Genomic DNA, 72,089 nt, shown 5'->3' with positions numbered 1-72,089 from the left:
TCTTCCTGAAACCCAAAGTTGTCTGTTTCAGTCACATCTTTACTCCAACAAGAACTAATGATTTGACCTCCCTCCTCCACATATTTTTATTCATGTTATCTCCCAATCCTGTACGTTTAAACTTCCTTTCCTATACCCTACATAGGAGATGAAGCTATAAACGCCTTTTTGTTCCAATGCAATGTCTTCAAATTAGTACACTTCTTCTGTCCTTTCCATTGGCAGCTCAGTTTGGTACCTCTGGCTAGCTGATTTCCACAGCCTCATGACAAGTATGCAGGACAGAGGGTGTATCTGCTTTCCTGTTCACAATTCCATATTGTCGCTGAACTACTTGAGTCTTGCTCATCTTGAGACTCAGTTACAAGCAGAGCTGAGCATCAGTCTTGAAGCTCATAAATTTACTTTCTTCAGTCATTCCTTTATTTTCATTAGTTTCTTATTACTTAAAAAACAAAGGCAAAGCACATCACCATCTGGCCAGAATTTGGTCCTCAACTTCCTTATTTTCCACTATTCTTCTCCATCCACCTGACTTTCCAGTGGTTCCCAGATCGTTTCTATAACTGTGTTTCCAGGCCTTGCCTGTGTCATTGCTTTGTGGAAATGATCTCCTTGTGTGTGGCCCCCAGGATTGCCTGAAAGATGATTGTTTATGTTTCAGAATTCAGCTCAGTGTCCCTGCTCTGAGACATCTTGGCAGACTCTTCCCAGAGAGTGCTTCCTCTGCCATTGTCCACATCTGTGGTTCTTCTGTCTAGGGATGGTGTTTTACAAAGATTTATTCCAGCCACTGTCTGATTAGTTTCCTGTGACTGCTGTAATAAGTTAATCATGCACTGAGTGGCTTACAGCATTTTCTTGTGATTCTGGAGGCAACAACTGTAAAATCAATCTCACTGGGCTAACATCAAGATATCAACAGGGTCGTATCCTCTCCAGAAATATTGGAAGGCAGTTCTCTGTCTCTCTCAGCTTCTAGAGGCTGCTGGCATTCTTTCATTTGTGGACACATCCTGCAATCTACGTTCATCATTTTGTGTATGTGTGTGTGTGGGGGGGGTGTGCCTGTTTATGTAAAATCTCCCTCTGCCTCATTCTTGGATGCATGAGATGGGATTTAGGGCCCACCTAGATAAAGTAACATAATCTTGCCATCTTAAGATCAGAAATCACATCTGTAAAGACTCTTTTTTTTCAAATAAGGGTGACATTTACAGGTCCTAAGGAAGGTCAGAATCTGTTATGTTAGGAGCAACCATTATGTCCACTATATTCCCTCATTTGGAACCTCCTCAGTGGCAGGGATTGTGTTCTATTCATTTTAAGTCCAAGCATTTGCAGTAATAGGCAGTCAACAAATGCTGAATGGAGAGTTGAAAAATAAACAAACTGAACTCTCTTGTCTGGCAGATACTGGCAAGACAATAAACATTCATCAAGCATTATTCATTGTTTGTTACTCATTTGAAGTATTTATGGATCATTTTTATGTACTAGATAATGCACTGGGGACAGGAAGTACAACAACAGCACAAAAACAATTGTGACATTTAAAAGGGACACACATACACAAATACATGATCACAGCTCACGATAAATGTGAGGAAGAAAAATACAAAGATCCTGGAGAGAGAATAAAAGAGAGCAGGTCAAGGAAGGCTTCTCTGTGGAAGTAACAGAATATCCAGGAGCTGAAGGATGAATGGCAGCCAACTGAAAAGTGGAGAGGTAATTATTCCAGGCAGAGGGGACTATACATGCATCAGCTTTAGGGTAATAAAGAGCTTGGTAAGGTCAAGAAATAGCAAAGTCTAGAGAGGCTTGAGTGTAAGGAATCTAAAGGGGGTATGTAGGAGCCCAGAATGTAGATTGGGGATCATTTTAAAGGTTTTGAATTTATGGTTCAAATGGCAGGAACTGACATTCATATGATTAAATTGTTAATTTTAGAAGGTAACTGGCTGCTCATTGAGGAACGGCCACAGCAGGAACCCAGGAGACAGTTAATAGAGGCTTGGGCTGACTGGCAGTGGTTGGGTAGGGAAAGCAATGACAGCTTGAGAAGGTGTGTGAAGCAGTAAAATGGATAAGCTTTTTAAAGGCTAAATCCTCATGTCCATGTTACCAAATTTGAAAAGAGAAAATACAAAAGTCAAAGGAATATATATATAGATGGTTATCTGACATTTGGCAAGGGTGTCAGAGCTTCAGCTGAGGCAAGATCCATCTTTCAAACAAACATGGCTTGACTATCTAGAAAACTACAGGAAAGAGAACAAAGTCTCTAGACCATGTACAAAAATGTACTTGAGATGAAAAGCGAAACTAAAAATCTTAGAATAAAACATAGAGATAACATTTTATTGCCTTGGATTTGATGATAGGTTTTTGGTATGAAATCAAAGGGATAAGCAACAAAAGAAACACAAATAAGCTGAACATCTTCAAACTGCAGACTTAGATAAAATATATATCTAACAAGGGCCTAGAATACCAAAAATTAAATTTTTTTTGGTTTTTTTTTCAAGACAGGGTTTCTCTGTGGTTTTGGAGCCTGTCCTGGAACTAGTTCTTGTAGACCAGGCTGGCCTCGAACTCACAGAGATCCGCCTGCCTCTGCCTCCCGAGTGCTGGGATTAAAGACATGCACCACCACCGCCCGGCTACCAAAAATTAATTTAGAAAGAAAAGTGAAGATGACTCAATTACAAAGGGCAAAGGGCTTGAATGGGTATTTTCCAAACATACATAAATAAAAAAAGTAAGGTTGGCATGGTGATGTATGTCTGTAATCCTAGCAAGTGGGAGGCTAGTTAGGGAGTGTTATGAGTTTGAGGTCAGCGTGGGCTACATGAAAAATTAGTAAAGGAAAGAAAAACTGCTCAACATTATCAATTTAAGGAAATGTGGATCAGAATCTCAGTGACAGACCACTTCATACAAATTAGGATTGTTGTAATTCATTTTTCTGAAGTAGAAAATAATAATGTTGGCATGATATAGAGAAATTAGAACATTTATGCATTGTTCATAGAATTGAAAAATGGTCTTGTCACTATGTAAAATAGTTTAGCAGTTTCTAGAAAAGTTAAACACAATTATAAAATAAAACAATTCTAGGCATAGGCATATATACCACACAAGAATGATAAATAAGTTAGCAAAGAAATACTGACATGAAAATATTCATAACAGCACTACCCACAATGATCAAAGAGTATAAACAACCTAAATAGATATTGTTTGATGAATAGTTAACCAATTATGAAATATATGCAATACAATATTATTCATATAGCAAAAGGAATGAACTTTTGATACATGCTACATGAATGAATCTTAAAACTATGCTAAACATGAAAGAAGCCAGATAGAAGGGTCACATTACATCATTTCAATAAAATGAAAATCTCAGAATAGATGAGTTCATAGAGGCAGAAATCATATTAATGGTTGTTAGGAACTGGGTGCAGGAGAAATGGAGAGTAATTGACTATAGGATGTCCTTTGAGTGTGATAAAAATGCTTGGGGATCAGATGGGAATAATGGATGTGCAATGCTATGAATGTACTAGATGTCCCTGGGTTATAGTTGAAATGATTAAAACCTTGCTGTCTATATTTCAACTGAATGTTTGGTTTTACTAATATTCTAAGTTAGCATCTGAAGTAGCGAATTTTATTGTTACGGTTCCCCTCCTGTCCCCACTGTCCTCTCCTAACTTCTGACCCTCCTACTGACCCCCTGCCTTCCATCATCTGAATGTTTTAAAAGCCAATTAAGTGGAGTTTTGGGTAGAGTCAGATCAAAGAGACAGTGCTGCCAGCTCCCTTCTTCCTTGTTGTATAAAGAAAATATAAGCTGGCTTCTCCTGGCTTTTAAGATGAGTTATGAGGCTCAAAGGAATGCTGTGTTTCAAAGTAAACAAAAGGATCTTTACAAAATGTTTTGTTTTGGATTTTGAAATTTCTAGTTCTACAAAGAGACAGTGACATCACAAAATGACACATGAGTGACCTTAGAAGAGAATAAAGAATAAAATATGGAATGGGTGCATATAAATATTTGTTGATTGGACAAAAGAATAAGTATATAATATCCCAAACCAGCAGGCAGGGGTCTGGCAGGAAGTGGCAGTGAGTAATATTTATAATATAAATATTAAGCATTATCAACCCAAAGAATAAAATGAAAACATTATTCAGTGAAGATATAAATAAATAATTATAAATAAATGGAGAACTAACTCTTCTTTACATAGAATTCCAGTTAATAGTTGTAGATGGAATGAAGGAAAGAGAATATCACATATATAACACCAGAATAATAGTTGTTACAGGTAAGATCCAATGATGGTTTAGTTGGTAAAAGTTTAAGAAACAAACTATTTGCAGTCTCACATTACCTTCTATGGTGGTGGCGGTACTTAAGTATTAGAGCACAGTTTTATCTAAAGGAGAACTCTGGCAGCTACCAACTCAACAATGAGGATAAAACCACCAGCGATAGACATATCTACACTGCGGACGCCAACACACTGCATTGAGAAGAAGCTTCACCTCTGAAATATTCACTTCCATAATGGACTATCTCAGCCTAAGACTCTAAAACCATAAGACAAAAACAACCAAGCAGAACTCTTCAAAAATCACAGGGTTGTAAACACCAGGGTGGGAGAAAGTGTCACAGTTTGAATGGGACTAAGGAGACCTGAGAACTAAACATGTCTCATCCTGAAAGGATCCAGGGACAAGAAAAGGAAAACATTAGAAAAGCAGGTAAAGTCTGAGCTTGACAATGTAACTTTAATTGGGTTACCCAGAAGGGAAGCTAAACAAAGATTAAATATAAACTCTTGTTTGACTTGCAGGGTTCTTAATGCTAATATTATCTTTTTAAAGTTAGAAAGTAGTAATCATGAGGTTATTTGATTATTCCAGTAAAATACAAATTATAAGCCACAGCAAATAACACCTGGCTGTTTCAGGGATCTGGCTAAGATAATGTTTCTATTATCTCATAGATCTTATTCCCAGCCCAATCTTTCATTACCTTAACAAAAACACACAATTTACCTCCCAAAGCACATGACCCCAGTTTGATCTTGAGAGAAACATAAGCAAAGTATCAACTAAAGGGTTGAAAGGTCACGGAGACAGTTATCTTTATGTTTCAACTTGATTAGGCTACAAAGCCCAACTGTTTAACCAAAAACCAACATCCGAGTTGCTACAAAGGTGCTCTACGAAGGTGCTCTGTAGATATAATTCACATCTGTGATAGGTTTCCGAAAGGAAACCACTCACACGTGTGGGTGGGGCTTCATGCAATCAGTTCAAAGCTGAGTTTTTCCAGAAAAAAGAAAAGTCTGCCTCAGTGTTACAGCATCAACTACATCAGCCTTCCCCACAGAATGAGGCAAACATAAGGTCAGCAGCAGCTTCTACTTCCTCACTCTCTCTGTTCCAGCCTGGCCCCAAATCGCATCAGTAAGTAAAATAGACAGAAAGATAACAGATATGTAGGTAGATAGATGATAGATTAAGATAGGTAGATAGATGATAGAGATAGATAGATAGATAGATAGATAGATAGATAGATAGATAGATAGATAGATAGATAGATAGGTAGGTAGGTAGGTAGGTAGGTAGGTAGGTAGATAGATAGATAGATAGATAGATAGATAGATAGATAGATAGATAGATAGATGGATGGATAGATAGATGGATAATAGATAGATTCTTGTTTTGGTTTTGTTTCTCTAGAGAACATTAACTAACGTAGCCATGAAAAAGAGAAAAGTCTCAGAAATTATAACAAGCAAGAACATCCCACAAAAACATAACATCTGTATATAATGTGGCATCCTGGATGAGACCCTGGAACAGAAAAAGGGCAGTCAACAAAACTAGAAAATCTAAAGAGAATATGAACTCTGGCTAACAATAATGCATCTCTATTGTTTGTTATTTGAAATAAATGGATTAATTTAAGATGTTACCACCAGGAGATATATATGGTAAGTCTCTGGGGAAAAAAACCCTGATTTTTCTATAAGCCAAAAACTTTCAAAATTAAAATTGTATTTTTTAAAAAATATAAAATGTACCCTTCCCAAGGAACCAAAGAGAGTTTAAATAGGTTATCATGTATCCAACAAAAGTTAATCAATGCAACTATATAAGGAGATAAATGTTACCCAGGTTATTGTGATATTTAGACCTGTTTAACAGGTCATTGTGGCACAGGGACAAGAAAAAGTTATTTGATGTTGTGACCCAAAGACTCTTACATGAACATTTCTGAGTTTTCTCCATAGAGAATAGCCACCCTTCTTTGAGGCTATTTCTTTCCTGATTCTGGCTTTGGCTAAAATCATGATCAAAGGAGTCTGAAGGTCGCTGGAATTTGGGGGCAGGTGAAATTCCAATGTTAGTGCTCATAAACAGTTTCACTGAATCCCCACCCTGCTTATGCAGGCACATGACTATAATATCAGGGCCAAGGAGCTACAAGAGAGACTGTATGGCTCATAATGTACAAAACACTTATTTATCTAGTCACTGTCTTATGAATATACATTTAGGTACCCAAAACACATGCCTATGTTAGTTACAGATTATAAAATTGGTTACAGAAAAAAAGCTATCAGCTAAACCATGTGAAAATCATAATTTCCATTGAAGACCCACTACAATAAAGCTGCCTTTTATTATATGTAGAAGGGCATTTCTTCAAAAGAGTTATAGTCATCCTCATATTTGACAACCAAGCTGGGCTCATAATGAACAATCCCTTGGTTCCTCCCTCTTCCCCAGCCCTACTTTCCCCATCCTGCTCCCTGCTTCTCTACATTCCTTTTTCAATCCATCTTTTTCAAAGAGAAGAATGATCATCTCTACCTGATAAAGGAGACCTTGCCCAATTTCAACATCTTATTCTGCACAGCTTGTGAAAGTTGGAAGGAATTTGGTAGGAAGTAAAATGCTGATGAAGAGATTCAGAAAATCATTGTGTGATTTTGTTCACAGAACCCAACTTGATTCAAATCATTCTTCAACATAGACTAAATATCTAATTTCCAAGAACATAATGTGTAGAATTATTAGCATGTGTGTTCAAACCACAAACAGGTGAGACATAAATGGGACTGGCATATGCGATAAAACACATGCTAATAAAATACCAATTAGTATCTATGGATCACCCACCATTGATTGAGAACTGTGTTCTGCTTATATGATTATATAGCTTCTAATGCCCTTACAACAAGTCTATAAGACAGATACTCTGTGTTAAAGATGAAGGTACTAAGGCTTAGATAAGTTAGTCTGCTGGGGCCTCCAACTGCTAGGATTCAAGTCTGGGTTTGTTCATGTCATAGGTAACCTTATTAAACTCATGAGTGTGACTTTTTTTTGCATGTATGTGTTTCCATGTTGTAGGATTTTCTTTGCGACTTATACAGTCTTTTATCCAAAGTTTTCTGGGGTGTGCTGAGGACTTGGATGAACTGGGAAGGAGGTAGAGTTTAAGACTGTTATGGTGAAAACAGGTGAGAAGAATTAAAATTCAGCTTTGAAATCTAAAAGTATATTTTCAGTTCATTAGTGAAAAAATAAGCTTGAAATCCAAGTTTGTTACCAGAGATAGGGTTTTCTAAGTTCCTCTTAGTCCTCAAGAACTATTTCTGGATGGCTTGCTTGAGAACTTTCATAGAGGCATAGGTAACACAGAAAAGTCCGCCGTAGAAAAGGAGAGAATCACACCTAACCTTCTCTTCCCACCAAAGCCCATGAGAAAAGGGGAAAAGTGGAGAAGGTGATTGAAAAGCTGTCTGAGGAACTTTTACTCTGCTTCTGCTGAAGATTCTGAGAAGAACCTACAGTATGAACAGTCATATCCCAAGACAGAGGCAGCCATGTTGAAGTGTACTCAGAAAGGAACACCGTGGAGCAGGAGAAAACGTGTTCTTTAGCTCCCCTAAGGGACTTCAGTCCCACATGGTTCAGAGAGCACTGAGGAAGAGAGTGGAGTATAGCTTGGGAAACTGGAAAAATCACTCACGTGCAAAGTGTCCTTTTGGTCCATTAATGCCTGGTAAAGTTGAAGGTTAGAAGAAAAGACCGACCCAAGCAAGCCGAGAGAGGAGAGCACTCTCTCCTTCTGCTGCAGACACTAGCAGAGCACTGTGGGCTAGCCTGTCACTCTTGGCAGTTGCCAGTCCAGAATGTGGCTCTTGGGGACATCCTCCACTGCAAGTACTTACATGATACCCCCACCCCGCCTACCGGTCCTTTACAGCTGGAGAAAAGGAGCCAACAATATGACAAACCTGAACATCCCCGAAGAGGCAGAATGTTTATAACTAAAGAGGCAATTTATAGACTTGAAAGAGATTATCTAATTAAACTGAAATATATTTCTCCCACCTACAAATGCCGTGGGAGATTATAAAGTACAGTATAAAGCTAAAGAGAAAAACTTCATCCTCAGTGAGCGTGTGGTGGGAGTAAATCATCTGAGCCTAGAACCAGTGCTCTGATTTACAGCTATTGTATGTGGGTGTGTACCATATGTGTGAGAGCGCAGATGATTTACCGCTATTGTTGTGTGTGGGTGTGTATAATATGTGTGAGAGCGCAGATGATTTACCGCTATTGTATGTGGGTGTGTATAATATGTGTGAGAGCGCAGATGATTTACCGCTACTGTTGTGTGTGGGTGTGTATAATATGTGTGAGAGCGCAGATGATTTACCGCTATTGTTGTGTGTGGGTGTGTATAATATGTGTGAGAGCGCAGATGATTTACCGCTATTGTTGTGTGTGGGTGTGTATAATATGTGTGAGAGCGCAGATGATTTACCGCTACTGTTGTGTGTGGGTGTGTATAATATGTGTGAGAGCGCAGATGATTTACCGCTATTGTTGTGTGTGGGTGTGTACCATATATGTGAGAGCGCAGATGATTTACCGCTATTGTTGTGTGTGGGAGTGTATAATATGTGTGAGAGCGCAGATGATTTACCGCTACTGTTGTGTGTGGGTGTGTATAATATGTGTGAGAGCGCAGATGATTTACCGCTATTGTTGTGTGTGGGTGTGTATAATATGTGTGAGAGCTCAGATGATTTACCGCTATTGTTGTGTGTGGGTGTGTACCATATGTGTGAGAGCGCAGATGATTTACCGCTATTGTTGTATGTGGGTGTGTACCATATGTGTGAGAGCGCAGATGATTTACCGCTATTGTTGTGTGTGGGTGTGTACCATATGTGTGAGAGCGCAGATGATTTACCGCTATTGTGTGTGTGGGTGTGTACCATATGTGTGAGAGCGCAGACACGCACAAGCTGTGTGCATGTGGAGGTCAAAGGACGGCTTTCTGGTGTTAGTTCTCTTCTCCACCATGGATTCAGGAGACTCGGGTCTAAGAGTGTGGGGGGTTCTGGGTATGATGACTAACTTTTCAGTGCAAGTCTGCGTGGATCGGCTGGCACACACTGAGTACAGACCTTAAAGGGGTCCAACCTCAGAGAAAGCTGGCACTTCTACTTACGTTTTTGGTAAAAGCCTCTCTTTTAGATATAGTGGTAAATAAAACTGTGTTTCAAAATTGTTGTTACCAGTTTTTCTACTATGTTATTTAAACTGAAACATCCATTCTCAAATTTTCTGTCTGAAAATAATTTTAATTCCCTCAAACAATATTGATGACCACAAAGATCTTCATTTTGTGCTTCAGAGTTACAGTGTTCACCATCTGCTAAGTTAATAAGGAAATCTTTTACGTTGTTTCTTATTTGAAGTAAAAATAATAAATCTCTTATAGGGTAACATAAGCAACCTAGTTTTAAATTTTAAAAACCAAATTTTTAAAAATGGATAAAAACGAGGCTGGAGAGTTGGTTCAGGGACTGGGGATGCTGACTGCTCTCTCAGAGAACCTGGATTCAATTCTCAGAACCCATAAGGCAGCTCACAACTGTCTGTAACTCCAGTTCCAGGGGTTCTGACACCCTCACACAGATATACATGCAGGCAAAACACCCATGCACACGAAAATAAATAAAACTTTAAAAAGTGATGAAAATGGTGTTATTTTGTATTTTTTGCTAAGTTCCTGTAATTCCTGATGCAGTTAGTCTACTGTTGCAGTACGTCACATACTCTTTGGAAAACTTTGCTGTATGCCTGGGAAGAAAATGGGAGTTTACAGGACAAACAGTCACTTGTTTTTACTGGTCCCAATTGGGGCTATAGCAAAGATGCACAGTCTTGGTGGCCTAAAACAATATAAATTTATTATCTTATACTGCCAGAGGTCAGGAGTTCAAAGTCTTCTTGGTCTAAATCAAGGCGTCAGAAGGGATAGTTCCTTCTGGAGGCTCTAGGACAAACCCCAACTCCTTGCCTCTTTCAGCTTCTGGAGGCTGCCCACTTCGCTGGACTGTGGCCTCTCCTCCATCCTCAAAGACAATGATATAATACTATCATAACTTCTTCCCTTATTCCACTGTCTATGTTTTATAAGGACATTAGGGTTTTATGGGAATAACTCATATAAGTCACTCTGCCCATTTCAACTTACTGACATTTGCAAAGTCCTTTTTGCCATATAAAGTGATATATTTACTACTTCCAGGAAGTAGAATACAGATATTTTCTGGGGTCAATATTCAAATTACCATAGCATTATTGTTACAGTGCCTGCCACACAGGCATGGAGACATGAGTTCAAATCCCCAGAACCCATGTAAAAACTAGGCATGGTGAAGGTAGTGGGGGGATCATAAATAGTCATCCCCAAGAGTTCATTAGCCCACCTGTTTAGCTGAAATGATGAGTTAGTTCAATGAGAGACTGTCTCAAAAAATAAGATGGAGAATACAAGAGGAAGACAATTGACATTGACCTTTGGCCTACACATACACGTACACACACACACGCCCACACACACCTGTATGCACACTCACATAAACACACACACACCACACACACACACACACACACACACAACAGCCTCCAATACCCATTTGAAAGACTCTTCAGGACTCCAGAGATCCTAATTTACTGATATATAGAGAATTAAAATAATAGTGGTTTACATAAAATGTAAAAAAAAAATTTTTCATCTCAGTATAAATCATTCAAGGCTGCCATGGAAGTTCTATAGAGTCAGGACCCAGAATGCTTTCTTCATGTTCTGCCTTAGTCTTTAGGATTTGGATGATTTTGTTTTTAAAGTTCTCACCACCATGTGGCTCAAGGTTACTCATTATTATATTGCAATTCCATCTAATAAAAAGGAGAAAATTAATAGGAGGAAGGGCCTTCTCCATCTCTTTAGTATGCCATCTGGACATGTAGTCATACCCAACATCAAGGGACCCTAGATAGTTAATTTCTTACTGTTCAACTGTGCCTCAAGCTAAGATTTCCACTATAATCAATTACTAGTCCTTATCTCAATGTTTATAAGACAAATGCAAGCTATAACTGAAACTAAAAAGGACAGCCCAGCCAAGACATTCTCAAAGGCATGACTTCAAACAAACTTCCATGACCAAGACTTCTCTGAAGCCTGTCTTTGATCTTCTCAGTTGCCTGAGCCACTCTACGTGACTCTTGGTTTCAGTTATTTTTAGTCAAAGTTACCTGCCTCAGTAGCCATGCAGGGTTTTCCCAATCACAAGGAGGAAACATCGAGTCTTACAAGTCAACATGTACCAAAAGGACAGCAAGGCATGTGACTGGACACTGGAACCACTCAGAATCTTGGGGGAAATGTTCACTAGTTTTAATCTGATTTGGGGTATTTACTTGCTGAAAATTCAACCATGTTTCTTTGAGATGCTTTGAGCATTGTGGATTAATGAGCCTAACTTCTTTATTTGGCTGTTAACTGTGATTCAATACAGAGTCTAGAATATTGTATTGGGATGGCACAGAGTCTTTATAACAGGTTAAGGGATGCTGGCTTCTTTATCACATGTTCTTAACTTAGCAGTGTTTATCTGCATACCTATAACTACCATATTTTCCCACTACATCCTGATGTCTAATAAAATTAAAAATTATTACATTTATGTATGATGGGCTACCATGAGACCCAGAATAGAAACATGTAGGTCAGGAGACAACTTCTCTTCTTCTAATATATAGGTCCTAAAAATCAAACCTAAATGTAATGGCAAGCAATCCTGAGCAATTTCTCCAGGCATGGTGTTTGTTGAAGGAAATTATTTATTACTAATTTTTCTTTATAAAACTAAGAATGTAGCTAAATGTAATCATTTACCTAATATATTTGAATCTTAAAATTATATTTTCTTCTTATAGCCATAAAATAAATAAAAAATAAATAACTGTAGGAATATGGAAACTAACTTCAGATCAGAAAAGGAGTTGATGGAAGATGAGTAGTGTAATAAGAAGCTGGGGAGGTGGCTCAGTGAATAAAGCCCAGGAGTAACAAGCACCTGAAATCTCTGTACTCTGGAAGTAGACAGGAAATTTCCCATGGCAAGCTGAATAGCTAGATTAGCCAGAATTAGCAAATTCCAATCTCAGACCTCCACATTCACATGCACCCATGCATGTGTTCCCACACACATACAAACATGCATACCCACATGAGCCACATACATGCAAAAGAAAAGAGAAGGAAAGAAAGAAAGAAAAAGAAGGAAGGAAGGGAAAGAAGAGAGGAAGGGAAGAAGGAGGGAAGGAAGGAAGGAAGGAAGAAAAAGAAAGGAGGAAAAAAGAAGAAAGAGAAAGGAAGAAAGAGACTTGTCTAACTGGTGCTGATTCTGTGTTATGAACCAGATCTTTCAATGGATTATCATGAGACTCCCAACGGCTTGAATAGGCCTCACTCGTGTTCCCTGTTGTCAGACTGTTCTCTTATTGAAATAAAAAAAAAAATCTCTGAGAACTAGAAAAAGAAAGGAATGAGTTTTTTTTTCAAATCCACAACAAAGAAAAGATAGGAAGAAAAAATAACTTTAGCCAAGAGGAAAGGATTAAGAAATCTTCATACCCCACTCTCTGGGGGAAGACTACATGTTTGAACCCATTTCTGTGACAATGTTGTTTCAGATAGTGAAAGGAAATATTGACGGGACTGAATTTTTTTTGGAGGCTTTTCAAACTTCTATGAATAGGCAAAGAGGTACAAGATCAAATTTGGGGTTAGTCTTGAATTTAGAAAATAAATTTCTAAGCTATTTGTGTAAAGAGAATATAAAGGTCACAATAGTCTTTCTTCTAAACGTTGACTAGTTTTCTGTGCTGGATTAGCCTTAATCAGAAAGATTCTACAGTAAAATGCTTTAAAAGAGAAAAGAGAAAGTCCAGGGGAATGATGTGGGATCCCCTCTGTATGCTGTGAATACCACTGGTTAATAAAGAAGCTGCTTTGGGCCTTTTATAGCACAGAATAGGGCAAGGCAGGAATTCCAAGCAGACAGAAGAGGAGAGAGTAGACGGAATCAAGGAGAAGCCGTGTAGCCACCAACGTAGACAGACATGCCAGAACCTTACCCATAAACCATGAGTCTCATGGTAAAATATAAAATAATAGAAATGGGTTGATTTAAGAGCTATCCAGAAATACACTTAAGCTATTGACCAAACAGTATTGCAAGCAATATAGTTTCTGTGTAATTATTACAGGTCTGGGCTGCCAGGAAACAAACAGGCAGCTTCCGCCTACATGGAAACCCCATTTGCTATTTTTTTTTTAAAAAAGAGCAATACAGTCCTGAATCAAGGATATAAATGCCAATTACTGAACAGGCAGGTATGATTCAGTGGTGGAGTGCTTGCCTAGTATGAGTGAGGACTCAGCATTGAAAGAAAGGAAACGGTCAGTTAATGATCAGTATTAAGTTTTGTGAAGAAAGCTCTCGTTTCAACAGAAGGAGCTACTTTTCACTCCTCATAATTTATGTGTTCCTCCCTGTGTTTCTAAAGTTTTAACTTCATCATAAAGAATACATTAAAGTTGGTATGACTTGAGTATTTAGTTACTTCCTAGTGAATTTAACAAAACATCTAACAATTATAAATAGTAATACCCTAGCAAGCCGCCCTTAAACTAACATGAGTTGTATTATACAAAGGGTCTGATAAGTCAGAAGATCGTAAATCAGATATGAATTTCTCATTGGGATAATACTGAAATAGCAAGGTTATACTCCTAACCAACCAAATGTCACATTCCATACTTTAAAAAATGACCACATTATTCCACTTAATACGTGTACATTGTCCATTTATCAGATAGCAATACATTGGCACACATAGATCAAATGCCAAGTCCAATAATGAATATGAATATGAGCACCATACTTTGGTAAGACAAGTTGTGGAAGACGGTGACAAGATGAGCGCTGAGGCTCTGGAGGGAGCGTTGGTCACCCTGAGAGGTGACTCTGTAGGGAATGATCTATATATGGAAGAAGAAACTCTGAGAGGTCAGGGTTGTGAAGACAAGGGAAGTCCACAGTTCAGCCTCATACATAAATTGAGAGTGCAGGAAAGTGGTCCGTTGGCTGTGATGGGCGAGCCCAAGGGCCTAAAGGCCTGCCAAGCCCTGATTGGTTCTGATCATCTCTGGGAACTCGTCTGCTTTACCCAATTACTCTTTGCCTCTAGTTCCTCTGCTCAGAAATAGAAAATGCCTACAAGGCTTTGAGTATGATGTCCAGAGGGTAGAATTTGGTCTCAAACCCACCTAACTATTCAAAAGTAAAAGAGAGCTGCTTTTAAGATACACAAAAGGTGATTGTAGCTTTCTTCATCTAAGTGTTCTGCCACAACCAAAGTTTTTCTTGGAATATTCTTGATTAACTTTGTTTAAAGAGTAAAATTGGCATTATGAAAATTGACCTTCCTTTGTGTTCTCTCTACATTTCTATTACATTTGTCTTTACAAGGAGCAAATGAGATTTTTTGCATCGAAAAATGATGAGAATGAATGAGCATGAAAAGGACAGGTGACAACGGTTGGCTTGGGTCAATAAATGAAATGTAGAAAAGAAAAGGAAACTGTCATGATAGAAGTAAAAAGTGGAGATCTTGAGCAGAGATGGAGAAGTGGGCTCTCTCTGCTTACCATGGTTTCTGCTCTGAGGAGGACACAAGTCATTTCCAGAGCGTCTCAAGGATAGGGTGAAGGACTTGAACTAACATGGTTCCTAACAGTCTAGCTCTGGGGGGAGAGCAGTTCAAAGTATTCCTTCCAGACTTACCCTGGAGCATCAACAGCTGTCCAGCAGCCATGATGTTATTTGTCCAGTCTGATTCCAAAGTATGTTCATAAGGCAGAAGGGAGTTGACAAAGGGGTTCAAGGGTGAAAAAATATTTTCAGAAATTACCTCGGCATCAGCATACAGTATGTATTAGAGGATGGAGTCCCACAGAGAAAGTGGAAAATAGCGTTTATTGAACACATTTTATGTGCTGGAAACTAAAATTTCCTACTTAATCTAATTTAAAAAGTAGGTACCATTGCTCCTTGTTGGGATTGTTGTCCTCATCTTACATGTGAGGAAACAAAGGGTGGTAAGTGTCCTCCGTCTGTTACCGCCAGTGCTTGGCAATGGGCCAAGACTAGAAAGCTGTGGTGAGAGGGAAAGTCAAGCCAGGAGACACTGGAAAAGAGGGAGGGGGTTGACAGAAAGCCAGAAACAAAGGGGAATTACAGCTGATTACAGGCCCACATGCCACAGCATCAGGAGAATGTCAGGGAACCAGGAGATGAATTTGTAGAGTGTGGCATTCTATGGATACACTTTGTGTTTTAACCCATTCTATGCTGGTAACTATTGTGACTATACTCAGGATGATTCGGAGAAGGCTACTGTTTTCCCACAATCACTGCTAACAACTGTGAAACACTGCTATGATGCAGACCCTTAGGTTCAATTTCTATAACTTACTTATGAACATATATGGCATGGTAATTTCTTAGAAATATAATTTCTAGTCAAATTTTATTTTTCAATTTTTAATAAATGTTTTTAAAACACCAACAAATAGTTCCAAATACATAGTATATACTAAGAAATGAGCGTGTGCATAATCAGAAGTAAACCTTTACTTCTTGCCAGACTGGCACAGAAATGAGGTTATGCTACTGTTTTCAATTGCTACAGGGTCACTTAGCATTCTTGTAGGAGGTCAATCATTTGAATTTCTGGGGAAGACTTCAATCCTGATTTTAGAATCATGATCATAAAATGGAAATTCTGTAAATGAATGAATGTAGAATTAGAAGAGAGAATGATGGGAGAGGAAAATCAAAGAAAAGTTAATATTAGGAAGGAAAAAGAGGATTCAGTAAATGGTATTAAGATTTAGGAAAATAGTCACAGAGAGTCACTGGATTTGGCAGAGAAATGAAAAGGGTTAATTAGCTTTGGAGTTTGGGACTCATATAGACAATGTCTATGTTAAAAACCTTGGTCATTCAGTTGAAAATCCCACCACAGAGGACTGGTGTAGAACCCTGCCAGCTCTTTTATTTTTTCCAAAGATGAAGCTGGCCCACTTCCAAAATGTTAAATGATGTTTGCAATAAAGTGTACGGTCGTTTTAAAATGACAAATCCAGCCTCCCACACCCACTCTACACACCCATTCTTTTACAGGTTGACTACCTTTAAAAGGAAGACTCTGGCAATGGGAGGGAGGTCCAGCGTAATGAGGACAGAAGGTTATAATGTGTGTAAGCTTATAAAATGTAATCCTTCATGCCAATATTGCTATAAGAAGTCCTATACTCCTACACATAATAAAACGAATTGAAATAAGAAGCAATAAAGAAAATATGACAAGCATGCAATGAGAGTCATGAGCCCCAGGTGACTTGTCAAGTCTGTACAATGAGTACTTCCTGCAATGCTCCAGCATCACCCCAGTCCTTCCTCAGCTACACTCTGCCAACACAAACACCTGAGGATGACCATCTTGTCCAAATCCATACTCTTCCAACTGAAAGACATTCCTTAAAAGTTTATTCTACAGAATTGATTTTTGTTTTCCTCTTACATTCTCAAGTCTCAATTCTGACCAAAATGAAACACTAAAAAGTTTGTTTCTGACTGCTTACTGACTACCTTGACTTTTTCCCTTGACATTCAGAAATATTAGTCACCATTTGTTGTCTCTTGATATGAAGAGGGGTTAATAGACATTTATGTTCAGTTGGGGAATTGTTTTCTTTGATGGTTTTCAGTTCTTTGGGGGCTAGTCCTTAGAAAGGCCATGAGAAAAATTGTCTAATTTCAAAGCACTAAAAACAAATAAGAAAAAGTAATTTGTCTGGGCACAGAGAGGGCAACCTGGGACCTATAAGAAAACTTACTATAATTTGAAGTGTGAAGGGATTGAACTCTTATTGTTCATTTCTAGGACCAAGAATTTGCTTCCTTGTTCAGTTTCTGTCAGTTTCACATGATATCTGGAAATTAACCTGTATTAAGTCAGTAAATGTTTTTAACTATTCTCTAAACCACTGAAATTGAGTCAATTCAGAGCGGGTAGGGATCCATCAAGTCAGTTATTTTAAATGGCTCTACTATCTTATCTTTTTTTTTTTTTTACAAAATTCTCAGAACTGATCGTGTCTCAAAATCAAACCTGTAACACTGTTATGTAACTTTTCACACTTTTTTATTATTGAGAATCTGCTAAAACTATGAAATGTTCCCTTTGAAATACTCATGCTTAACTACTCTTATGCACTTTTTAAAACAATTTTTCAGGCAGGTGGTGGTGACACACATCTTTAATCCCACACTTTAATCTCAGAAGGCAGAGGTTGGCGGATCTCTCTGTGAGTTTGAGACCAACCTGGTCTGGTCTACAGAGTGAGTTCCAGGACAGGCTCCAATGCTCCCATGTCCTATATCCCTACTTTCAAGTTGATAGACTCTTTTTCTCAGATTATTATTGTTATATACATATATGCATATATGTGCATAAACAGAATAAAAGGACTCAGCAAATTGTATTTATTTTTACAGCTTCAAGACTGCCAAGCTGCATTTGACAACCAATAAGGGGGCTCAATCCTGGGGGAGACCAGTTCTCCTCCCAACAGTCATTAGTTGTCTGTAGTTCTTTGCTTAGGGAGCCCATGAAAATTTCTCTTAGACATTATCATAGTCATTGATATTGTCATTATTCCTGTCTTGTTTACGCAGCCATTTCTAGGAAAGGCAGCCTTCCTGTTGTTCTGGCTCTTACAGTCTTCCCACCCCCTTTTCCACAATATTCCCTGAGCCATGGATGCAGGAGCTGTGATGTAAGTGTATCTGTTGGGACTGGGATCACTGTGATCTACTGATCCCTGCATTGTGTCCTGTTGTAGTTTTCTGTGATGGTCTCCATTTGCCAAAAAGAGAGGCTTCTTTGTTGAGGGGGAGTAGCTGCACTTATCCAGGGACTCCCACACAAAGAGGTTCTAGGCTTCAGGGCTGGAGCTCAAGTCCTGGAAATTTTATCCAGTAGTTCCTGCTTCTGGGAACAGCCAATGAATATAACAATGCCTGTTACTAAATATGAAAGCTTGCCTCTCAGCCTTGCTCCAAGTCCTGGAATATGGCTTCTGAACAACCCTGTGGATAGAAAACTTGATGGTTTGTGAGAACAAGTTAGTTGTTTTCTTAAATTAAGCAAATCTTTTCTACTATTAGCAAAGAACAAAATAAAAATGGAATTTTATCTCACTCCAAATTTGTAAATGGTCTAGAATTGAGGTTTCAGCACAACCATGAAAGTGTGACTTTTCTTTTTCTTTTTTTTTTTTTGACTTTTCTATTGAAAGAAAGAGATCAATTTTGAACACTGGCCACATGCTCAGCATTGTGCTAGGCACTTGAGATAGAAAAATAAAAACATGGTCTAGGGAGGTGATTTAGTGGTCAAAGTACTTACTGCACAAGCACGAGGACCTGGGGTTGGCCAGCACTCATTTAAAAGCCAGCATTGAAGCGCATGTCTGTAGCCACAACACTACTAATTAATGGGGAAAAGAAATGTGGATGGAGATAGGCAGACCCCAGGGGCTCAGTAGCCATCCAACATAGCCTAAGTGGTGAGCTCTGAGTTCACTGAGAAACCTATCTAAAATGTAAGGTGAAGGAATGATTGAGGAAGATGTCTTGATGTTAACTTTTAGCTTTGACATGAGCAAGTAGCCCCATCACACACATACACACATACAAATGCACACGCACACAAGAACACTGACCATCTTCAAGAAATAGAATAGCAAGTGACCAAGAGAACTATTAAAGGCATCATACTATTCCAAGGACAATATTTGGCAGGAGAAAAAAGACTTTATTTCATAAGATATTTGAGGAAATCACCAGTAAGGGTGAATGTCATTACTTTAAGGTGGCTCCAAAATTTTGCTCCTTTTTTTAAAGAAATTAACTTCCATTATAACGTCCAAAATTGAAAATTGATATACCAACTATTGGCAAGATGAGGAACAAAAGAGGTTCTTCAGCGACGATGATGAGATTCATGTTAAATAAGACTACTTTTCTAAAACTACTCCAAAGTTTTACAGCTACATGTTTCTGTCTTATAGCCTCGCAGAAATACAGAGATATTAAACATTTATTCACAAAACATTGTATGAAAATGTTCATTACAGTCTCAAGTTAGAAACAACCCATAGAATCATCAACAAGAGAATTATGAGCAAATTTTACTACACTTATACAATGGAATATTACACAACAATAAAAAACAGTGGACAACAATATAAGAACTGCAAAATATTAAACTATGAGACACTACAAGATAACACAAGAGAACACTCTGTATCCCCCGCTTATATAAAGATCTAGAGTGAGTCAACTTATCAAATTTACGATGAAATCAGAATGGAGATTGCCTCTGGGAGTTGACTTGGATTGGCTGAGAAAGGGTGTGATCTCATTTACAGGTAGGATGGAGATGTTCTCCACTGTGATTGGGTGGATGTTCCCTGAGTTGCTAGTCTGAATAACAGTTTCTAAAGCTAATCATGTCCTAATATGCCAAACTTGTGAATATGTCATTTTTATATAGCAGAAAAAAGCTTTATGAATGTGATTAAGGGTAAAGACTTGAGACGGCAAAGTTATCTGAGTGAAAAGGAGAGAGGGAGGGAGAGAGAGAGAGACGAGAGAGAGAGAGAGAGGGGGGGGGCAATGGAGATTGACATCAGAAGAAAGAGCAGAGAGATATAATGCTGCCAGCTTTGAAAATGAGAGTCGTAGCCAAGAAATGCAGGTAGCCTTTAGATGAGAAAAAAACAAGGTAAACAAGGTAATAGAGTCTCCTGCAGAGCTGCCAGCAAGGAACACAGCCTTGTGGGACACTGATTTTCGTCTAGTAGGACTCATGAAAGACTTCCAACCTACAGAAGTATAAGACTATAAATATGTGTTATTTCAGATCAAGTGGGCAGCAGTTGCCATGTGATCAGTGAAAGACCATTAAAATTTACATTCAAAATTGGCATGTTTCACTGCTCGTAAATTACATCTTGCTATGGACTGATACACATCTCTGAAAAAGATGCTGAGAACTTTACAGAACTTCAAGGTAGACCTTGTTTGGAAAAGGGGCCCTTGCAGATGTAATCAAGATAAACTCCTACCAGAGTAGAACGGGCTCTTGATCCAAAGTAACTAATATCTTTTTTATAAGGGGAAAAGATGGAGACACACAATGGAAACAACATGTGAAGACAGGCAGAGACTGGAATGATGCTGCCAGATGGGGAAAAGAGACAGAAGACCTTCATTGGAAGGTAGGAGGAGGCAGAGAAGTACCTGGCCAGTGTCTACGGCAACACGACCCTGCTAACACCTTGGTTTTGACTCTCTGGCTCTCAGAAATGATAGAAAATACCTTTTTTGTTAGTGTTACGGGTGTTAATGTTTCATGGTATGTTGTGGGGGGCTGCTTGTTTGTTTCCCGGCTGTCCAGACTCCCAAAATAATCACACAGAAACCTATTATTTGAAATACTGCTTGGCCAATAGCTTAAACATATTTCTAGCTAACTCATATCTTAAACTAACTCATCTTGATTAATCTGTATTTTGCCTTGAGACTGTGGCTTACCAGGAAAAGTTCCAGCTTCTGTCTTCGGTGGGGCTACATGGTGTCTCTCTGACTCCGCCTTCTTTCTCCTAGCATTCAGTTCAGTTTTCCCTGCCTAGTTCTGTTCTGCCCTGCCATGGGCTCAAAGCAGTTCATTATTAATCACAGCATACAGAGGGGACTCTCATATCAGTGGAACTTTGTACTGTTAGCCTTAGAAAATTAACGTACACTTCAATACTTTAAAGCAAATCTGCAGGAGAAAAAAAAAGTTAAACCTACTTCTTAGTCCTATTCAGCCTCATCCTCCCAAAGAAAATCACAATCTTGTTTTTTATATTCTCATTGCATATATATGCATATCTATGGATCATAAGCATTTTTTCTTTTTAATCTCCACTCTGTTTCTCTGGAAAAGAGCACAGAGATTCCTTAAAGCTAAAAATAGAACCCCCACCTATTCCAATTTTGTATGTTTTTAGCCTTCTATAAACAGTTTGTTGCATTAATTCTTTAATCACTTTTCACATGATTTATGTTTGTGAACTAAGTTTGTGAAACACTGCAATATGTTACTTTTATGGCTGTATGGAATGTCAACTTGGGAACAAAGCATTTTGCTTTGTTGTTTCTTAAAAGCATGATTTCTTTATTCATTGTATAATTTGTGTTGTCTAGGCTATTTCTTTTGTTATCTTTTTGCTATTACAGCTCTGAACATTCTGGAACATGTGTAAGCAGAAGGATATACACTTAAACGTGGAATTTCCTAATTCTTAGACAAGTGTAGCTTCAATTTGATGAGATAGTTTGAAGCTATTATGGAAATGATGGCCGTGTTTACTCCCATGAAGTAGCCTGAGAGCTGTTATAACTCTATAGCCCTAATGACATTATCGGCCATTTGAGTTTTGATTTTGTTAATTTTGTTTATTTGGTCTTGAGGACTTGAAAGCAGGCCTCTAAGCAAGTGTCCTATCACCAAGATACACCCTAGACAAGCATTTTGCTCATAGTGTCTGACAAGTAAAGCAAACTTATCACAAAACAAATAAAGATTAAGTTTAAGAACACTTCAATGATTTCCAAGGCTCTCTTTAAAGGCCTTCTAGCTAATTTTGTACTAGAAACTGTGCTTTTATTTTTCCTCATGCCCTACTTAAATACAGATAAAGCCCTGCTGCTATTGCCACTATGTGTAAAATTTTTTCATTGTGGTTTTAATTTACATTTCCTTGATTTTCAGTATAATTGAGGTTGTTCTTATATGTTAACTAGCATTTCACATTTTCTGTGAAGTCTGGTTATTGTCTTATTGAGTTTTAAGAGTTCTTTTCTATTGGTACTAATTCTTTATAAGATTTAATTGGAGGGGCTAAAGAAATGGCTCGGTGGTTAAAAGCACTTGCAGAAGACCTGGATTTGATTCCTAGAGCCCCTGTGGTAGCTCACAACCCTCTGCAACTCCAGTTCCAGGAGTCCTGCACCCTCTTCTGGGCTTACTGGGCACCAGACACATGTGTAGTGCATAGACATATGAAGCCAAAATACCCCTCTACAAATAATAATAAATCTTTTTTTAGAGATTGAAATGGAGCCAACTGCATCTCCAGTCTGGAACCTCTCTTCACCTTTACTATATTGTCTTTCATGATTTAATCTTAATGATGTTGTATTTAACCACCTTTTCCTTTAAATTATGCACATTTTAGATGGACAGTGGTGGTTCACACCTTTAATACAAAGGCAGATGGATCTCTGAATTTGAGGTCATCCTGGTCTATAGAGTGAGTTCCAGATAATTGGGGCTACACAGAGAAACCCTATCTCAAAAACCAAGAGAGAGAGAGAGAGAAATAAACGCTGTCTCAAAAAAGAAAAGAGAGCGCTATGTATACTTTTACTAGGTGCTTAAGATTATAATGGTATATTATTTACCCATTTAAAAGTTAATTTTCCTACTTTTTGTATTTTGAATTTTAGTTAACTTAATTTTTGTTAAGTATGATGCCAAAATGAGATCTAAAAAGAAAAACAGTTTTGACACAGGGTCATGCTATATAGCTCTGACAGTCTTCAAACCCACCATCCTCCTGCCTCTAACTCTTGAATACTAGGAGATCCGAACTGGACTTTTCTAAGTGGGTTCCTTTGTTACCATCATGTACCCTTTATCATAAGTAGTTTCCATGTGTGCTTCTAAGACTTCTGGTCAGCTCCCACTGGTTTAAATACCTCCCATGTCACAAATAAATATTCTCATATTTATACAAACATTTATACGAATAAGCATTCTGATAATTACTACATATTTTTAAAAATTAGTTTTAAAATGCACTTTATTTTACTTTTGACTTGGAAGGAGCGTATTTCAACTTAGAATACAATCTATCACTGAAGAAAGTTAGGGCAGGAACCTGGAGGTCAAAACTAAAACAAAACTCTTACTGGTGCCTCTGGCCTCAAGTTCAGCTACTTTTTCGATATAACCCAGGACCACCTGCCCAGTGACAACAGTACCCACGGTAAGCTAAGCTCCCTTTATCAATTAATAACAAAATATGTATATCATGCAAATTAAGTCTCTCAAATTTTTTTCTACTTCAAGCTTGCCTTATCCTTCCTTAGCCTTTTGTGTTACCATACAAGTTTCGGGGCAAGTTTATCCAGTTTGTAGGTTTTTAAAAAATTATTAAATTATTATTGTCTTATTATAGCATCTAATTTAAATAAGACTCTATGATATTGAGCCTTCACATCCATGAAGATATAGTTTATACTATATTTTTCATCAAATTTGTTTATCATTAAAGACAGTCTGCAATTTCCTCTCTAGATTTCTTGTGTCTATAGATATGGTTAAGCACCATTAATCTTTGATGCTTTTGTTACAAGTCTCAATGGAATGTTTCTATTAAAATCTTTAGTTGGTTATGTGAGTAAACAGACATGCCATTCATTTATCTTAGCTCAGTTTGCATTCACCCGTCACAAACTCTCTCACTTGTTGTAAAGATGAACTATTTTAGTTCTGATCAATAGTTCTAAGATTCTATTTTTAAGTACAACATTTCCAATTCTTTCAGCACCTAAACCTAAACATACAATTTGATCAGGGCACAGTACTCTGAGCAAATGAGGCATACATTTGTTAAAGTAATCAAAAGCAATTATATAATTATTAAAGAAGTGACAGGGATACGTCACCTGGCTCCACCACTTACATCAAATCTCAATATACTCATTTATAACTGGAATATGAATTAAAATACTGTGTTGTGGTTGATTCTTCTAAGTAAATGAGACAAACCCAATTGCAAACCCAAAATACAATTACACTGTTTAGGGCTCATAGTAGAAACTCAATGAATGTTAGTTATTATTGATAAAATCACAAGCTAGCTGGACAAGGAGGCAAAAACCTTTAATCCCAGGAGGCAGATGTAGGCAGACCTCTGTGAAGTTAAAGTTAGACCAGTCTACATAGCCAGGTCCAGACAAGTCACAGACACACAGCAAGACACTATCTTAAAAAATAAAATGAAATAAAATAAAGAGATAAATAGTACTTTAGCTAATTCAGTTTCTTAGTAAGTACATTGTATGAGCCAGATTTTAAACACGGGTTAGATTAGCTTACAATAAACTTCAGCAGCCTTCCTATTCTTTTAGACCTGAATGTATCCAATATAACTCATTCAGTAACTGTAGTTATTCTGAAAGAGATTCATCATGGGTGCTGGAGATGCAGTGGTACCCAGAAAGAACCCATCTATGCTTGAAGTTGTCATTCTGACAAAAGAGTCAAAGATCATGCAAGTATATAAGTGTGTATATTTAAATTATAATGCTATTCTTTTAAGATACTAGGAGAGAAAGCCATGAGGGGTTTGTTGAAATCAGGAAGGGAAACAGGCTCTCTCTGAAGAAGGGAGAAGTCAGATAACAAGACAGACAGAAAATGAAGGAGGTATTTAAAGCAGAGAGGGAAAATCAAGGGCTCAGACTTGGGTGTACCAGATCTAGATGCCATCAGGTAGTCCTGCAGAGATCCTGAGCAAGTCTGGATGGACTTAGAAATCTGAGGGCCACTGGGGACATGGAACTTTTCTTTGTGGAAAAAAAGGAGGGAAAGATAACAGAGTTCAGAATAGAAGCTGGGAATGCTGGAGGAGAAACAGGGTACGCAAGTAGTTGGCTACGAAAAGTAAGGTGGAAAATGAAGTCAGATAGAAACACAAGTGAACCTTTTAAAGAGGAGATTGTGAAGGTCAAAGGCTAAAAGGTTAAACAAGAAGAGTGCTGAAAATACTTATTGACTTAAAAACAGAGGGATTAGTGCTTTTAGCAAGAGCAGTGACAGGATCAGAAATCAAACTACAAACCACAGGACGGTTGCCTGGAGTCGACAGAGCCTTCCTAGCGAGGGCCTTTATGGCACCAGGGGTTAACTTGTACACACGTCTTCTGCAGCTACTAGGTTTTGTGGAGTCACCCAGCCAAGAAACAACACCCCTGAACTCCCATCTCAACTGGTAGGTGAAATGTCAGGGAGATAACACCGTGAAGTTTTTTTTTAAAAACATGGTTGTGCAAATCTCTGCAAACCAATGAAATCTCTCTGCCACACACACACAAGTGCAGTGGGTGGTTTAATCTCACCAGGAACTCGAGGAAGCTGTTGTCATCATCACTTCTGCTGATCAGCGTCTCAAAGGTCAAGACCATATTGGAGTCTTTCCATTGTTGTAAAAGTTAATGAAAGTTAATTATTAAAGCTGACAGAAAGGTAATTTGCCCACCGCTTTATATAACCTATATATAGACATCTTAGTACACATGGATGCATTCAAAGCCTATAGACCCAACTAGATGCACACTGTCTCCTAGAGCATGACTGCTTCCACTGTTGCTGAAGCTCCTCACTGAGTATATCCAGGTAGGAATTAAACTTAATGACCATTGTATTCAAACAGATTTGCTTCAAAAATATTTTTGCTTAACATGCCTTATTTTATTTAAAAGTTACTGTTATAATCTTGAGTTTCTAATCATGAATATTTTGAGTGATTTCACTAATAGATTGAACTAACAATGTGAATTCAATATTTCAGGAGTCCTAAGTTACCAAGTAAATGTTTGTGTGTATTGTTACGACTTAAATAGACTTTTCAAAGATAGAAGTGGGTTTTGTCTTTATTTGTTCAGATAATTCTAATTATTCACCTAAACTGGGTTTTATAGGTAGGCTATCTGCTCTGAAAGGCTGGCAAACACAGCAAGCTTCTAGGAAAAGTTGTCAACAGGAGGTAGAATCAGCTGTGAGAAGAGATTTCGACAGGCAACTTGTCCCAGACATGAGAGCTTTATCTTCCAGACACCCGACAAAGTCCAACACTAGAGCAAAGGAGAAAAAGAGGAAAGGGAACAGCAACAAGGACAGAGTAAAAGGAGATGGGTGGGGGTGAGAGAGAATGCCATTGACAGAAGTTGAGTATCCGATGCCATGACTATTATAAGCTCATACAGGGTGCCTATTTTATCAATGATCAATGAGTATCCGATGCCATGACTATTATAAGCTCATACAGGGTGCCTATTTTATCAATGATCAATGAGTATCCGATGCCATGACTATTATAAGTTCATACAGGGTGCCTATTCTATCAATGATCAATGAGTATCCGATGCCATGACTATTATAAGCTCATACAGGGTGCCTATTCTATCAATGATCAATGAGTATCCGATGCCATGACTATTATAAGCTCATACAGGGTGCCTATTCTATCAATGATCAATGCTAACTAGATTCTATTCATTAAGTGTCAGAAATTTTATTTACAATATTCTTGTTGGCTGGTTGTTTTTTTGAGATAGGGTCTCACCATGCAACCCTATCTGATCTCAAATTCACTATGAAGTCCAGGCTGGCCTTGAACTCACAAAGATCCACCTGCCTCTGCCTCCCAAGTGCTGGGATTAAAGGCGTGCGCCACTATAGATATAATGGACATTTTTAAGTTGCTAGAATAAATTTGCAATGACATAGTCTAACATTTGCCTACAACAAAGATTTTGTTTCTCCAAATAGAGAGAAAAAGAAAAGCTTCCCCTGGCCTTGGTTTCATTTTGCTAAGGTCCAAAGATTGAGACAAACCAAGTGACTTCAAGATGGAGTCTCAGGCTACCTTGACTCAATTTTGTGTATGTGACAATGAGAGCAGGAGCTCTGTATTCAAGGACAGGAGTGCTCTCCTGGAGATCTATGCTCTTGGCTCGTGTCTTCTCTTTCCAGGGCAGGGTTGGTATGCTCCCACATTAACACACAGGGAACAATACGCAGGGCAGTGAGTCTGTCATCACAAAACCTGGCTTTTTGTCCCTGGCTCTGTCACTTGCTAGCAAAAGTCAGAAAAGCCATTTTCTTTCTCTCAGCTCAGTTTCTGCATGTGAATTGGCAATAATAATACCTACCTTGTCTGCATGCAGGAATTGAAAGTGCTCAGAAAACCACAGTCTTTATGGGAATGGCTAGGGGTTCTCTTTACTGTCCTCTGAACCTACTAGTTTAAAACTTGTCATCATATCTTCCAGTGTGTCTCTAATGATTTTTCCTTTGGGTCAACAAAGTCTTCTCTGAGGATTTTTGGTCTCTCACTGTCCACCTGTTCCAAGGCTCATATTCATTGTATGGCACAGTGGACTTCATTATGGCAGTTTAATACATTTGTACCAAATATTTCTGACATATTCTTCTGCACCACTCTGTTGCCCACCTCCCACTAGCTCCCTCCTTCTTCCCAAAGAGTCCCCTCCTACTTTCATCTAAGACAGCATAAATAAAAATGAGCCATCTTTCTGAGTCTGGCATTTTTAGTTAAAGTGATGACCTCTGGGGTCACTCAGTTTCCTGAAAACTGCATAATTTTGTTCTTCTTTATGGTTGAATAAAACTTGTATGTATGCATTGTCTATTCATCTGCTGTCAGACACCTAGATTCATTGCTAACTCAGTTACTGGAATAGTGCAGTAATAAACATAGGGATACAGGTATTTCTGTTGTGTGTTGACTGAGATTCATTAATGTATAAACCCAGGAGTGGTCAGGTACATAATGTGCTAGATACATGTTTAATTGTTTTCAGGGCCTCAATACTGCTTCCACAATTGCTGCACTAATTTACATTTTCAGAAACATTGTGAAAGTCCTATTCCTCACTATCTCTGATAAGTCCATATTTCTTTCTCATCATCCCTTACAAGGAATGGGGTGATATACCTAAGGTATAACTCAGGAAGCACATATAAGTTAAATGTTCCTCAGTTCCAACTCATATTCAAAATCATTCTTTCATTATCAACTGTCTCAATCATTTTATGTATGTAAACTCGAGTGTTAAGGCTACATCAAGTATGTGTAAAACATTTTGCTCGTATTTTACTTCACTTCAGAAAATCTTCTTACATTTTTACTACATTAAAGGACTTTACAAAAGTAAAATGAAACAAAACAAAAAAACTAAGATTTGAGATTTTCTCTTAGGAAGCTCAGTCTTTTAGGGGAGAAAACCATAAAAAGTCATGATAGTATTGTATGATAGGAATAGAAAAATGTCCAGGGTACTTTCAGGAAGGAAATGGCTAACTTCAGCTGAGAGATCTCAGGAAGCTTTGCAGCTCCCTTTTATCGTGTATTGCCGAGTTCCTGACAGGCTACAGGTCAATCAATGCCTGTTGAAGGGATGAAGAAAAGAATTTATGGCAGGGGCAGTTCAAAATTTTAAGGATGACTAGGAACTTGGCAGGTGTTGGAAAACATCACAGATAAAGAAAACAATGTGGGCAAAGATATAGCATGCTGAATTTCATGGTATTTTAGGAACTTACTACTGTACTTGTGACAAAGGAGGAGAAGACAGTTTGTATGATAAGTAAAAGCCCAAATATAAAAGGTCTCCCAGACCTAAGAAGTTTAGATAGATCCTTTAAAAATGGTTTTAAACTTTGGTGAGAGTGAGAAACTGCTACTTTTATGGAAATAAACTCATAGTGAATGTGAAAGCCATAGAAAAGTTGGCAGCATTACTATGTGTCTTAGTTAGGGTTTCTAGTGCTGTGAAGAGTTACCATGACCACAGCAACTCTTATAAAGAAAATATTTAATTGGGCTGGCTTACAGTTCAGAGGTTTAGTCCATTATCATCATGACAGCGTGCAGGCAGACATGGTGCTGGAGAGAACCTGAGAGTTCTACATCCAGATCAGCAGGCAGATGGAAAAAACAGTAACATGCTGAGAGTGACTGGAACATCTGAGACCTCAAAGCCCACCAAACCACCCCCAGTGACACACTTCTCCAACAAGGCCACACCTCCTAATAGTGCCACTCCCTTTTCTTTCAAACCACCACACTATGTTTCCAACAGGTCTTGGTTGGCTTTGTTGCATAAACACAGTTGCAAATTGGATCTGCACTGTCCATATAAAACTCAGATGGAAGGTGTAACCTAGAAAGTCAAGGCCAAGAATTTTCTGTGCCTTAGCTGACCTTAGAGAACAGTCTACCAGAAAGATAAATAGCTTCTTCATTCTAAAATTAAGAAAACCAAGGTTGGAAACCCAGTTCAGCAACAGCAAAGACCTGAAGCCAGGCACACTTGCCTGCCAAATTCTCACTGTTTTGTTTGAGGCAAGCTGGCTTCAGACCCCTGATTCCCTTGCCTGAACCTCCCTAGTGATGGAATTACTGGCATGTACCACCATAGCTGACACATTTCACTCTTTCTGTGTGCTTCCTAAATTAGGCTTGGTCCCTCCCCCCTTAGTCCCCGCATGATGGGCCATATAATGATGGAATTGATGGAAAACAGTTTGTCGTCTAAACTAAAATCAAGCTAAACTTGACCTGAGCTCCGCAGAGATGAAGACCACAATGTATAAACAAACCTCTTAAACTAGCAATGCGAAGCCGGTGTTGTGCATTCTTACACTCACTATGGACACTGACCTGTGATATGTGAGTTATCCACTTAAACAAACATGTATGTCCCTTAGCTGTTTTTCTTAGGCACATGGAGAAACTGCCTCCACACCCTCACGTTCCTCGTGCTAGTCATGCTACCCTGTTTCCATGGGATGATTCTGACTTCTAAACACTCTTGGAAGTGTTTGTGGGATGCTAAAATGGCCTTGAAGCACTCATCGCGGCAGGGCAGGGAAAAATGTTTCCATAATAGTGGCTGTGTATTTATGTCTCCCAAAGAAATAGCTCTTTGTGTCAGTGGCATAGATTAGTGACCTTCTGTGCTTCAACAATTTATGAGAGCCAAGAGCATCATGGCTTTTAATGGGAAAGAATTGCCCATCTTACATCTCTGCTTTGCTTTCCTCTATCTCCTCTCAGCTACTTGTGACTAACACTTGACCTCTTTGACACTGTCATTATCATTCCCTGATCCCATTCAGCCTCACACTGACCGGAATAAGAGCCTTTTTGTGCCCTTAATAATGAACACTGTCTAGCAGCTAACTGGGATTCTCCTTGGTTATTGTGCTCACTGAAGCGAGTGTTCTGTTTGCTCTCCCTTCCCTCTTACACTCCACAGTTGCAGGTTTCCAAACACTGTGTAATCCTCTTCTGGAGAGACTAATCCACAGAATAAAACTGCCTCACCTCTGGGTTTCCCCTACTGGCGTAGGGATGTCTCAAGAGCCATGAGAGGAACAGTGTTTCCACTCATTCCAGGCAGAGTGTGCCCTTTGGGCGATGTCTCCTCAAACACCATCCTTAGCTTGAGAAGCTCTTCAGAGTTCCTTTGTGTAAGAGGAAAAGCACATGTCCCAAGGTTCAATTAAATAAAGTTGCTAGCACTGCTGGAAGAACCACCAGTTCAGACGCATTGCTTCCCAGCAGGAAGGATAGATAGAGCTCTGGGGCCAGAATACTAGAAAAATGCTGAGTTGGAAAAATCAGAGCAATAGGGCACTTTCTGCAGAGCCGGGCAGGCACAGTGGAGGCTCCCAGGTGACTAGAGAGAAAACTGGTCATAATCAGATAAAACTCAGAGGGATGGGGAAGGAATGTATGTATATGAAAATTCCTGGAGTTATCAAAATGTTATTAATACACTAGGATAGCTCAATTGAGAAACTGGACCTCAGAGGTGAACTCTAGAATTAAATTTTTGCTAAAAATGTTTTTTTAAAAAAAAGCAGAGAATGATAAATGTGAGTTATTTGGCACCAGATATAAATATGCATATATGTATATGTTTATCTATGCACATTAATAGATAATAGATTAATAATTACATAAAGGCCAAATAGAATTTTAAAGTATACAGCTTGGGAAAGTAAATAAAAATGGGAACGTTTACAAATAAAGCTCAAAGTTTCAAGATTACTGGGAGCCAAGTACCCCAAGAATGAATTCTAGGTACCTAAAGTCATTGACTCTTTAAGGAGTTCAAAGAGAATCGAACCACAAAGGTAAAACAAAGTCTGAAAATCCATTAGTGTTAGTGTGATATTTGAAACTGGAATTCCAGATTCCAGAAACGGAACATAATTTCTCCCCAAGAATTTCTGGAAAAAAAACTGAACCATGTGAGTGAAAAACAAGTTAATAAAATCATTTGAATTCTTAACTAAAGCAATCTGCTCCCAAGAAGCGCAGACATGATGAGTGACGTGTACTCCTGACTGTCGGGAGCCCGTTCAGCTGAGGTGCATCCGGATGATTGACTCCGGGTTCATGGCGTTTGTTACCTGGGTGTGAGGCAGCAGCGTTCTGTCAGAGCAGCAGGGAAAGGGTCTGCTTCTCAAGATCTCATAGGTCTGGGCAGATTTCTTAAGCCTCCCTGATTCTTGCAACTTGAGCACACTCTTGCCACCACTCACTCTGTGAGGAGGAAGCTGTCTCCACTGCGCAGAGCGGCGAGAGGGCCAGAGTTCAGGCTCTTGATTTATCTGCAAGAAGGAGGGGTGTTAAAGAGCCAGCTGTGGTAATCTCAGGAAGGGGCTAGATAAGAAGTTATACCTGCCATTGCTGTCACTGACAGAAATATATGAATGAATGAATGAGTGAGTGAGTGAATGAATGGATAAATAAAACCTTGGTTTAACAGAAAGAAAATATAATAGCCCAAAGGAGAAGAGACACACTGTCAGGGTTTTCTATAGGGAAGAAAACTAGTAAGTTTCTGTGAATGCCTCAGTAGGAAATGTGAGTAGAGCCACCAACCAGTGAGCTATTCTCCACCCCCATGCATGCTAGCCATGGACAGCAGGAGTGCCACCTCAAGGCTGACTACCCTGGAACCCTCACTCTAGGTAGCCTTTGTCAGACAATCACTGGCATCAGAACTCACTGACCACGGACTGATTTTAAGAGCTAATGTCCCAGGCACAGTGTTGGCAACTGGCCAAGAGACCAAACAAAACCCATGCTTTTTAGGGCAAAGAGCAAGTGAAATCCATTTCGTGAGCAAGTTCCGATGTGGAGTACTATACAGCCAGGAGGGTAGGAAGCTTGGAAGTGAGGCGGAAAAGATGAAAGAGGGGATAAAGACCAGCGACAACAGGCTGAGAGGGGAGACTCAGAAAGAAGACTAAAAGTCACAGTAAAATCCAAGATGCAGTGGGCTAGAGAAAGAAGCACACTCTAGCAGAGGCCAGTTCACAGGGAAAGTTAAGGATGTCAGGAAACTGTCCTGGGAAAGAAAAGTGGGTGATCAAAGAGAGGTAAATTGAGACCAAGAATTGAAGTCAGTCTCTGGTTAGAATGTGAAGCCACAAACACCGGAAAGACTCTGGTAGAAGGGAGCACAATGTAACAAGATGCAATCTAGCACGAGATAATTGTTAATCACTGTGATTTAAGTCTGAGAACAAAACTGAGTCTCCTGGGTAGGTATGCAGAACCAAGATTAGGAGGGAAAAACCAGCAGAGTGTCCTTCACTCGTGTTTGTATTGGACAATAGACTGAATGTCGCAGAAGAAATAGAAACGTCTGAAAATGGAGGTCCCATTTTTGACGTGGCTAGCTATATGAAGAAAAGACACTTAGATTGTGGTAGGTGAGAGTGCACATAATTATTTTCTCGTTTGTAGGAGGAGGATAATAATAATAGCCAATGCCTCAGAGAACTGTGAATACTAAGCTGAAAATGTACATAAAACTTGTTATAAATTTATCTTAAATTATAGAAACAAAATAGAGACATGAATACAAAGTTTGATACCTTATATCAGTGGTTCTCAACTTTCCTAATGCTTCCTCACGTTGTGGTGATCCCCAACCACAAAATGATTTAGTTGTTACTTTCTAACTGTAATTTTGCTACTGTTATGAATCATAAATATTTTTGGAGATAGAGGTTTGCCAAAGAAGTCACAACCCACAGGTTGAGAACCATTGACTTATATAAAAAATGTTGTTTTATTTTTGATTGATTTATTCACTTGTCTGTTTATTCTGTGGTGCTAGGGATTGAACCTATGGCCTCATATATGCAAGTGTCCCACACTGAGCTATATCCCCAGTCCCAGAAGTGTTAGCTGTTAGAATAATAACCACCATGTGGTGAATGACTGAAGCATGTCAGACACATCAATATAGTTTTTAAAACTTTTAAGCATTCTCAATCTTCAGTCTTTTGAAACATGGGATCACTGTCTCAATATATAACCGGTTCAAGCAGGCTAAGTCAGTTGCTCACAGTCCTTCCTTAGAAAGAAACTTGTCTTTCATGAACTATGTAAATAAAGCAATTCTTTGTTTGTACATAGTTTCCTTTGACTCCCAGGAACCATAGGAATACAATTAAACAATATACTTGATTTTCAAAAATTAAAACTATTTTTTAGGTCTTATTTAAAAAAAAACAAGACTCTGATGTGTAAATTAGAACAACCTTCATTAGAATTAAAGGGAAATGAATAGACTGGTCTGTCACACTGTTCTAGTACCATATCTTTGGGAATACCTCTAGGAAAAAAAGGTTAAGACAGACTCTCGAGAACTGTTTAGTAAATAAATCAACTTAATTATTGCTTTTTGGCTGTGCACCTTGAACCCCAGCATTTGGGAGGCAGAGTAGGTGGATCTCTTTGAGTTTAAAGTGAGCCTGGTCTCCATACCGAGTTCCAAGCCAGTCAGGGCTACATAGTGAGACTCTATCTCCAAATAAAAATAAAAACAGAAAATCCTTGCTTACTTACCCAAAGGAGCTGTGTCAGCTCTTTGAAGGAAAAAGTGGTATCACATGGCAAAACGTGACCTAGGTCCCTTAATCCTGCCTCTTTTGATCTCAAAAGGTGGTAACATTCGGTTCGGAGCTCACTCATCTGTAAATTGCATCACATTATCTCTTGAGTTATTTAAGAAGCAAACTCTGTTTGGTTTCAGGCATTTTAACCTGCTAACGGCGAGAAGTGTTCACCACATAGTTTCAAAGGTCTTCCCACTGTCACCAGGGAAGGCAAAATGATCGAAGCCATAGGAAACCAGTATGTAGTGGCCAGACCAGTGTATTCCTCAAACACTTTTGGAGAGGAGTTCAAGAAGGCAGACAGACACCACAAGACACTCCTGGATCATCTCAGAGGGTGTTGTAGGTAAGAGACTCTTACGGCACTGGAATGAGGAAGAAAGAAACGAGCAATTTCTCCTAAATTTTCTGGCTTTCATGCTTTCCTTTCTGGCTCTAGTCCATAGCTCCAGGAATCTGCAGTCTTGGCTTTCCAAACCTCTTATTCCCTGCCTGAGGTGAAAAGGGAAAAGGAACACACCATCTCAGCAGCAGCACAAACACAGCCCTTCCAAGTCAGAGATGGAAGCAGGCAAATTAGCTATTGAAATGCTGCACAGTTCAGCTCAGGGTGGTACATAAATTCTGTTACAGCCAAAGAAAAGCTGGCATTTTCCTTTTAAAAAAACTTTGTTTGGTAGTGACCAAAGCTTTTGGCAGGGGCAAAAAAGGCGATTGTTCGTGGGAGTTAAATCACCAGTTTCATCTTTAAAATGATGTCATCTTTGCCAATTTTCTACATACTCTTAGGAACCAAACTTAAAATATGATATTAATTCACTGCTCTGTGGCTTTCAATGTTTTCAGCTGCTCCTCAAAAAAGGCCAAGAAAATTGCCCTGTCTTTGTTCCCCATAGCATCTTGGTTACCAGCATACAAAATAAAGGAATGGCTTTTGAGTGACATCGTTTCTGGCATCAGCACCGGGCTAGTGGCTGTACTGCAAGGTAATTGCTTTCTGTTTTCTTCTTTTACCTTTCCTTTTATATTAAATAAATAATTAACATATCACAAAATTCATCCTTTTAATTCTTTCATGTGTGTACGTGTGTGTGCTAGAGCAAGGCTTCACAAATGCTAGGCTTGCATCCTACCAACACGCTACATCATCTTTGATATGTATTATTCTATGGTTTCAGTATGCTTATCAGGTTGTGCATCTAGCATCACTAATTCTAGCATATTTTCACTAGCTTCTCTTCTTCCTACCCTTCACACACACACACACACACACACACACACACACACACACACACACACCAAATTTCTTTTTTGGTAGACACTCACACTCCTTCCACTCCTCGCCTTAACACTTTCTGTGTCTGTGGATTCTCCTAGTCTGGATATTTCGTGCAGATGGAATTGTATGTGGCACCTTGCATCTGACTCTTATCTCTTAGCATAATACTTTCCAGTTTATTCATATTGTAACAAGGACAATATTCTACTCATAGAGTTATACCACATTTCATTGCATGTTTGAGTCATTTCTATTCAGAGGGAATGATCAATAGAGCTTTTATGAACATTTGTGTACAGCTCTTTGTGTGAAAATATGTTTAAATTGCTTGGATATTTCCCTCGGAGTATAAATGCTGGTTCCCATGGTAGCTCAGTGTTCAATCTCTTGTATAGATGTACTGTTGCGTATTTCCCACTCCTCCTAGCAGTGCACGGGGCTTCAGATGCCTCCACACCTTACTGCTTGCTGTCTTTTTTTACTTTGCTGTTGTAGTAAGTGAATAGTAGCATCTCACTATGGCTTTGATTTGTTTTTCTCTGATAGCTAATGATGTTTGTTGAGTCTCCGTCCTTTTCTTGAGCTTACTACCCCTTTGCATGTCTCTGGGGAAAAAAAGGTTTTCAAATCCTTCATCTTTTGTTTTGTTTTGTTTTGTTTTGGGTGGTGCTGGAGAGATCAAGACTACGGCCTGACACATACCAAGCAAGAACCATATGACTGAACTAGACCCCTAGTTCTCCTTGTTGTTTTAAAAGTGTGGGTTGCCAAGGCTGGAGATGTGGCTCAGTTGATAGACTGATTGCCCATTATGCCCAAAGCGCTGGGTTCCATGCCTGCTATTCCAGCACCGAGGAGGTAGAGGCAGTGGGGCTCTATAAACTAGATAGCTTTTTGTTTGAGGCCACCTTAGGCTATGAGACCCTGGCTTTTATTGTAGATCTGCAAGGGTTACTTGTATATTCGGACACTAAACATTCATCTGAAATATATTTGCCAACAGCTGTTTTTCACTCTCTGCGTTATCATTTCACTTTCTGTTTTAAAAACTGGAGAGAGCTCCCAATAGATCAGCCCCACTGTCTCAGTGGGTGGGTGCACCCCTCGTGGTCCTGACTTCCTTGCTCATCTTCTCCCTCCTTCCGCTCCTCATTGGGACCTTGGGAGCTCAGTCCAGTGCTCCAGTGTGGGTCTCTGTCTCTATCTCCATCCATCACCAGATGAAGGTTCAATGGTGATATGCAAGATATTCGTCAGTATTGCTATAGGATAGGGTCGTTTCAGGTTCCCTATCCTCATCTGCCCATGGAACTAACTGGGGACATCGCCTTGGGCTCCTGGGAGCCACTCTAGCTGGACTATGACTGAAAAAGCATGGGATAAAACCGGACTCTGTGAACATGGCGAACAATGAGGGATGATGAGAAGCCAAGGACAATGGCACGGGGTTTTGATCCTACTTCATGTTCTGGCTTTGTGGGAGCCTAGCCAGTTTGGATGTTCACCTTCCTAGACATGGACGGAGTGGGGAGGACCTTGGACTTTCACAGGGCAGGGAACCCTGACTGCTCTTTGGACTGGAGATGGAGGGGGAGAGGAGTGGGGGGAGGGGGAGGGAAATGAGAGGCTGGGAGGAGGGGGAAACTTTTTTTTTCCTTTTCTCAATAAAAAAAAAAAGAAGCTAAATAAATAAATAAATAAAAACTGGAGAGAGGAGTGGAGGTTGAGACAGGTCTCAAATAGCTGAGGCTGGCCTTAAACTCCTAATCAGCCTCTACCTCCCCAATGCTAAGATTACAAGCATGTGCCACCATGCCCAGCATAAAACATGACCCATTATAGCCATTTCCTGTGTCTTTAATGTGATTAGGGGTGAATATATTAAGCCCAGGGCAAATACGCTACATTGAGCTGCAGCTCAGTTCCCTAAACATTTTTATTTTGCAGTACTGTGGATTCAAACTAAGGCAATCTGCATGCTAGGCAAGTGCTCTCACTTTGCTGAGACCATCCTTTGAGTCTGCTTTTGTTTCTCCAGTGCTGTGATTAAACCCAGAGCACTCCACATGTTAGGCAGGAACTCTTTCATTGATCTGTGTTCCCACTGAAGCATTTTTATTTTCAATTCTTTGATTGCCTGTGTTGTGTGTAGCCTTTCTGAGAGACTGATCCAGGATTGCAAAGATTCACAGTCATATTCTTTTAATGATGTTAGTTTTAGTTCTTGTATTTATATCTTTGGCACATTTTGAGTTAATGTGCCAAACACCCAATCTAAACTACTAGGAGAACCTGATGAAAACTAAAGACCCGGCTGTTGTCTTTCCAGGTTTAGCATTTGCTCTGCTGGTCAACATCCCTCCCTCCTACGGGTTGTATGCAGCCTTTTTCCCCGTCATAACCTACTTTTTCTTGGGCACTTCTAGACACATATCTGTGGGTAAGTCAATTACTGGACCAGTTTATACTGGCTTTAGTCACTCTTCATAAATTCTATTAGAAACTCACGTAAATTCCAAATTGCGCAAAATTCAGAAGACTCACGGTTTTCTGAAAGAATTATGGGTAAGGCTGATTATACACGGCAGCTTGTATTATGTAATCTTGTGGTTGAAAGGCAACTCAGGGGTAGGGAGGCTCAATACTGACAGTGTCATTGACCATTGGTTAACTAGGTCCGTTTCCAGTTCTGAGTATGATGGTGGGAGTTGTAGTTACAAGAGTGGCCTCAGGAGGCAATACAGCTCCAGAATTGTCCTCAAACGATTCCCTGGATGCACAGGATCAGGAGAAGATAATGGTGGCTGCATCAGTAACTGTTCTGTCTGGAATCATTCAGGTGAGCCCAATTCTAGTGTAATTTCTCTACCAAAATCTGTTTGTCTTGACTGGTCCCTTTCTGTATCTACTCCTCCTGCGACTTCTCCTCATCTTTTGGTTTGCATGCCCCCATTGTGTGGACCATTAGAAGTATTTTTAAATAATGTTCTTACTTATTCTCTGGGAATTGTATATAAAGTATGATTTTATTCTCTCCCCTCCCCTAACTCCTCCCAGATCCTCCCAGACTCCCCAAATATTTATGAAAAGTCATTAACCACAACCAAAGGCTAAACATGATCTAGACACAAACAGATAAACACAATCTAGATAGAAGAAAAAGTGGCAGGACGAAGGCATGCACGGTAAGGAATGAAATGCTTAATTCAATAAAAATATATTGGAATCAGTGTCATCACCAAAAGTAACTATATAATGACACTAGTAGCTTTGGAAGTTTTTCTTTCTAATGCCTTAATAACTATAATTTAGTTGGGAAAAAATGGTGCTCTGCTTTTTAAACTATCCATATAAAAGACTTGGGAAGTAACATGAGAAAGATTATGGTGAGACTGCACCTTCGTTTCCAATCTCCAGGGACAACACCATCATGGACAATGCAAATGCCACGGGTTTCTCAACATGTTACTTAAAATTCCAGTGATATCTTTGCTTAAAACCATTTCTTTTTTTCCCTTATTTCTTTTTTTTTAATTTTTCGAGCTGAGGACAGAACACAGGGCCAGCGCCCTGCCGCTGAGTTAAATCCCCAACCCCTTAAAATCAGTTCTAAAAGAAAAGTCATTTTGTAAAGACACAAGTGTGTAGCTTGTTGACAAACCTTGTGGTCATTTGTTTCTCACACATTTCTGAATGTAAAAAAGTGGAACCCAATGTAGATTCTGTCTGTATTTTGGAGACATGGATGTAGAAGACAGGTCAAGTGTCTGGGGGAAGTAGAACCCACTTAATACACTCACTGTATGCAATGATGCTTTGGAGACAGTAAGCACCTTTGCTCGCTGGCTAAAATCTTATGCTTTTAACATGCAGTACACAGTGATGTATTTATTTTCTACATCTATGTATTTATGTGGGGGCTAGGTTCATAGGACAACTTTTGGGAGTTGGTTATCTCCTTCCACCATGATGAACCCAGAGATTGAACTCAGGTCACCTGTCTTGGCAGGAAGTACTTTAACCCTCTGAACCATCTTGCTAGCCCTAAACAAGTTGAGTAACTTGTTGCACTCACCCATGCATGCTCCAATTAAAAAAAATTGTGAGGACTGTTGGAGGTAAGATTTTGCTGTTCAGGGCTCATGGTGAGTCTTCTAAAGATATTGCACCTAAAAATGAGGAGGCAAAGAAGGAAGTCCTTGAAGGGTCTGATACTTCTGGAGGCGTGGGACTTATGCACTAGTGAACACCAGGCAATGTTCAACCTGAGGAATGGAAGAGAAGGTCAAGAACAATCCTGAATGGTAGGTGTGCCAGGAGGCAGAGGCATTGACTTCTCCAAGGAGTGTTTTTATGGGCCCCACTTCATGTTTTAAAGCACTTAGGTGTGAGCCTTTGGTTTGCTGATGTGTACTCCTAATACACTAACAAAGACTTCCATCCCTCTCTCTCCAGCTGCTCTTGGGAGTTCTGCAGATAGGGTTTGTGGTGATATATCTATCCGAGTCCCTAATCAGTGGCTTCACCACAGCTGCTGCCATTCATGTTTTGGTTTCTCAACTGAAATTCATGCTGCAGCTGAGTGTTCCAGCACATAGTGACCCATTCTCTCTTTTCAAAGTGAGTATTCCTGTCATTTCAACAATACCAAAGTAGCGAGGCATGGTGGTCTTAGTTCCAACACTTAGGAGACAGGGGCAGGTGGACCTCTGTAAGTTCAAGGTCAGTCCCCTCCCCTGACACACACACACACACACACACAGAGAGAGAGAGAGAGAGAGAGAGAGAGAGAGAGAGAGAGGTATATGAAGTTTCATGTCTGCAATCCAGTACAGTTAAACATCAAGTTAAGATATTATGTATTAAAGAAGGATTAAAATGTATACGGAGACAGGTTTTAGACATATTCAATTTCTCCTTTTTAATCAACTTTATTTTTTTAATTTTGAGACACTAACCAGAACTTTAGACATTGACACCTCTCTCTGTTATCCTCAAAAATGGTCTTCTTTGGTCTCAAACTCCACTGAGAAATAGCATAATTGTGAGTTTGATAAGGTGGGGATTAGACAGAACAAAACAGAAACCTGACTGATTCATGACAGGTTGCTTCTAGCTACTCTCCTTCCCAAACCCCATTCTAGTACAGATTAAAGCAGAGACAAACAACTATCCTATTAAACTATTAACAAAAAGGTAATCCTTTTGTTGGGGGTGAAAAACTATTGTTTGGAATCAATCTGCTCCCTTGAAATATCAGCTTGGTTGTGTAGCATTTAGCACGAATGACTCCATTTTGTTTTGGCCTAGCCTGTTGGGACCTAGTAAGCAATGCTGCACAAAACAGTGGCACCCTATGAGGTTTCCAGCAGGTGGTATCTTCAGTCCTTATTGGAGCATAGTCTTTGGGATTCACCTCATTCCAATGCAGAAGTGTTCCAGAACTAGGGTGTGCATGAAATCCAACTTGGGTATGCTTGAGCTGTCTTGGACATGTGGATATACTTCTTCAAGAAGTAGATTCTGCATAGTACAGGCATTTTCCATGTGACCCAGAGAAGGTCTGTATTGTGAAAGGATGTACTTAAAAAACAAACAAAAATGTTCAGAAACTAGAAATGACTCCTTGGACAGAACAGTAGCAAATTCTATGAAATAAAAAACCATATTATTGCATAGTGTGAGTGAGACCTTAGATTTGGATTCAACTTCCAGCTCTGCAAACAAAACAAACAAAAAGCCAATGAGACCTAGGGGTAGAGGAGATCCATTGTAAAACCATGAAAATACCCAATAGAATTTGATACTAGCTAAAGCTCTTTTAGACACATCCCCAAAGCAGTGTTTTCTGCTATGCTAATTCACCCTCATTGTGTCTCCATGAGAGCCCCTGCAGGTTGAGGGCTCATGGTTCACAGCCGCTGAACACAGAAAGGCTGTGGCTATGTGCCAATCTTTTGTCTTCATATCTGCTTTAATCTGTTTGGAGAGAAATGTGTTTGCATTATGAATTCACACAGGACTTCAGTGCATCTGTGCTTCTAATGGTAGGTCCTGGAGTCAGTCTTCACGCAAATTGAGAAGACTAACATTGCAGACCTCGTGACATCTGTGATCATTCTCGTGATTGTATTTATTGTTAAAGAGATCAATCAGCGCTTCAGAAGCAAGCTTCCAGTGCCTATCCCCATCGAACTCATCATGGTATTGACTGTCATCAGAAAATTTTCATTCAAAATCTAGCTTTAAGGAAAGAAAGCCTTCTGTACACCAGGTTGCCACGAGACAGGCACTATCTCCCATTTCTAGGGTTAGCATATAGTATGAATTTCTCTTCATCAGAATTTACCAGTTCCTTCCCATTATCTGTGTTTTTTCTTTCCAAGGCAGAAGCAGCAACAGCTCCATAGACAGGCTATAAAAAGACCTTCAAGCTTGAGCTGTGATGCCCATGCAAATTAGAATTGCCTTGAGGCTTCTTAAGAGGTACCCAGGTCTAGGCTAGAGGTTATTAGTTTTTTTGACTATTTTATTACTTTTATCTATTTATTTAGGGTCGGGTATATGAGGAGGTCAGAGAAAAGCTTGCAGGGAGGAGTTCTACGAAGAGGACATCAGAAATCAGGTTCAGATAGTCAGGTTTGGCAGCAAGCAGGCTTGGGGCAATGGCGGTGTTTTCAAAATATGAATCTGAATAGCACCTCACATTTGGGCAATTTGGAACTTTGCAGACTGTAATTGCAACAGGAGTATCCTACGGCTGTAACTTTGAAGAAAAGTTTGGCGTGGCTGTGATTGGGAACATGACTCTAGGGTAAGTGTATCGTCAATGCTGGCATCTTTCAGTACTCAGTGAAGAAAGCAACAATAGTTACAAGAATCATACAACCCCCTTGAGAAATCCTGGCACACACACTCTCTCTCTTGAGCAAATAGTAAAAAGAATGCCGAAGTTCATGAGACTTAGGGTCTCCTTGTAGAAAAACTCACAAACCAGACAGTCAAGGACTCAAAAGAGAGAAAACTGTTGGCTCACTGAAAACAGATCACTCACTGCTCTTGCAGAGAACATAGCAGCCCACATCCACCTATTAAAATTCTACTTCTGGGGTGCGTGACCTCCTTGTATGACTTCAGTGAACATCTGTATTCATTTGTTACACACATGTACACACACACCTTTATAAAATAAAAAAGTGAAAATTATAAAAAGATCAAAAAGATAAATCATATAAAGAAGCATCAACTGAAAACAGTTTTCCTGTAAACAATATTCAGTCTTGTTTGAGGTCACCAGTGTCAACTCCCAAGAGACACACATAAGGCACAACAGCTGAGTGATCCAGGCAGCACACTCTGCCCTTCTTTTAGATCACACTCAGAACAAAGCTAGAGAGATAACTCAACAAGAAGATCTGAGAGTATATTCCTATACATTTAGTGGACTGAGAGGGAGCGTGGGTTTATGCTATTTTCTTTCTCTAACCTCTAGCCACAGATAGTATTGGTGACTTTTACCAAGGAAAGCTGTTCTCCAGTTTAAAAAAAGAAAAAACAAAGATGATTTTCCTTTTTCTAGGCTTAATAAGTATTTGATATTTACAGAAATTATATATATAGTCACTATATCTACATCTACCTTAACATAGTTGAATTGTTTTGTTTTGTTTTTGTTTTTCAAGATAGGATTTCTTTGTACAGCTCTGGCTGTCCTGAAACTCACTCTGTAGACCAGGTTGGCCTCAAGCTCACAGAGATACACAAGCTGGTTTTAAAGGCATGAGCCACCACAACCAAGCTTAGCTGAGTTCTTTTAAAAGTAGAAATATATGTGGCTTTTAAAGCAACATATATTTATACAAATATACTTACATATATTTGTTGGCATATCTTCATATGTTCCACTTAATTAAAAACTCATTTATTTTTATTTATTTATTTATTTTTAGTTTTAAGAAGTGAGAAATGAGGCTGGAAAAGTTTGTCTCTGGGCTTCTTCCTACTCTGCAATTTTCTAGTGATTGAACTTCACTTAAATGTCTTAGAGACATAAACCCCATCAGAAAATAAACAAATGCAAAAATCAAAGGAGAGCTTGGCAGAAGTAGAATGTTTTCAAAATAAATGATTAAACGAGATCACTGAGTGATAATTCTTATTTAGTAAATATATTAAATATGCATGCACTTATCCTACCAGGTGTGTGGGGCAGGGAAAATGCACCTCATGTTTATTAACCATGAATTCTCCAGGGAGGCAGGGTGACCAAGTCCTCCAGCTCCAGAGCCCCTGAAGTTGACTTCAGATATACCTCCTGTCCTGGGGCAAATTCACTAAAGTGGTACCTCCATGCACTTGGTTATGAAAAGGTGCTAAAAATAGTAAATATTCTGAAAGTATTAAATGGATTTATGCATGTGGTATGTTAAAGCACAACTTCTGCTTCAAGTTAGACATTACTACTGCTGGCTACAAGTACCTGCTGTGTCTCAATACATTCCAAAGGTTTTCTAAATGACCAAGCAAACATTTTAAATTTCTGTTGACTGCAAGTAGACTACTACTGAAGATAATGGCTATTAACTCTTGCTAGTTTACTTCTAACAGATATGCTAGTTTAGAAATTATTTTTGTGGAGTCACATTTTTTTTGCACACACTAAATGTGTGCAAACAACATGACCCAAGGGAAGTGGCTTGAAAGGGTAAAGGAACAACACAGAGGCTGTGTCATCTTCCAGGCATAGTCTGTTTCATGGTATGCAAGTATCTCTGCTATCAGGTTCATTTAAAAAAAAAAAACGAAAAAGCAAAAGTTCCAATCCACCCTTCTAACTTTCATGGAATACTAATGCTTTATCAAGACTACAACCCAGTATTTATTATCAGAGATATAAAAGATGAAACAATAATTCAGACACAGTTGACTGGGTCCAGTTATGTACTTCCAAAAAGTCTCAGGTCTGAAGCAGATGCTGACAGGATCTGAGTGTTTTAGGACCTTGTTGTCTGAGACACGGCGCTTTCATAATACAACTGACAAATATATTGAACTGCCTGAGTATATGAGCATAGGCATAGAAGTATCCCCTGTGAGGCACACTTGTCTCTGAAACACCTGCCACCTTAAACTGAAACTTGCTCTCTCCAGGTGTGGTGAACCCTAGCAGTTCCCCACAGCACAGGACAAAACCTAAGGCCACCTCTCAGGGTTTTCAATGAAAAGCTACTGTTACTAATGGAAAGAAGAGTTTTGCTTTCCTTTCCCAGAACTGTGTTTGCTCAAAGAACCTTCAGTCCTGGATAACTACTGAGGACACTGGGATTAATGCTCTGAAACCCATCATGACAACAGGTGGAATCTAAGACATTTGCCTGAAGGGGAATATGAGTACATGTGATATTTTGATTACACTGGCAAAATCATATCCATCTTACCATTTTTGTCAGACTGGATTTATAACTTTTGTCAATCCAAACACCATTGCTTAATAATAGTAAAAAGGGAAATTCCAAACTTTTTGATGCAACCAAGTTCTTTAGGCCATATTTCAAAATAAAAAAAAAGACACAATTCAGCATAGATTGCTTCATCCATTTATTTGACAATAATCTCTTGAGTTTCTGAATAAGTTGATGGTATATAGTTTCGCTCGTTTTCAATTTCAGATTTCAGCCACCTATTACACCCAGTGTGGAAGTTTTTCAAGACACCATAGGAGACAGTTTTGGAATTGCGATTGTTGGCTTTGCAGTGGCCTTTTCAGTTGCTAGCGTCTATTCTCTCAAATACGATTATCCAATTGATGGCAATCAGGTAAGCTTAGCTGGGTCTAACTCGGTATATAACATTTCACGCACCTAATATTTTTCTGAAAGCGACCATTTTACAAAAAGCTTCTTCCTTTGCCTTCCACAGGAGCTGATCGCCTTGGGAATAAGCAACATATTCACTGGCGCGTTCAGAGGATTTGCAGGGAGCACAGCCCTTTCCAGATCAGGGGTTCAGGAGAGCACAGGAGGCAAAACACAGGTATTCACACCCCTCCTGCAAGGTCAGCATAGTGCAGATGACTAGGAAGCCCAAGCCCGACAGAAAGCAGCAGCTGTCATGAGAACTATTTCATCTTCACAGGTTGCAGGGCTTCTCTCGGCTGTCATTGTCCTTATTGTCATTGTTGCGATTGGATTTCTTCTGCAGCCACTACAAAAGGTAATTCTCTTCTCTCCTTTGACATGTTAAATCTAACTCTCAAATTCTAAAAACACAAACTGTGCTAGGGAAAATGAGTTAATGACAAACTCTTAGCTATACTCCTTAGTCAACACTGTATGGACCAAGATTTCCTTTCTCCTGGCAGCCTTTTATGAATGTCAGGAATGCAGATACCCAAACTGCTTTATCTCCTCTATGCTCTGCGGGTGCATAGAGCAGAACATAATTAATGTTTAAGCAGGGAGGCACTCTGGCGTTGCAGTTTCAACCTAAATTAACTAAAGTGAAGATTTTCTTAAAGGGTGAGGTCATCAATCCCTCTATCTAACGTAGAGAGTGGTGCTACCAGCTCCGCACCTGTTCTTGGGAACACGCCCTGCAGCTCCAAGGAGTTTGGTTTGGCTCCAAAACCAACACTGTCAGCTTGTAGGATGGGAGTAAACAGTCAGACACAGAACTTAACCTCTTGCCCTCAAGCTCCCTGTCTGTAACTGTTTGGGTTTCATTTAATACTTCTAAGTATTTCCAGTGTCCTGGAAACCACAGATTATGGTAAATACAAGTGCATTGCCCTCTGGGGTATTAATAGGATTTAAAGGAGTACACTAGTGGGTAGAAGCCCTGTGACTGTCTTCTAATCTTAGCTCTGCCACTTACTAAATGTGTGATTTGAGGTCAATGCCGTAACCTGTCTGAACCTCAAGTCCTCCAGATGTAAATGGGATGAAGTAGTACCTGCTAGACTGAGTAGTTGTGACAATGAGTGATGTAACACTCATGGAGACTTAGCCCAGGTCACTAAGAAACTAATATTATTATCCAAACATTCCATTATAGTTCTGGCTGCAAAGGAAATAGAGATATGAATCAGCTCCCCAATATCTATTGTTTGCTATCTGGGTCCAAACAATATAACGCACTATTTGCCAAAACCGTGTCTTCCACACACCAAAATCCTTAGTTTCAAAACAAATGTCATGACAGAGGTCAAGACATCACCAGTAAAGAATTTTTTTTAAAAAATGTGTGCCTCAAGCTGGGCGGTGGTGGCGCACGCCTTTAATCCCAGCACTCGGGAGGCAGAGGCAGGCGGATCTCTGTGAGTTCTAGGCCAGCCTGGGCTACAGAGCTAGTTCCAGGACAGGAACCAAAAGCTACGGAGAAACCCTGTCTCGAAAAATCAAAAAAAAAAAGTATGCCTCAATAAAAACAAATTCATACGCTCCTCTCTATAGAGAAGAGGCCCCCATGGGCTTCTTCCACATGTAAATTGTGTGTTCCTCTGGCCACATCACTGTGGAGACACTGAAGGAACAATCACTACTTAAAATTCTCTCTCCCTTTTGAATAACTTGTACTCAAGGACCTTGTCTAGAATGTTAATTAAAGCAACCTCTATAGAGAACCCAGGGGTTGATTCTGTACAAACCTGTCTGGAGCATCTTCAGGCTGCCGGAGTCATGACTCTGCTTCTTTTCCTCCTACAAAGTCAGAACCGCAAGGAGAAATAGCTGCACAGAACCCAAGTGTGCACAAACTCTAAAATTGCCCCCATCTCACCTATGGTTTCTCTGTGTGCTTAGTGTATTCCTTACAAAATATTCTGCTGCATGTATGTTTCACCGTAAGTTATTTCAAATTGTTTTTCCATGGAACAATGCTGGGGGAAATGCCTAATGAAAATTACAGTGTCTCTAGCCAGACATTTGAATATTTTCTAAACTCCTACAAAACAAGGAAGCCTACTGTACAATATAACCCTGTATACCATTCACCATGGAGATGACAACTCGTATCTGTAGTACAATAACAAAACCAGGATACTGACACTAGAAAAATATTATTAGGTAAATTACCAATTTTATTCTATTTTCTCCATTTTTAGATGGTGTTCATTTGTACATACATTTTTTTAGACTTTATCTTTTATGTGTTTTATCAGTTTTGCCTGCATGTGTAACTGTGTACCACATGCATACAATGCCCGTGGAGGCCAGGAGAGGGCATCAGATCCTCCTGGATCTGAAATTACAGATGGTGTTAAGGCTCTCTGTAGGTGTTGGGAATGGAACCCATGTAGGGATAAGTTCTGCCCCTTGGGGGGCGTGTTCGCCTCGGGCTAATGTTTGCCTATAAATTTGGCGAGCATACTCCCAGCCTTGCTTCTGCTTTCCTGGTCTCCGCTGGAACGGTGGTTCTGTAAGTCTATTTCGACATTAAAGCTGTATATATTGTTACAATCTGTCTGCATTCGTTTACGCCGCTACAAACCCAGGTCCTCTGGAAGAGCAGCCAGTGCTTTTAACCACAGAAGCATCTCTCTAGCCCCGCCCCCCTTTAATGTGACTTCTTTTAAATGGTGACTTCTACTCTCACAGTGAATCAAATAAACCGAGATGTTAAAATAAAAAACTTAATTGGGAAGATTAAAAATACCTGGGCCAATTAAACCATCTTCAAGACATGAAAATGAAAGCCCTGTTTGGTTTCCTTTGGTGGCTGTGCTTTCGTGGTGTGAAAATCTTCAGCACACAAATCGCACACTCCACTCAGATTAAATCAGTTGAAGTGTAGGTAGGGAAGTGTCTGGCCATTGAGCTGGACTCAGATGATCCTGGGTATACGTTACTATTTAGCTTTGTTGTTGTTGTTAGCTGGAACAGCTCCCACAAGACTAAGTACAGTATGTGAAACACCAAAAATGATGAGCTATGGTATGTGGCAGGCTGAGTTAACAATCCAAGATCTTCTTAGTGAATCCTCCGCCCAACGGTGTTAGTGCTGGAACTTTTAAAAGGTCATGTTGTGGGTTGTCAGTCCTAGACTGGGAAATATAAATCCATTGGCTCATCCGCTCATTTTATGACTATTAAGCCTCTTCTATACACATATACCACAGTATGCTCTGGGAACAGAGACGCTGTGGTCTGTGTGGTCTCAGAGCCTGCCTCAGGCCTTTGTGAACCATTCTTTGATTGTTAGCTTCCTTTTATAAAACAGCTTGAGTGTTGCCATTACCAAAGGCAACCCCTGTGTCTTTGTGATGGGTTCAACCAGCTTTGTTTGGGAACATGTTATTCAAGGGTTCACATGTAGGCCTTAAGATATACCTCTCTCCATCCAGGATATGGACTGCTGTAACTGCTGATAGCTCATCGATGGCACAGTCAAACAATCTCCTCAGCTCTTGTCACTGGAATGGGGACAACCTCATGTGGGGAAACAAGTCAGAGCCACACCCTGGTCCATTGGGCACTGCACACCAGAGGAGGGTGTGTCCTTTGATATACTTTGAGGCCTGCTAAGACACTTATCTGTAGCCTTCACCTTTGCTTCTGTTTGGTTTATTTGATTAACTTAAAAGTACATCTGTTGTTTATGTCTTCCACAGTCCGTCCTGGCAGCTTTAGCACTTGGAAACTTAAAGGGAATGCTGATGCAGTTTGCCGAGATAGGCAGATTGTGGAAGAAGGATAAATACGATTGTGTAAGTAGCTATAATAGTATTTGAGAAAATGAGAACACACAATGGTAGTTTAATGCTGATGCAAAATGTATATACAGTAAGTGTTGTGAACGTTTGTGTCTAGTTGTCTATTTGCAATAACCTTAGTTTATTTCCTGTCTTGAAACTGTGCACTCTACTGCTCATTACCTGGAATTTTTAACTTAAAATGACAGTGGCATTATATGCTGAGATAATGCCTATAACCTCAGCACTTGGAGACTGGGGCAGGGAGGGCATGAGCCTGAGGCCAGCCCACTTGTAACTCAGTTTTAGGGGATTAGGCTCTCTGGGTCTATGGGCAATCAGACAGACAAGCACACATGTGTTCATATGCACACAACCAAAAAACTAAACATAAATAAATAAATAAATGGTTCTTGAAGCATAGCGTGCTTCCTAAAACACTAGTACAGGGCTTTCCCCGATGTGTCATCACAGTCCTTATAGCTTATGTCGAACACCACAGAAGTGCTCTCAATTTTACAGCACATGTTGCTTCTGTTCTTTTTTAAAATGATCTGTTAGTTTCCAGAGAACCAGAGGAGGGTGTAAATTCTGAACATTCCCTCTGGAACACCCATTCTTTTAGGGAAGTTTGTACTTGCTCTCAACTTGCCTGAAATGCAGACTTTATAATTTAATCAGGGTCAAAGTCTGAGTCTAAGAATTCTTGTTGACATATCCTATGGTACTACAAGAACATAAAGTAATAAGCTGCATTCAGTTAGCTTGTGTTCCTGATAGATCACTGTGTGTTACTTTTACCCACTTTTAGCATGCTTGAGTTTTTGTAAAGATAATAGCTGTTAATTAAATCAATAGGACAAGCCTGAGATTAGTACAAGCTGTACCAGTCGATCTGCTGGGCTTTGCTTGTTTTTTTGTTTTGTTTTGTGTTTTCAGTGCTGGGGATCAAACCAAGGGCCTACCACATGCCAGGCTGGTGCTCTACCATTGCTTTATTCCAACCCTAATTTGCTAAGTTATAAAGGTGAACTATTCTGGAATTTTTGGTATGGCAACTCAATCCCCTTTCTTCAACCTGTGCTTGGACGGAATAGAAATAAGCACAGTCTGTAGAGATTTTGTTTATTTGCTTGAGTTTCTGTGGTCCGGCTCTGAGCCAGCAGAAATAAAATGACCTTTTGAGACATGTCTTTCTAGGCACTTTGTTCTCTGGACCCAGATAACAACTTCCAAGCAGTGCCTTTGGCCCTAGACACTTGTGTTTTCTCTAGCTCTAGACCTACAACATTGTACTTCCTTACACTCCAGTGCGCCTGTTGCCTTCTCTTCTTACAGCTGATTTGGATCATGACCTTCATCTTCGCCATTGTCCTGGGACTTGGGTTAGGCCTGGCAGCTAGTGTGGCCTTCCAGCTCCTGACTATTGTGTTCAGGACCCAATTGTAAGTTTTCCCTGAGCTCTGCACAAACTCACAAGCTTTGACCTGCTGTATTAGAAGAGCAAAAACAATTATCAGTGGCTACAAGAAAAGTAATGTGTTTGATAGGCATGCATATCTATAAGATTGACCATGAGGCAGAGGGATGGCTCAGTGGTTAAGAATACTTATTGCTCTAGCCATGGACCTGGGTTCGATTCCCAGCACCCACAACAACTTTAGTTCCAGGGGAACCAATGGCACCGTCTGCCTCCTTGAACAGCAGGCATACAAGTAGTACATATGCATTCATATAAGTGAAACATTCATACACATACATTTAAATAAGTAAATCTAAAAAAAAAATTATTGTTAGCTGGGTGGTGGTGGCACACACCTTAAACCCCAGTACTTGGGAGGCAGAGGCAGGTGGATCTCCATGAGTTTGAGGCCAGCCTGGTCTACAAGAGCTAGTTCCAGGACAGCTAGGACTGTTACACAGAGAAACCTTGTCTCGAAAAAAAAAAGTTATTGTTAAAAGACTGGCCAATATAACCTCCCCCAAGCCACCCCACTGAAAGTCTTGAAGAACAGTAGAATGGTCCAGAACTGAAGGAGGATACCTGCTGCTGGCCTGCTTTCTGCTTTGATACAGGTTCAAAGAACTAGCAAACACCCCTGAGTCTATGTTGCTCACCTGTGAACAGGATGGGATTCTGTCCTAAACAGGTTTAGTGTTGCTGCCTTAGACTTGCTAAGCACAAAAATGAGAAGGCTAGAAGCCTGAGTTCTAAGGTAGTTGGGGGAGGGGTCTCCCTCTTCCTTTTCAGCTGAGACTGAGAACTTCTAAAAGACCCCAAGTACCAAAATTCTACAAAAAATTGTAATTCTTCTTTCTTAAAGCCATCCAGTTAAAGTGTTTTTGTGATTTTTAAGTCTTTGTCAGGTAATATCACCACCATGTGGTCACTCAGCCTAGCTGGAATACATGGTGTAATTGCAAGAAAAATGGGAATTGGGGGTTCTAAAACAGAAGTTGCTACTATAGTTAGAGTTATTTCTTGAGCAGTGGAACACACCAGCATGGAAATTCATCCTGTTGGTCTTTCCCTCTTTCATACCTTGTATTCTTATCGAATTGGATTCCATATTGTAGTTCCATAAAATACAGAGACAAACTGAATGTTCACATGGGCAAGTCATTTTTTTGTACAGGTCATCCTTATTTGTACAATTGAGTAGGACCCTACCTGCCATGGTCTTATGGGGTTGCTTATAGATTGTGCTGTAGTAGAGAAGAGTCACTGTTTACAAAGCCCTGGGACAAGAAGATAAGGTGTTTGAGTCCCTGGGTCCCTAATGAAATGAAGATTCTTCTACCTTTCAACTTTGAAAAGGAAGCCTGTATTAAAAAGCTAGAAACACATCAGTGTTGGGCTTAAGATATGAAAGAATGATTTACTGGGTGGTATTTTTTTTCTTACAGTCCAAAATGCAGCACACTGGCTAATGTTGGAAGGAGCAACATCTACAAGAACAGGAAAACTTATGCTGATGTAAGAAACCACATAGTTGTCTTTGATGTTTTAAAATATTGTCAAATGAAGGCAGTAGGACTCACCTAACCATCTTATTCCTCTGTCTTGTAGGTGTATGAGCCAGAAGGAGTGAAAATTTTCAGATGTCCATCTCCAATCTACTTTGCAAACATTCGTTTCTTTAAGCAGAAACTTATTGATGCTGTAAGGTTCAAAAAAAAAGTCTGACTATCTGGGAGTGAAATGTGTTTCTTCCTTAACAAGGTCATTGACTTCTTGTATGTTGATGCTGAGCTGTGTCAATGTTTAGTCTGCATGCCTCAGAGTAGGTGAAACTATTTTAAAGGGATCTATTCATATGTTGGGAAGTAAGTTTCTTCCTATGAGTCTCAAGATAGAATTCTAGTTTTTAAATTTGCTTTGAAGTAAAAATATTTACTCATGGCACTAGGTAGCTGGTTTTTAATACACTGTCTTGGGATAGCAAGCCAGAAACGACAGGGAAACATTTAACATTTGACTGCATCACCAAGGAGATTCAGGATAGTGGTTGTACATGGATAACCGACAGTCAGCATTTAGCATTCAGGTAAGGAAGCCAAGGGTCAACCTTTTAAAGTTAAGAGACAAAAGCTCCCCTTTAATCCCAGCACTCAGGAAACAAAGGCTGGCAGATCTCAATGAGTTCAAAGCCAGCCTGGTCAATTAGTCAACAGAATGAGTTCCAGTATAGACAGAGCCACATAGTGAGACTCAAAAGACTGAACAAAAACCACATTTATTTATTCTTCAAACACACCTTTAACCTACTTTGTGCCCAATTATAATGATTAATTTAAGTAGCCCCAAATTGAATATCAAAACTATAAAATTGTACTGGAATACACCTTTAAAAAATTTAATCACACTCCAGGCAGTGGTGGAGCACGCCTTTAATCCCAGAACTCAGGAGGCAGAGGCAGGCAGAACTCTATGAATTCAAGGCCAGTCTGGTCAACAGAGCAAGTTCCAGGACAGCCAGGGCCATTACACAAAGAAACTCTGTCTCTAAAAAACTATATATATATATATATATATATATATATATATATATATATATAGTAATCATAAAAGCTTTAATAGAAGTCTTTTTGAGTGCCACCTACACCTGACAAAAAGAAAATTAGGAAAATTAAGTGCCCTAGGAGTTTGGTTGTCCCCCAAAACACACACACACACACAAATCATATTCAAATAAAGTTTAAAACTTTTACTGATCATTTGTGGGTAAATTATGAACATTTATGAAATTTGGTAATTGCATGCAGACTAAGCAAACCATATTCCTGATTCAGTATTGTTGCTGGTATTGTTTCTAAAATGTTATATCAATTTTATCTCAATAATTCCTGTGTCCCGAACCTCCAGTACCTTCCAGCTAACCCTTATTATCATTAAGTAGCAAGATGTTCGGAAAGTAGCAGGATGCTCAATTCCCCTGTAACACAGTAACTGGATTTTCAGGTTGGCTTTAGCCCACTTCGAGTTCTACGCAAACGCAATAAAGCTTTGAAGAAAATCCGAAAACTGCAGAAACGAGGCCTGATACAAGTGACACCTGTAAGTTATGACCACATTTCCATGTATTTGGGACAAAAACTTTTAGTAAAGCACAATTCAAAGTCTTGGTTCCGCTTTAAATGAAATTCTAGATAAACACATTCCATGTGTTGATCAGTGTAGGAGTTGGTCTTCTCCTTCCTTTCACCATGTAAGCCCCAGGGATTGAATTTGGGTCCAAAGGCCTCATGGCCAGCTCACTTACCTCTGAGCCAGTCTTAATGCCCTTTTTTTGAATGGCGTCTTTGAGAACTTCCTTAAAAGAATTTTCGTTTTTCCTGGGAAAAGTATCCAAAGCAAAAAGTACGAAGCAACAAATCCTGTTGCTGACCCAACTTGAATCCAAGTCCCAGGTACTCCTGCTTCTCCATGACATCTACAGCTTTTCAGTCAGAACCGTTACATGTTACAACCCCTCTCCTGCAGAAAGGGTTCATATGCACCTCCGATGGCTTTAAAGACTCTGATGAAGAATTGGACAACAACCAGATAGAAGAGCTGGATCAGCCAATCAACACCACAGACCTGCCCTTCGAGATAGACTGGAATGCCGATCTCCCTCTCAACATCACCGTCCCTAAAATCAGCCTCCATAGCCTCATCCTCGATTTTTCAGCAGTGTCCTTCCTTGACATCTCCTCAATGAGGGGTCTCAAAACGGTAATTTGTGTTTTCTTGATGGAATCAATGAAACATTTACTAATGATTAAAGTTGTATGTATGAAAGAAAACACACACATACATCACACACACAAAATGCACACCATACATGCATGTATAGCACACATACACACACACCACAGGTATGCACACATATAAGCATGTACATATATATATCACAGACACCACACACACACACCACATGCACACACACACACACACACACACACACACACACACACACTGGCATTTGTTCTTTGCTCCTTGGCACTAGACACATCCAGCTGCTATCTAGGGCATGGGAACAATGAATGACACATGGACCATTTTGTGTGTTGTTTTTATATGAGTAGAAAGTTCTAGCCTGTCCAAGTGGGGCATGCCTTTAGTCTAAGCACTCAAGAGGTAGAGGAAGGTGGATCTCTGTGAGTTTGAGGCCAGCCTGGTCTACAGACTGAGTTCCAGGACAGCCAGAGCTACACAGAGAAACCCTGTCTTGAAAAGCCAATGAAAAAGAAGAAAATTGGAAAGTTCTAGTTGTTTCCATAGAACATACTCTGTTGAAATTGAATCAGAGATGATCTTGGGAGTTTGAGAGAGAACATTTTCTTATCCTTTTCTGAAGAATGTTTAACTTATTACTGAGAATGATTTTTCCCTTTGGGGTTTTGTTTATTTTTTATCATGCAGCCTTGTTTTTAACTTTAGTGTGTCCTTATTGTCTATTTCCAAACTATAAATAGGTTTTGAAATTAATCACTCATAAGCTACTGTAATAGTTTGTTTCTAACAAGTGAAAACTTTTCCCCAAAACAGTTATATCTTCTGTTTTAACAGATTTTGCAAGAATTTATTAGGATCAAGGTAGATGTATACATTGTGGGAACAGACGGTAAGTCTATTTATTTATTATTTGAAGACAATATCTTGCTATGTAGTTCAGGTTGGCCTCAGCCTCCCAAGTGCCTGGTAAAAGACATAGCAATGTTTTCTTTTCTGTCAGTGCTGGAAATGGAACTAGGGCCTCATACAACAGCCCCAGCCCAGATTCTTTTGATTGTATTTAATGATCAGTCACCTAAGGCTCACAGTCAATGTAGGCAGGCCATCTAAAGAACAGGTATGACATGTGATCCACAAAGAAGGAAACTGGAGCCGGGCGGTGGTGGCGCATGCCTTTAATCCCAGCACTCGGTAGGCAGAGGCAGGGGGATCTCTGTGAGTTCTCCAAAGCTACACAGAAACCCTGTCTCAGAAAAAAAAAAAGAAGAAGAAGTAAACTTAATTTCCAGTTAAGTCAATAAAAATCCCCATAGAAACCACAGGCTTATGTTTTGCTGTCAATGTGTAATTAAATGAATTTTATGATTTGGGTCCTCATTTCATGGGTGTAGCAAATGAGCGAGTGTGTGAACTACTTTTCACTCTGAACTTGCTGGAAACATTGCTGTCTCCTCTCTCCCTTGCATTCTTCAGCCAAAACAACCTGGCTTTGGCTTCCCTTTGCTGGTAAGACCATTCTTGCCAAAGGTATCCAAGGTTGATATTCAATTTACCAAGGCTAAAGCATGTTCTAAAGCCTACTTGAGTATGTGACCTTAAAACTCTTCCTACTTGACTTCTGAGCCCATTCTTTTAATGTCTCTCTCCTTTCTCATAACAATACAGTTTCCTCTTACAGCGACTCTCTGAGGCCTAGTATGTCTTTCCCCATGCTTCTACCACTGTGATTTTATGAACTATTGCTAACTAATCTCCTCCATATTCACGTCAAAAGTATCCATGTGTTAAGGAATCCCCACACTGTATCTCCAGCCCAAATCATAGCCGAGACCAATATATAGACTGTCTGGATGTCTCAGCCACCTGATATACATGTTCGGTATATATGATCTCTCCCTGCCCTTTCCAATCTCCATCGTAGCATTATTGAATCATTGCAATCTCAGTAACCTGTTAATTTACTGGAGGACTTTATTCCCATTGGCCTCTGCTGCCTGGTGATGCTGACATCACCTTCCTTCCTCTTTTCCCTTGCTCTTTCAGGAACCCTGTCTGTTAAAAGCTTTCTATGAACTTCCACACCATCACCCATCCTTTTTCTTTCTCTTTCTCCACCTCTGTCTAAATCCTAAGCACTGTAACACGCTGTAGCTCCGCACAGTTTACCGTGGTGCTCGCCAAGAGGAAATAGCCTTCTCCTGCTACCAGAAATTCTATAGTCCATATTCTATATTGTTGTTAACTTACCAGAACAATGTGAGGACCTACTGTGTGCTGATTGCTGTATTTAAAACTAAGAAAATTTCAAAACGGGGGAAACTAGACTGTTCCTTGCCCCCACTGTCTTACCTTTCCTGTCAGTTGTACAGTTATGTATAAATATTCTTTGTGAGATTCAAGTCCAATTTACCTTTTTATTGCTTATCAGGAACTTTCAACATAATAGATATAAGGTCATATTTGCTTGAGTGATCTGTGCAAACAAATGTTGGCTAGTGCCTATCAGTGTGGGATTTCTCAAAGAAAATAGGGAAAGTAATGTGAGAAGCTAAGGAAGATATTTTTAGAAAACCCAGCAGCTTGAGAAAACGGGCTACAGTTAAGTCACTGGTAGATAATCGATCTGACGGGCAAAACCTCAGCACAACACACAAGCCTTTTTCTTTTTTTTTTCTAATTAGAACGCAGGTTTTTGGTAACAGCCACACTTGTTGCAAACACTAAGTAAGGAAACTAACTCAGTAAGCCCCTGCATAATTAAAAGTGCAACCATTTCTTCTGGGAGCCACTTGAGGTTTCTTGCTGAACCCTTTCCTCATCCCTTCCACATGAGGGCATTAAATGTGTGAAAGATACACAAGTTACATGGCTATGTAACTTGTCAGCCTGGGTCAATGAAATATACACTTTCAAATGGACTTTTAAATTGGCAGTTTCATGAGGAAACATGTCTCTTTTTTAAGTAATACAGTGTCTTTTTTTCTTCAGATGATTTCATTGACAAACTTGTTCGGTGTGCATTTTTTGATGATGAAGTCACAGATTCAATATTTTTCTTAACAATCCATGACGCTGTTTTGCATATTTTGATGAAGAAGGACTACAGCACTTCAAAGTTTAATCCCAGCCAGGTACAGGTGCTTTGATGACATTCACAGTTGTAGATAATCACCAATACTCAAGTGTGTCCTCTAAATACAAACATTGATCCCTGATCCCTATTTTCACTCTTTTTCTTAGGAGAAAGAAATAAAATATGACTTTACCGTAAATACAAATGGAGGATTACGTAATCGAGAATGTCAGGTATGGTTCTTCAACAGCTTTATCTTCATCCAAACTTCAGAGCAAATATATACACACACATATATACATGTGTATGTATACATGTTTATATGGGCTTGTGAATAGTTCATCACGTAAGGTGCTTGTTGCCAAACCTGACAACCCAAATCTCCTCGTGATGGAAGGAAAGAACCAACTTTCCCTGGCCAGACCTTGCATGCACACGTTTTGCATGCACACGCATGCACACACATACAGTTTTAAGTTTTAAGTATTTCTCCCACCATCTGTGGAAAATCTAATACCTACTTAACCCTCTGTATATCAACCTTGGAAACTGAAGCAATGCTGCCTAATTTCATGGGGAAGTTTGATGAAATACAAACTCAGATGAGAAGAAAGGAAGGAAGGAAAGAAAGAAGAGAGAGAGAAAAAGAAAAGAGAGGGAAAGAACGAGTTGCTGTCGCTTTGAGCACATCTCTTTCAGGTTTCAAAGTTGAAATAGAATTCTCAAACCGGGTCTTATTCTGTCCTTCTGGTCCCATAAGGCAGGAGAGCCACTGCTCTGTCTGTCCATCAAAGCTGGGAAATAGTAGAGCACCCTCAGACATACAGGTACATGGAAGTCCCTAGAACAATGGTTAGCTCAGCATAAAAGCTAAGTTCCTTTCCTTTCTTACTAGAATGAGTTGCCAATTATTTAACTGGATAGCTCCAATTATTCTAGAACATTCATTTCTAATAAATTCAGTCTGTTAAGGCAATATCTATAGTATAGGCAAAGTGATTTCTATGGTAGGCCCAGGACATGGTAGGTTACTATATTATTTTAAATCCTTAGGGCAGCATACAAAGGAGAGTGTTGGTAAACTGACTCAGAGAACTTGCTACATTGTGTATGGTCACACACTGAATGCAGCAGCAGCAACGGAACTTGACCTAAGAACTGATGCTGGCAAGTCCTGAGTCCTGCGCCACCACAGCAGACCACTCCTACACATCAGTTAGAGGCTGACCGAGGTCTCTGAAGAAGAATCTAATGACTGTCATCAAGTACAGGAGGGAGCTGGTGCTATTTCCTAAGAACAGCAAGCAGGAATGCAGATTAGACACAAATCAGGGTATAGGATCAGATAACCCCGGACCAACGAGTGATAGCAAATAGCAAAGGTGAAGAGGAAGGGCGTTAGAGAGACCTGAGAGCAGAACAGAGCAGGCCACACCCAGGTTAGCTTCAGAACTGTCATCAAGCACTAAGGGATAAAGTCTAAGAATAGTACTTAAATCAGAACAGAGTCAGCACATGATACGTACCTTGGCTTCCCATATTGAAAAATAAAATAAAATTTAACACCAGCTCCTGGATTTGCTTAGAGGAAAATAAAACAACAGCTGTGGATAGGCCACCAGCTGTGGGGTAAAAGCAGAATGTGAAGGCAGAGAGACAAAAGGCACTCGCTGTCAAGCCTGATGACCTAAGTTCGATTCGTAGAACCCACATGGTGGGAGAACCAACTCTGTCAACTTGTCCTCTGACCCCCACATATACACGATGGCATGCCTCTCTCCTCATCAATTAAATAAGTGAATGAATAAATAAATGAAAAAAAAAACTTTAAAGCAAGATGACTGACTGGTATCCAAGTCTTCTTGGAGCTTGGGTGACCCAAAACAAATATAAGGACATACACTGTTGCAACATATTGTATTGTTATTTTGCTTAAGCTGCATATAGGTCTTTGAAACAGACGCAAATTAAGCATGTCAATCAATGCAATGGATCCATGCTAACCAAGCAGCAACAGAAGGTCATTGAAGATTTTTTTTTTATGCTGATGACTCAGTAAGAACACTGGCAGCTCTTCCAGGACGGGTTCAATTTCCAACAGTGACATGGAAGCCCATAGTCATCTGTATCCCAAGTCCAAGAGGACTCAATGTTCTCCTCTGGCTTCTGCAGGCATCAGGCATGCATATGATTTATACACATACATTCAGGCAAAACACCCAATACATAAAATAAATTATTTTAAAAGATAAAAAAAATATTGGCAACTGTTAGGTTCTAGATCCAAAGTAAGAATTGCTGAAAAGGGAATTTAACAAATATTTAAAACAAAAACTATGCTTTCTTCCAGGTACCAGTTGAAACGAGATTCTAATCAAGATACAACTCAGAAGGATTCTCATCTGTCATATTAACAACTTTATACCTAGAAAGTTATTGCTAAGTTCATACATTGTATGAAGGATATTTTTATTTGACAGAATTATGTTTCAAACTTTGGAACGAGATTGTTCTAGCATGGTATATTTTTCACATATCTAGTAAGAAATTTTGTATATATTCCTAATTTTCTGCCTTGTAGATTTAACAAAGGTAGAGAAATATTTTGTTTATATGTATATGTTTATATGTATTAACAGATTCCTATCCCAGTCATTATCCTCATGCACAATGTTTTATGGTGTGTTTACACCACTGCTTTGACTCTAATTTATACAGGTCATACTAATATATCTCTATTTTAAACAATTAAACTGTACAGGTGTGTGCTATTTTACTAAATTTGTTGGCCTTCTGAAGCATGTTTGCTGTGGGTCCCTTCTTGAGTGCTGTACTGCTACGAGAACCTTTCAACAGAACTTGGTAAAAGGACTTTTTTTGACCAGATTTTTATTATCACCCCAGTTTTTAAGGCTCCTAACCTATCTAGATACAGACACACTCATTCTCATACTATATAAGAAAGTATTATGTAAATGTCTTTCAAGGCAATTCCTTACTTCCCTTCCTGGTATGAAAACCATAGAAGATAATGGGGGCTATAAAATGACAAAGCAAGAAGGTAAAGAGAGGTGAGCAGAGTCATTGCTTCCTGGCCTCACTGGGAAAGAAGCCAATAGGAAAAGTTTTGTTTGTAACTCAAGGGCAGGGGAGGAGTTGTTGAGCTTTTTGCTGGTGAGATTCAGTGCCCTTGTGGCCTTGTTCTTGTGGCAAATGTGCACTTACTCACATGACACTTGGAAATTAAACAGCAGCAGCAGCAGCAGCACACAACTCAGTGCCCCCAACCAAACACCAAACTACCCTATGAAAGGGAAAGCTGATCCCATTGTTTTAAACACCTATTGTCAAATTCAAGCTCATCCTTACCTGAGACCACCCAGAAAGGCTCGTCTATTAGACTTAAAGTACAGAAAAGCAGCATAAAGTTATTTAAATAGTGACCTTAGCTAAAAACAAGAGAAATGGCACTTTCAGTGTTCTTTCAGCTTTCTGAATCATGACTATCTAACTGGACTTTGTGCAGTTCTAGGATGAACACACACACACACACACAAAACAAACAGAAAAAAAAACACCTCTGAGCTGATTTAAATGGAGATGGGCAAAAGATTCAAATTCATATTGTAGTTGTATTATCCCAGGCAATGACACTCCCGGCAGTCCTGGGGTCCTTGGTGCCCTTATCACAACACAGTTAACCTCAACGTCTTAACAGGCTCAATGAACTCATTCTCAATTGTTTTTCTCTTCAGAGTGGTTTGGAGGAATGGAAATTTGTGGTCCTCTACCTCATCTTGTCTGCTTCATAGCCAATACTGAAACTAGTACAGAAATCCAACCCCTGGTCAGAGAGCATGAAGTATTGTGCTGGCAGAGATGAAAATCAAACTTCAAGAAAGCAGCGCAACATTGAAAAGGAAATTAAGAGCTAGCGACAGATGCACTACTCAAATTAGGAAATTAACTGAAGCTAATACCTGCCAAAATTATCTTAAGATTTAGCTTTGATAAATGTTGTTGCCTGACAGTTGTACATCACTTACAAATGCCTGACTCGCTACAATGCATGAACAGAAAAGGGGAGAATTCTTTTTTTGTAGCATCTCCATGAATTTCATCATGTTGAAACTGCCCTGAAGATTCCATTTTTCATCTTTTCTCCTCTGTGAATGATGCCTCTATTCAAGCTCGAAAGGGGGAAAAAATCTGTCAGGAAATCCTGATTAGAACCCACATAAAATAATTAATTCTCAAAATAGCCCTTACATAGTGAAGATTCTTGGTGTCAGATGAGTTCATGGCCTCACACACGCTGCTGCTGTTATTGTTAGGGTTTGTTTACTTCCCGGTTTTTGAGATGAGGATACATGAATTCTAGGCTAGTCTGGAACTGTGTGGCCAGGGGTAACCTCCATCTCCTGATTCTCTTAAATCTCCCAAGACTGGGACTAAAGGAGCACACTTCCTTTCCCTCACCCCAGCTCAGCTTCTCATTTTAGGAAAGCAAATTAAAACAAGATCCAAAGAGGACAGGTGATATAGCTGCAGGAATTGTCAGGAATTCTGTGTAGTCTACACCATGCAGTTTTTTTTTAACATTTTTTTTTATTGATAAAAGAAGAAAAAAAAACAAATTTCCACCTCCTCCCAGCCTCCCCTTTCCCTCCCCCTCCTCCCACTCTTCTCCCCCTCCTCCCACTCTTCTCCCCCTCCTCCCACCCCTCTCCCCTTCCCCCCACTCCTCTCCCCCTCTCTCTCCAGTCCAAAGAGCAGTCAGGGTTCCCTGCCCTGTGGTAAGTCCTAGGTCCTCCCCCCTCCGTCCATATCTAGGAAGGTGAACATCCAAACTGGCTAGGCTCCCACCAAGCCAGCAGAATGCGTAGGATCAAAACTGCGTACCATTGTCCTTGGCGTCTCATCAGCCCTCATTGTTCGTCATGATCAGAGAGTTCAGTTTTATCCCATGCTTTTTTTGGTAATAGTCCAGCTGGCCTTGGTGAGCTCCCAGTAGATCAGCTCCACTGTCTCAGTGGGTGGGTGCACCCCTCGTGGTCCCGACTTCTTTGCTCATGTTCTCCCTCCTTCTGCTCCTCATTGGGACCTTGGGAGCTCAGTCCAGTGTTCCAGTGTGGGTCTCTGTCTCTATCTCCATCCATCGCCAGATGAAAGTTCTAAGATGATATGCAAGATATTCGTCAGTATTGCGCTAGGATGGGGTCATTTCAGGTTCCCTATCCTCAGCTGCCCAAGGAACTAACTGGGGACCTCAGCTTGGGCACCTGGGAGCCCCTCTAGGGTCAATTCTCCTGCCCACCCTAAAGTGGGTCCCTTAACTAAGGATTGTGGTTCCGTGCTCCCATATCCTACCTTCCTTTATCCCGATCCTCCTATTTCCCCAAGTCCCCCCTCCTTCCCTTCTACCTTTTCTCTCCCCATCTCCCCTTACCCCCTTCCCACCCCACCCCCAAGATCCCACTTTTCTCCCCGGCAATTTTGTCTACTTCCCTTATCCAAGAGGATAACGATATGTTTTTCCTTGTGTTCACCTTCTTACTTAGCTTCTTTAGGTTCGCCAATTGTAGATTCTGTGACCCCTATTTATGGCTAGAAACCAATTATGAGTGAGTAACCATAACCATGTTCTTCTTTTTGGGTCTGGGATACCTCACTCAGGATAGTGTTTTCTATTTCCATCCATTTGCATGCAAAATTCGAGAAGTCATTGTTTTTTACCGCAGCGTAGTACTCTAGTGTGTATATATTCCATACTTTCTTCATCCATTCTTCCATTGAAGGGCATCTAGGTTGTTTCCAGGTTCTGGCTATTACAAATAATACTGCTATGAACATAGTTGAACAAATGCTTTTGACATGTGATAGAGCATCTCTTGGGTAGATTCCCAAGAGTGGTATTGCTGGGTCCAGGGGTAGGTTGATCCCGAATTTCCTGAGAAACCGAAACACTGACTTCCACAGTGGTTGCACAAGATTGCATTCCCACCAGCAATGGATGAGGGTACCCCTTCCTCCACAGCCTCTCCAGCAAAGGCTATCCTTGTTGTTTTTGACTTTAGCCATTCTGACAGGTGTAAGATGGTATCTCAAAGTTGTTTTGATTTGCATTTCCCTGATTGCTAAGGAAATTGAGCACGACCTTAAGTATCTTTTGGCCATTTGAAGTTCTTCTGTTGAGAATTCTCTGTTCAGTTCAGTGCCCCATTTTTTAATTGGGTTAATTAGCATTTTAAAGTCTAGTTTCTTGAGTTCTCTATATATTTTGGAGATCAGACCTTTGTCTGTTGCGGGGTTGGTGAAGATCTTCTCCCAGTCAGTAGGTTCCCTTTGTGTCTTAGTGACAGTGTCCTTTGCTTTACAGAAGCTTCTCAGTTTTAGTAGGTCCCATTTATTCAATGTTGCCCTTAATGTCTGTGCTTCTGGGGTTATACCTAAGAAGCGATCACCTGTGCCCATCTGTTGTAGGGTATTTCCCACTTTCTCTTCTATCAGGTTCAGTGTTTTCGGGCTGATAATGAGGTCTTTAATCCATTTGGACTTGAGTTTTGTGCACGGTGATAGATATGGGTCTATTTTCATTCTTCTACAGGTTGACATCCAGTTGTGCCAGCACCATTTGTTGAAGATGCTTTCTTTCTTCCATTGTATACTTTTAGCTCCTTTATCGAAAATGAGGTGTTCATAGGTTTGTGGGGTAAAATCCGGGTCTTCTATACGATTCCATTGGTCGACTTCTCTGTTTTTATGCCAGTACCACCCTGTTTTCATTACTGTAGCTCTGTAATAGAGTTTGAAGTCAGGGATGGTAATGCCTCCAGAAGATCCTTTATTGTATAGGATTGTTTTGGCTATCCTGGGTTTTTTGTTTTTCCATATAAAGTTGATTATTGTCCTCTCCAGATCTGTAAAGAATTTTGATGGGATCTTGATGGGGATTGCATTGAATCTATAAATTGCCTTTGGTAGAATTGCCATTTTTACTATGTTGATCCTCCCAATCCAAGAGCAAGGGATGTCCATCCATTTTTTGGCATCCTCATCAATTTCTTTCTTCAATGCCTTAAAGTTCTTGTCAAATAGATCTTTCACTTCCTTGGTTAGGTTTACCCCAAGATATTTTATGCTGTTTGTGGCTATCGTGAATGGAGAAGCTTCTCTGATTTCCCTCTCTGCTTCCATATCCTTTGTGTATAAGAGGGCGACTGATTTTTTGGAGTTGATCTTGTATCCTGCCACATTACTAAAGCTGTTTATCAGCTGTAAAAGTTCTTTGGTGGAGTTTTGGGGGTCGCTTATGTACACTATCATATCATCTGCGAATAACGAAAGTTTAACTTCTTCCTTTCCAATTCGAATCCCCTTGATCCCATTATGATGTCTTATTGCTATTGCTAGAACTTCCAGCACTATATTGAAGAGGTATGGCGAAAGTGGACAGCCTTGACGTGTTCCTGAGTTAAGCGGGATGGCTTTGAGTTTCTCTCCGTTTAATTTGATGTTAGCTGTCGGCTTGCTGTATATAGCTTTTATTATATTTAGGTATGACCCTTGTATCCCTAATCTCTCCAAGACTTTTAACATAAATGGATGTTGAATTTTGTCGAATGCTTTTTCAGCATCTAATGAAATGATCATATGGTTTTTTTCTTTCAGTTTATTTATATGCTGGATTACATTGATAGATTTTCGTATGTTGAACCAGCCCTGCATCTCAGGAATGAAGCCTACTTGATCATAGTGGATAATTTTTCGGATGTGTTCTTGGATTCGGTTTGCCAGTATTTCGTTGAGGATTTTTGCATTCATGAGTGAGATCGGCCTGTAATTCTCTTTCCTGGTTGAGTCTTTGTGTGGTTTTGGTATCAGAGTAACTGTAGCTTCATAAAAGGAATTTGGTAATGACCCTTCTGTTTATATATTGTGAAATACATTAAGGAGTATAGGTATTAGGTCTTCTTGGAAGTTCTGGTAGAATTCCGCGTTGAAACCATCTGGTCCTGGGCTTTTTTTGGTAGGGAGGTTTTTGATAACCTCTTCTAATTCTTCGCGACTAACAGGTCTATTTAGATTGTTCACCTGGTCCTGATTTAACTTTGGTAAATGATATTTATCTAAGAAAGTATCCATTTCCTTTACATTTTCCAGTTTTGTGGCATATAGGCTTTTGTAGTAAGATCTAATGATTCTCTGAATTTCCTCTGTGTCTGTGGTTATGTCCCCCTTTTCATTTCTGATCTTATTAATTTGCAAATTCTCTCTCTGCCGTTTGATTAGTTTGGAGGGGTTTGTCAATCTTGTTGATTTTCTCCAGGAACCAGCTTTTTGTTTCATTGATTCTTTGGATTGTTCTCTGTGTTTCTATTTTATTGATTTCAGCCCTCAGTTTGATTATTTCCAGTCTCCTACTCCTCCTAGGTGAGTCTGCTTCTTTTTTTTCTAGAGCTTTCAGGTGGGCTGTTAAGTCTCCAATGTGAGCTTTCTCTGTTTTCTTTAAGTGGGCACTTAGTGCTATGAACTTTCCTCTTAGGACTGATTTCATAGTGTCCCATAAGTTTGAGTATGTTGTTTCTTTATTTTCATTGAATTCCAGGAAGACTTTAATTTCTTTCTTTATTTCTTCCTTAATCCAGGTATGGTTCAGTAGTTGGCTGTTCAGTTTCCATGACTTTGTGGGCTTTCCGGGGGTAGCCTTGTTGTTGAATTCTAACTTTAATCCATGGTGATCTGATAAGACACAGGTGGTTACTAATACTTTTTTGTAACTGTGGATGTTTGCTTTGTTACCAACTATGTGGTCGATTTTCGAGAAGGTTCCATGAGCTGCAGAGAAGAAGGTGTATTCTTTCCTATTTGGGTGGAATGTTCTATAGATGTCTGTTAAGTCCATTTGTTTCATTACCTCCATTAATTGTCTTATTTCTCTGCTAGGTTTCTGTCTGATTGACCTGTCCATTGGTGAGAGAGGAGTGTTGAAGTCTCCTACTATTAGTGTGTGCGGTTTGATGGCTGCCTTGAATTTTAGCAATGTTTCTTTTATGTACGTGGGTGCTTTTATATTAGGGGCATAGATGTTCAGGATTGAGACTTCATCCTGATGAACTGTTCCTGTTATGAATATAAAATGCCCCTCTCCATCTCTTCTGATTGATTTAAGTTTGAAGTCAACTTTGTTAGAGATTAGTATGGCCACACCTGCTTGTTTCTTAGGTCCATTTGCTTGATAGGCCTTTTCCCAACCCTTTACTCTGAGTAGGTGCCTGTCTTTGTGGTTGAGGTGTGTTTCTTGTAAACAGCAGAATGTTGGATCCTGTTTTCTTATCCAATCTCTTAGCCTGTGCCTTTTTATAGGTGAGTTGAGACCATTGACATTAAGTGATATTAATGACCAGTGGTTGTTAACTCCGGTCATTTTTTTTTAGTCGTAGAGTTTGTATGTATCCCTTCTTTGGTTTGTGTTGATGAAGGGTCTCTAGATGCCTGAGTTATTGTGGTCATTATTGGACTCCTTGGTTAGTGATTTTCCTTCTATTACTTTCTGTAAGGCTGGATTTGTGGCTGCATATTGTTTGAATTTGTTTTTATCCTGGAAAATTTTATTTTCTCCATTTATAGTGAACGAAAGCTTGGCTGGGTATAGTAATCTGGGCTTGCATCCATGGTCTCTCAGTTTCTGCAGTACATCTATCCAGGACCTTCTGGCTTTCATGGTTTCCATGGAAAAGTCAGGTGTAAGTCTGATAGGTTTACCTTTGTAAGTAATTTGGCCTTTTTCCTTTGCCGCTCTTAATATTTTTTCCTTATTCTGAACGCTTTGTGTTTTGATAATTATATGGCGAGGGGATGTTTTTTTTTGATCCAGCCTATTCGGTGTTCTGTATGCTTCTTGCACCTTCATAGGTATATCTTTCTTTAGGTTGGGAAAGTTTTCTTCTATAATTTTATTAAATATATTTTCTGGACCATTGAGCTGCACTTCTTCTCCTTCTTCTATTCCTATTATTCTTAGGTTTGGTCTTTTTATTGTGTCCCATATTTCCTGAATGTTTTGTGATGAGAGTTTGTTGGACTTGCTGTTTTCTTTGATCATAGTGTTTATTTTCTCTATGGTATCTTCAGAATCTGAGAGTCTTTCTTCTATCTCTTGTATTCTGCTGGTTATGCTTGTTTCTGTAGTCTCTATTCGTTTACCTAGATTTTCCATGTCCAGCCGGCCCTCTGTTTGTGTTTTCTTCTTTGCCTCTATTTCAGTTTTCAAGTCTTGAACTGTTTCCATTATCTGTTTGATTGTTTTTCCTTGGTTTTCTAGGGTATCATTCACTGATTTATTCAATTCTTCAAACTTTCTGTTATATTTCTCATCCATTTCTATAAGGGCGTTTTTTACATGCTGTTTAAGGGCGTCAATCACTTTCATGAAGTCAATCTTTTCTCCTTCTTGATTAAGGTGTTCATGTTCTTCCGTTGTGAGGTCGCTGGTTTCTGGTGGCTTCATGTTGCTTTTTAGTTTGTTGGGCGAATTCTTGCCTTGGCGTCTGCCCATCTCTTCTTCCAAATACTCCCTTATGGATCTTCTTTTACCAGATCAGGTCTCCTTGCCTACCCAACGCAGCCTCCCTAATGTTCGCTCTCCTGGCACCAAGGGATCAGGTCTCCATGCCCTACCCTGGCTCGTCCCAATGCTGATTCTCCCCAATGCTGGTTCTCCTGGGGCCGAGAGATCAGGCCTCCGTGCTGGTTGGGCAGCTCGCAAACAAAGCGCCTACCCTGCTGGGTGCAGGCAGGCCACAGAAACAAAGGAACTGCAGCCCGCCTGGACGCAAAAGAGGGGGGGGGCGAAGTGGAGGGGGGGCTCTGGACGGAAGCTGGGTGTGCCAGGAAGAAAGAGGCAGTACCCAGGGAATAGAGGTCCTGCAGAGAGCCCACGAAAGACAGGAGGCCAAGGGACCCCCGAGATCCCCGTCCCTGGCTGGCGCCGCGGGCCAGAAACTCACCCCAATGCTGGTTCTCCTGGGGCCGAGAGATCAGGCCTCCATGCTGGTTGGGCAGTTCGCAAACAAAGCGCCTACCCTCCTTGGTGCAGGCAGGCCACAGAAACAAAGGAAGTGCAGCCCGCCCGGGCGCCCCGAGGACTGGGACCCAACTCCCAATGCCACGCGCCAAAAGAGGGCGGGGGGGGGGGCAAGTGGGGAGGGCTCTGGACGGAAGCTGGGTGGGCCAGGAAGAAAGAGGCAGTAACCAGGGCATAGAGGTCCTGCAGAGAGCCCAAGAAAGACAGGAGGCCAAGGGACCCCCGAGATCCCCGTCCCTGGCTGGCGCTGCGGGCCAGAAACTCACCCCAAAGCTGGTTCTCCTGGGGCCGAGAGATCAGGCCTCCCACCATGCAGTTTTTAGTTTAGGTTCTAAGAAACATTTACTCCCAAAAGAAATTAAAATGCCTAAAAACTGATTACAAGTAGGGCTTAACTCAGAAATAGTATAGGTGCATGCTGTTTCTCCCAAAGTTACTAATTTAACATTGTAAACTTAAGTACAACTTACACAGCGATTATGAATTGTACTGTTTTTTATAATTTTAGGTTATTTATAATTTTTGTCTTTTTAATCTAGTAATTCAACTTTAAAAAACATTTTTATGTAGGGGTGTTTTGGCTGCATGTACATCTGTGCCATGAGAAGGCATCAGATTCTTTGGGACTAGAATTATGGAATCAAGCCTGAGTCCTCTGGAAGAGCAGCCAGTGATCTTTAACTGAGCAATTTCTTCAGTCTTGGTAATTAATTTTTAAGGGTGATTTTTTTTTCTGACCACTATACCTTGAAAGCAAATACTTTCAAAATCTTTTGAATTAGAATGTAAGTTACTGTGGACTGGAGACATGGTTCAGTAGTTAAGAGCACTGGCTGCCCTTCCAAAGGATCCAGGTTCAATTCCCAGCACCCACATGGCAGGTCGCAACTGTAACTCCAGTTTCAAGGGACCCAACACCCTCACAACAGACATACATGCAGGCAAAACACAAATGTACATTAAAGTTAAAAAAGAAAAAAAGGATCTAAGCTGCTGAAGAACAGGGACCATATCTACTTTGTAAATTCTTTATGCAGCCTCCTCTAATGTTACAGGTGTTTGCTTTCCTGTATGCATGTACTGTACACACACACACAAACACCCAGTCCTCAAGTTACTGCAAGGCTACCATCATCCCTAGTATAATTAAAACACTCTGACGGGTCTCTGCTTCCACCTTTGCCTCACTGGTCTTTCCCTAACATACAGACAGAATAGAATAATCAATCCTTTTACAAAGAGCCAGGTTGTTCCACTTTGGACACCCCATTTGGGATGCCACAAAGGCTTTTCGTGTAATCAGAATTAGGTCCTTATTGCTAATAACTTTGTCTTGAATATGTCAAATCTTGTGGGCAAAACCTATGGATTTGTGAAAGCTAGCCGTGTTCTACCTGAGACAATTTATTCTACTCATCTACTACTAAAATGCTAGGCAAGTCTTTCACTTAACTGCAGTTTGTAAAGCTCTGCTCCCACTCAATGTGACTTTCACCTTAATTTAAATGCCATCTTTTCAATGCTATTCCCACTAAAGCTACAAAACTACCCAATTATGCTAACTGGTTTCCCCATAGGATTCTCACATGTAGTAATAAGGGCAGCGGGGCTGCGTCCCCAACACCCCAGCCGCCTGCCCGGCTAGCTCAGTCAGTAGAGCATGAGACTCTTAATCTCAGGGTCATGGGTTCGAGCCCCATGTTGGGCGCCATCTGTTGAAATAAGTGCGGCGGTGCTGCGTCCCCAGCACCCGGCCGCCCCCACGGCTAGCTTTACCTGAAATAATTACACAGAAACTATATTCTTTTAAACACCGCTTGGCCCATTTCTATCTAGCCTCTTCTAGGCTAGCTCTCGCACCTGGATTAGCCCATTTCTTATAATCTTTGTAGCACCATGAGGTGCGCTTATCAGGAAAGATTTAGCATGTCTGACCTGGTGGCTGGCTGCATCGCGTCTGCCCAGGAGAGAGCTGCATGGCGTCTCCCTGACTCAGCTTCTTTCTCCCAGAATCCTGTTCTGTTCACTCCACCCACCTATGTTCTAACCAATAAAATGGGCCAAAGCAGTTTCTTTATTTTTTAACCAATGACCTTCCTCCATCACTGACAAACATCTAATATGGTACATAATTTATACTTGTGATTGGCAGTCTCTAAAGACTGTGCATCCCAAGTGCTGAATACTGTCTAGTATTTCAATGAATGACTCTATCCCACAATAGCTCAGTATAAAATTAGTGAATATAGTTTATGAAATACATTAGGCGAGGATTAGGATGTTGACTAGGCCATAGAGCCTACTTAGTTGTCAGATTTGTAACTAAAATTAGATGCAGGTCCAAGTTAACAACTCATCAGGGGTGTGACAACAATGGTTGCAGTGGGGAGTGGGGGACAGCAGGATGACATGGGACCTTGACCTTCTCCAAAAGGTTCTGCCCACATGTGAGAACTCAACCCGACAAGTTTGTTACAATGCTGTCATTCTGATGCCTGAAAACGAAGGGAATGACAGTGAAACTTGAGAATTAGTATGTACTTTAAGGTTCTCCAAAAAGTGCTCTCTTCACCGAGGGGAAACTGAAGGGGTGTTAAAAGTCTAGTCAGTTTTTACTAGAAGTGCTTCAGAATAGTTACCTGCTGGCTTATCTAGCCCCTCCTCTCTAGGCTTAGTACAGCCTGCATTGCTTTATTAGATTGTACAACTACCCTAATAAGCACACTCTGCTTGGTTTCTAGGTTTATAACATTATAAACCAGTGAATAAAAATAAAGTCACTTCAATCAGAATAGAGTATGTTTGAGTATGACTGTGTCAAAATTCCTTTAATATCAATCGGATAATTTAACGGCCAATTGTTTCTGTTTTAGGTATTTACAATTATTACATACTCTTGATATTATCTAAAACAGAAATGTAGGCCTATTTCTAAACCTATATGACTCTCTTTAAGCAGTTCTGTGTGCCTCACATAGCTGCTACTTAAGAATTATAGAAATGCTCCAATTTTTTCTATTTATATTTCCAACGTATCTGACTAGTATGCACACAATTTTAAACAAGTAGCTTTTACAGGGAAAATGAGAACAACTCTTTACAAATCTTAGAAATGGATCTTTTCCCAAATATTAAAGTACTCAAAAACTCTGAACAAATACCCCAAAGAAATAACACCAGCCAACTTTTTGTTTATAAGCATTTAAAACGTGAATCTAATTTTACCGTGAAGCTGTGGAAAGCTCTGCGGTCTCCCAAACATGTCACCATTGGGTAAAAACTCATCTCAGCAAAACAGTATTTATGCTTCCATTTTATTGTTTTTAAGAATTGACTGCCACC

At 39.8% G+C, this 72,089-nt stretch overlaps 2 protein-coding genes across 5 annotated transcripts in view; one reads left to right on the top strand and one right to left on the bottom strand.

Annotated features, from left to right (window-relative positions):
* Positions 1-25,960: 25,960 nt before the first annotated feature.
* Slc26a3 (solute carrier family 26 member 3) lies at positions 25,961-60,459 on the top strand. Its single transcript, XM_075948868.1, has 21 exons — positions 25,961-26,064; positions 34,539-34,747; positions 35,248-35,387; positions 38,010-38,120; positions 38,356-38,519; positions 40,136-40,300; positions 41,732-41,884; positions 42,412-42,494; positions 45,349-45,496; positions 45,599-45,712; positions 45,815-45,892; positions 49,287-49,382; positions 50,706-50,812; positions 52,275-52,344; positions 52,438-52,530; positions 53,830-53,925; positions 54,352-54,585; positions 55,423-55,477; positions 57,577-57,719; positions 57,829-57,894; positions 60,012-60,459. The coding sequence occupies exons 2-21, from the start codon at positions 34,617-34,619 to the stop codon at positions 60,033-60,035; spliced, it is 2,271 nt and encodes a 756-aa protein (XP_075804983.1). The 5' UTR covers positions 25,961-26,064; positions 34,539-34,616; the 3' UTR covers positions 60,036-60,459.
* Positions 60,460-72,047: 11,588 nt separating this feature from the next.
* Positions 72,048-72,089, bottom strand: part of Cbll1 (Cbl proto-oncogene like 1) — a 15,526-nt gene continuing 15,484 nt past the window's right edge. For all 4 annotated transcript variants that reach the window (XM_075947255.1, XM_075947256.1, XM_075947257.1 and 1 more), the window contains exon 6: positions 72,048-72,089. This exon is cut by the window's right edge and continues 3,496 nt beyond it. The gene's annotated coding sequence lies outside the window, so the exon portion shown is untranslated.

This window comes from Microtus pennsylvanicus, chromosome 14, assembly GCF_037038515.1.
Source record: "Microtus pennsylvanicus isolate mMicPen1 chromosome 14, mMicPen1.hap1, whole genome shotgun sequence".
Classification (NCBI taxonomy): Eukaryota; Metazoa; Chordata; class Mammalia; order Rodentia; family Cricetidae; genus Microtus; species Microtus pennsylvanicus.
The sequence above is the reverse complement of the archived record's forward strand: the minus strand, read 5'-3'. Positions and strand labels throughout refer to the sequence as shown.

Bases quoted from the DNA above. Each gene is read 5' to 3' on its own strand.
- Slc26a3 (XM_075948868.1), top strand. From the start codon at position 34,617: ATGATCGAAGCCATAGGAAACCAGTATGTAGTGGCCAGACCAGTGTAT. The intron at 54,586-55,422 runs GTAATTTGTGTT...CTGTTTTAACAG, and splicing joins CAATGAGGGGTCTCAAAACG to ATTTTGCAAGAATTTATTAG. The intron at 55,478-57,576 runs GTAAGTCTATTT...TTTTTTCTTCAG, and splicing joins ATACATTGTGGGAACAGACG to ATGATTTCATTGACAAACTT.